This window comes from Esox lucius, chromosome 20 (assembly GCF_011004845.1).
Source record: "Esox lucius isolate fEsoLuc1 chromosome 20, fEsoLuc1.pri, whole genome shotgun sequence".
NCBI lineage: Eukaryota > Metazoa > Chordata > Actinopteri > Esociformes > Esocidae > Esox > Esox lucius.
This window is the reverse complement of record NC_047588.1, coordinates 44,997,897-45,062,725: the sequence shown is the minus strand read 5'-3', so window position 1 is coordinate 45,062,725 and position 64,829 is coordinate 44,997,897. Positions and strand designations below refer to the sequence as shown.

The 64,829-nt window shown below is 39.8% G+C and overlaps 2 protein-coding genes across 3 annotated transcripts in view; one reads left to right on the top strand and one right to left on the bottom strand.

Annotated features, from left to right (window-relative positions):
* Positions 1 to 4,344: 4,344 nt before the first annotated feature.
* nxph2a (neurexophilin 2a) lies at positions 4,345 to 34,243 on the bottom strand. Its single transcript, XM_010866889.3, has 3 exons — positions 33,651 to 34,243; positions 33,269 to 33,414; positions 4,345 to 7,660 (listed from the first exon to the last, which is right to left on the bottom strand). The coding sequence occupies exons 2-3, from the start codon at positions 33,311 to 33,313 to the stop codon at positions 6,875 to 6,877; spliced, it is 831 nt and encodes a 276-aa protein (XP_010865191.1). The 5' UTR covers positions 33,314 to 33,414; positions 33,651 to 34,243; the 3' UTR covers positions 4,345 to 6,874.
* Positions 34,244 to 40,611: 6,368 nt separating this feature from the next.
* Positions 40,612 to 64,829, top strand: part of LOC105007829 (UDP-glucuronosyltransferase) — a 32,306-nt gene continuing 8,088 nt past the window's right edge. Inside the window, exons 1-5 of one of the 2 annotated variants that reach the window (XM_010866890.5) lie at positions 40,615 to 41,884; positions 47,613 to 47,744; positions 48,739 to 48,826; positions 49,127 to 49,346; positions 49,672 to 50,197. In XM_010866890.5, the coding sequence (XP_010865192.4) occupies positions 40,988 to 41,884; positions 47,613 to 47,744; positions 48,739 to 48,826; positions 49,127 to 49,346; positions 49,672 to 49,957 (1,623 nt within the window). In that variant the 5' untranslated portion in view covers positions 40,615 to 40,987 and the 3' untranslated portion in view covers positions 49,958 to 50,197. Of the gene's footprint in view, positions 41,885 to 47,612; positions 47,745 to 48,738; positions 48,827 to 49,126; positions 49,347 to 49,671; positions 50,198 to 64,829 lie in introns of those variants that run through there. The other variant, XM_029115597.2, reaches the window with a different exon arrangement.

Sequence of the window (64,829 nt, the reverse complement as noted above, 5' to 3'; positions counted from 1 at the left end):
TACCCACAGTGAAGCACGGTGGTATCAGTATCGTGCTTTGGGGCTGTTTTTCTTCAGCTGGAACCAGGGCTTTAGTCAGGGAGGAGGGAATTATGAACAGTTCCAAATACCAGGCAATTTTGGCACAAAACCTTCAGGCGATGAAGAGGAAGTTCACCTTCAGCACGACAACGACCGAAAACACACCGCCAAATCCACGAAAGCATGGCTTCACCAGAAGAGGATTAACTTTTTGGAATGGGCCAGCCAGAGCCCAGACCTGAATCTAAGTGAACATCTGTGGGGTGATCTGAAGAGGGCTGTGCACAGGAGATGTCCTCGCAATCTGGTAGATTTGGAGCGCTTTTGCCCAGAAGAGTGGACAAATATTACCATGTCAAGATGTGTCATGCTAATAGACTCCTACCCAAAAAGACTAATAAAATAAAAAAAGTGCTTCAACAAAGTATTAGTTTAAGGGTGAGCAACCAGGTTATTGTGAGTTTTTTCTTTTTTCTTTTCCCCCCTCAAAGATTTTAATCAATCAATCAAATTTAATTATAAAGTCTTTTTTACAACAGCAGTTGTCACAAAGTGCTTTACAGAGACACCCGGCCTTAAACCACAAGGAGCAAAAAACAGTAGTGTAGTTTGTTTTTCAATTGAATTGTTCATGTTATAGGTCACATTAAAGGTCACATTTACATCACAAGAACATGGCATTTTAACAGGGGTGTGTAGACCTGTTATATCCACTGTACAAAATACAGTTAGTCTTTGAATGTGCTTAGTCAATATGGCATGTAGTCAATATGGCTCCTACATTCACGTATGTGTTGCCTTTTTCCAGGTGGGAGAGGGCGGTGTGTGTTGTCAGGGTGATGGCATCATCCGTAGATGTATTGGGGCGGTATGCAAATTGAAAGGGGTCAAAGGTGTCAGGAAGGGTGGAGCAGATGTGAGTTCTGACCAGCCGCTTGAAGCACTTCATGATGATGGAGGTCAGTGCTACAGGGCAGTAGCCGTCAAAGCAGGTGATGGAGGGTTTCTTTTATTTTTCTCACAAACTGTTTTTAGAAAGGTCAGCTCAAACTGGTAGTGATTTGTTGCTCATCACAAAAACTGTTTCTTTTCTGGGTAGGAATCACTGTAGACCTCTTTGTCCCAAATGAGAAGCGCTTTACTACCTATTCTGCATTTCATTTATCTAGCATCATAAGGTCACCTCAAAGACGTAGCAACCTGTTGTCCACAACCAGTAGAAAAAGGTCAGTGCAGACCTCTCTGGATGAAAAGACTATGGCCCTCATTCATGAAATCTTCTCAGAAAAGATCTCAGATTGAAGTGTGGGGAGAGACTTAAGATCATCTCCAAATGTGATTAACGAAACTGTTGCACCTCTTTAAAATGAGCATAGATGTCATCACCGATTGATGAATCAGATAAAGCTGTGGACGTGAGAACGCGCTGCACCTGTCCTTATTTACTTATGACACACCCATAATTTATACAGGTGTGGCGATCAGCAGCCTATTCATTGACAGCTTCCAGCATAAATTGAAGCAGCGGTCATGGAATCACTGCGGTCATGGAATCACTGCGGTCATGGAATACTCTTTCACATCTCAGCCCATTGCCGAAATCCTTTAAAAGAGCAAGCCATGACATCTTTAGGGAAACTGCTCAATGCAAAAACACTGGTTTATTCATACTCTCTTTAGTCAATTTAAGGCCTGTTTGCTAATCAAGATGCCAGCCACCGAAATTGTAATGAGCTCAGAGCACGGTCCTCTGCCTATGTCTCTGGGGACCTGGAGGCCTTGAGGAGATCCAGATATGATCTTCGGAAGGCTATCAGGGATGGAAAAAGAGAATACAGGGACAACTTGGAGTCTAACTACCACAGCTCTGACCCCAGACACATGTGGGGAGGACTGCGACACAAACTACAAAAGGAGGAATAGTAGTGATGTTCGTCCCGCCGCCTCTCTCCCTGACCAGCTCAACACCTTCTATACACGTTCTGAGGAGACCTACACAATTCCTTCAGTGAGGCTTGCTGAGGACCAGGACGACTACCCTCTGTCCCTAACCACTGCTGACAAGAGGTGAGTTTAAAAAATGTTAACCCTCGGAAGTCACCAGGGCCAGATGTTATCTATGTATCTATAATACTCAATACTTCTACAATACTGTTCATACTACCCATCCTACTCTTTCCAAATTGATGCTAGTTTATATTTTTTATGTATATTACTACCATACTTGCTTCATCTTCTTGCTATATTCTTGCTGTGTGTAAATGTTTCTTCTTAATTCTCACTACATAGTTATAGTGTGCCATGCCACCATTCATAAGTTATTGCATTCATATGGATCTATAATATTCAATAACTCTACGAATTGCTGCTAGTTCACACTCTTATGTATATTACTGCCATACTTGCCATATCTAAATGTTCAGTAATATTACCCAGATTGCTGCAAGTTTACAGTGTTATATATATTGTTCCTTTATTTTATTATTATTTTCTGTCTAGCTATATTTTGCTTATATATCTTCTTCTTAACTCTCTCTACGTAGTTGTCGGGTGCCATGTCATAAGAATTTCATTGTGCAGGATGATGCTGTGTGGTTTGGTGCATTTGACAAATTATCCTTGAGACTGAATCAAGCATTATGTTATCTTTTGATGCTGGTTTACATGGTCTCAGACCAGACATGAGTTTGATCGTAAGGATACAACAATGCATATATCAGTGCATATATAAACACCAGCTTTGTCAGTGAATTTATCACTTAGATCATTTTAAGATCAAATTTGATCGTATGCACGTTTCATGAATGAGGGTTGATGTCTTTTGTTGCACTTCTAATTTTTTTAAAGTTAGCTCAAACAGGTATCCTTTGACCTAATGTACGATAAGTGTGCAACTGATCATGTGAATAGTAAAACACAGCAACAACTTTCTGACCAACTCATTTGTTATCTCTATCAAACATCTCATTGACCTTAACTAATCAGGCTTCAACATGGGGCACTGAACCAAAACTGCTATTCTCTTTGTCACAAAGGCACAGAGACTTTTTGTCACAGAGACTTGCTCAGTTCTAATACTTCTAGATTTATATGCTGTCTTCAACATTGGACAACAAATCTTCTTCTTCCTTCCAGTGCTGCATATTTTACTGTATATTACAGATATTATTGCATATCGTTAGATACTACTGTATATCATAGATATTTCTGTATATAAAAGTTAGAAACTACTGTATTTCATAGTTATTACTGTGTATTATAGTTAGTTATTAGTGCATATCACATATATTACTGTTTATCATAGTAAAATACTACTGTACATTGCAGATATTAGAGAATATCATAGTTAGATACTACTGTATATCACAGATATTAGTGAACATCATAGTTAGATACTACTGTATATCGCAGATATTAGTGAACATCATAGTTAGATACTACTGTATATCGCAGATATTAGTGAACATCATAGTTAGATACTACTGTATATCACAGATATTAGTGAACATCATAGTTAGATACTACACTATATCACAGATATTAGTGAACATCATAGTTAGATACTACACTATATCACAGATATTAGTGAACATCATAGTTAGATACTACTGTATATCACAGATATTAGTGAACATCATAGTTATATGCGACCGTATATCACAGATATTTCTATATATCATAGTTAGATACTACTGTATATCACAGATATTAGTGAACATCATAGTTATATGCGACCGTATATCACAGATATTACTATATATCATAGTTTGATACTACTCTATATTGCAGATATTGGTGAACATCATAGTTAGATACTACTGTATATCACAGACATTACTGTATATCATAGTTCATTCTGTATATAAGAATTCTGATGACTACACATTGACAATGAACAATTCCATATTATTCTGAACCAACTTTGAATTATGTTTAATGTCATAAAAACCTAAGATTTTACAAACATTTTTCATTTCAATTTAATATAATAAACCCCTATAAGTAAATATTAAAATTAAAATGTTTGTCACACTATACACATAACAAATCTCTTATTTCTATCATACAGAACAATAACTAGAAACAAGATGAGGCAAGCAGAAAATAATTAAATTGTCTATTAATGTAATCTCTGCAATCAAGAGCAATGAACATGTCATTACATCTACCTGATATTACTAACAAACACCAAAACTAAGGAACAATTTATCTGATTGTGTATATTTATGGAAAATAAAAGGAAATAGACAATTTATTGTTAAGCCATTTTTACACACATTTTGTTTTTCATTACTGAGACGGACACACACACACACACACATATATATATATATATATATATATATATATATATATATAACACACTTTACATTTCACAAAAGGATTAGAACTAAATCAGTAACATAGATTAACTTAAATTCAGTTGTTCATTATTATACAGTTCTTGTCATTTCTATAGTATAGTTTAATTTACAGCTTTCAAAAAGGATTTGAGAGGCATGAAACAAATCTTTCCAACTCATAGCAGGCTAGCCACTTAATGTATTTTTATGTAATCATTTGGAACCTGAGAACCTAATGATCCATTCTAATCATATGTCAAAAAATTTAAACACTTTGGAGCGACTTGAATTGTCGGCCCTTTATTGAGGGAAGTTGGTGGTGTTTGTTTTTGTCAGAATGGAACAGAGAATTTCAGAACATTTATCTAATGGACCTAAAGGAGGCAGCCAATCAGAACATTTACCCTGTGGTCCTAGAGAAGGCAGCCAATCAAAGCCTTAATCCTGTGGACATAGAGAAGGCAGCCAATCACAGCTTTTATCCAGTGGCCCTAGAGGAGACAGCCAATCATATCAGTTTGCTGTGTGAGGAGGCTAAACAAGCATTAATGCAGCACAGTATCAGCTGTCTTCCAGTGAGTTGAGAGTTTGGGGAGTTAACTCTCAAGGGCTTGAGTGTCCTACAGAGGAGCAGTGTAACATAAGGACTCCCCCACGCAGCTCTTGTCATCGCTAATATTATCCCAAGGCTACCTCTGCGTAGTGATCACTGGCATGTTATCAGTCAAGAGTAGCATTTTAACTTAGGGCATTTTGTTTCCTCCGTCACGCTAACTAAATAGTCATTTGTCTTTAATGAATGTTAATAGAAGCCATAAAGAGTCAGGCAGTGTCAGGAGGAGTCATGAGCAGTCAGCGCCGTGTCAGGAGGATTCCTGAGCGTTCAGCGCCATGACAAAGTCATTTTAGCAGCCTGACCGATTCACTAAATAGTCCTGTCCACTAACTCATTTACATTTATATTGGCACCCTTAATGAGAGAAAATACTTAATAAATAATACCAATACTGAGCTATACAGAAATGTTGGAAGTTATATTATTTTAGTCAAAATTCCTTAAAGAAAATAATTTCTTAGAAATTCTTTCATTTTCGTAAATACAACTTTAATTATTGACAGCCTTTTTCATACTCTGGGATAATTTTTATGGAGGATAACTACACTGATGACCGAAGAACACATCTGAAGGGATCAATACTCCATATAGAATCTTTCCAGAACCTTGAGATCCTCTATACTTCCTTTTTTAAATAGGGGACACTGACCCATTGCAAAATGTGGAATTTGTGGTCAATAACCCATTTCTTTTACCACACTTTGTGTGCTCAGGGTTAATCTCCCACTGGATGATCCACTTACCGGCGGTAAGTCCTGGCACTTTAATGTTTATGAAAATGAGTTAACAAAGGCGTCAGGACAAGTGGAAGCAAAATTGTCCCATACCATCAAATATCCACCACAGGTATATACGGCCAAAAATGACAGAAACATAGGGCCCTAGCCAAACACACCAGTGGTGGGTTTGGTGTTAAAAATATAAATTTAAGGGGAATTCAGCCCAAATCGTTCTATCTTTTTGAGGTAAATGAACATCTTATGGAAAAAATAGACGAATAAAAAGGAAATGTTTGCTTGTTCTCTTTAGAACATCAAGATGCCCTCTTTTAAAAGGCCTGGAAGAAAACAGAACATCTGACGTTCTTTTTTCAAGCCTAGGAAGTGATTTGATGTTAATGCTATTGTACAGGTCTACAGTGTCCTGTGTGACTGTAAGAGCCTATGGTCTACCCTACTACCAGACATCTGGACAGGCATTTACTGAGAACATAGTGATAACGAGGAACACAAGGGCTGTCATGGGTTCATCTATGGGCTGGTCAGAACGGTAAACCACGGTTCATCTTTCTAACAGATCGCTTTAACTAGGCTTGGTTATATTGAGGTTAAGCAGAGCTGTAAACCAAGATTGGTCAATGTGTGGTCAAACAGAGCATAAGCGTGTCTGTTTAGAAATTGGGCTAAGTTAGATTATAGTCTTCACCCCCCATAAAATGAAAAACTCACATAAATAGATTCACATTAATAATCTCTGGAACACTACCTAATTGTCATCAGGTAATCAGTACCCTTAGCAATCAAATAATGTGTGTCCTTGTATCCATTTTCGTGATGTGTAGACACGGTGAGATTACAATGCATATAGTATTATATGAAGTGTGTTTTGTAATTGTAGCCCACTGGATAGTAAAAAAGAAGAGAGATGGAATCGGATTTATCTGATGGAAGACATGTTTAACCTGAATACCGATATGTTGCTGTCCTAGAGACTGAAGATCTAGATTTGTTGAGATTTTTTCTTTGGTGAAGGTGGACACTATAGCCTGGGTTATTTTTCATTGTAAAGCATTGGTAATTTTGGTTACGTGAGTCAACGTCAACTGCCCAATGTCCAAACAGACTTGATGTACATGCGGAGCAAAGATACCAACAGCCACATATAAAGAACTCGATTAGCCAGTGGAGGAGTAGGGAGTGTCACTATGGTAGTTGTAGTCTGGGCAGACCTTCTGCACCAATTTGTAGTCCACGCTGTAGAATGCGATGTAGATACAGATTACTTTAAAGGGCTTGGAGCAGAGCCAAGAGACGTGACTCTGGGTCTGTTCTTGGTAACACACCTTGGAGGAGTCAAAGCTGCACAGAGCGGTCTTCTTGTTGCGGTCTGTCTTCTCATATTCAATACGACAGTTGAAAGCTTTGGAGTCTTTTGTCTCAAGAGTGGACTGCTGAGCAATCTCAAACTCCACCACTTTAGATGGTGGCACCAGACTGACCGACACGTTCCCGAGGCCGGTGGAGTTGTGGCGGAAGTAGACACTGAACGTCCCATTACCGTGGTCCACAATCTTTCCGGTGATCAACAGATTGAGTTTGATGGTCTTGATGTTGGAATGGAAGTCCCCCCAGCCAAACATCTTTTTAAACTTGCCCGTCTTAACAATGGGTCGTCGTTTGGCTCTGGCCTGGCTGCCATGAACATCTGTCTGGTTGGATAACCAATCCCAGAAGTCCTCCATGCTCTCTTCGTATGCCATGTCCCTGATGGGGTTGTTTTTGTGGCTGGGGGCCCCTGGGACCCCTCTGGCAAACAGCCTCAGGGGATTGAGGACTCTGGGGCTGGCCTCTGCCCCGGCTCCACTGGGGGAGAAATTCTCCTCATGATCCACCTGCCCCCACTCTATCAGCTCTGTCTCTGCTACTGCCTGGAAATGCTGCTGTACCTTCCTGCACCACACCTACAGAGAAACAGAAAGAGATGGGAAGGGTAAAGAACATACCTTAATTTGATCTACCAAACATTAGCAGTGTCTTGACTTGGATTTTGGCTCAACACCTCAAGCTTAACCTTGACAAAATAGAGCTGCTCTTTCTTCCAGGGAAGGCCTGTCTGCTGCAAGTCCTACTCCTATAGAACAGTAGTTCTCAATATTATTGAGGCCTGGAAACTCTTTTGTGATACCATATTCATCAACATACAAGGTGTTTTACTATGACTTTGGTGGTGCCAGGCAGAACAACCCACGTCTTGGGGACAAAGAAGGAAATTGAACATGCCCTACTTTTGGCAAATGAACAGTAAATGTCAATTTCAATAAAATGTCCTGCAGTTTTATAGACTGGGTAAAGAGGGGGAAGAGATTGTTGTTGTTGCTATGAATTAACAGTTTAAACCTTTGAATTTTAGGTTGAAATTTTTATTGAGGTATATGCTGTGGCTACACCTGTATGTAATTCATATTCAATAGTATCCCACCCTGTCAAATAATCCACTGGAAAGAAATCTGGTTCTGGTCAAATAAAATAAATATCCATTCCACAGACTCCCTACAGTACTTCCTTGGTCTTTCCTGCAAGGCACTGATTCCAAATGGATCCAGCGTTGCTATCCCTGGATAATAATGGCTGACCCTTTGCAAGTATTTCCATTTCACTCCAACACACTTGTAAATGCGTTTAAAATACAATCTACATCAAAAGGCTACAATTATGTATTCTTATTTCTATTCTTATTATTATCTTACTATACTACAGACTACACTTACAGAAAAATCTCTTGTCTGTTCTCACTGTTTAGAATGTGAAGTGTGTGGGCACAGGATAAATATTGTAAATGAAGACAGTGTGTACACATTAGCATGATGGGTTGGAATGAGTCCCAGCTTTAATCTAAACAGAACACTCAGCAATGATCCAGAGGTGATCCTCTCTATCTCACAGGCCTATTGGCTTCAGGAGTGATGTCTGGTCGAGCCCCGATAAAGCTTTAATAATAATACATAGTAATAAGCTGTTCAGTTTTAGCACTAATTAGGTGGTAGGATCCTCAGGCCTAGTTCAGGGGATCACTGGCTGGCTGCACCAGATGGGAGGGTTTAAAATGCCTGTTTCAAATCTAACACAAGCACTCTACTGTATTTCCAACCTAATTATAATTTCCGCTGTAAGCTTAATTGAAGCATGTGTGTACACGGCAAACAAACTAGACACGTCATATACCACCATTACACTGGTTGAAGGTTGGCTGGTAAATGCATTTCACTATTCTCACTATTCAATAGTTACACATATGAATAATGGCAAATTAATTAATGTTTTATATATCTAAAAGAACTTGATGCTGTTGAGGCCTTGCAAACTGTGATGTACAAACAGAAATTGATAGCGTGACAATTTGCGACCTTAACATGAAATGCATTGTTAGCCTGGTCAATACCTCATGGCGCTTAATTAAGACGATACAAAACATCATGATGCAGCACACCAGGCAAGAAAGTCCTGAATATACATTATTATATACACACAAGTCACGTTACCAAGTAAATCCTTACACAGGAATGCAACAGTTTATGTGCTTTGCTGTACTGTGTTATATTTTGCTTTGATTTTGTAAAGTTTCTATTCATGATGTGGGGTGATGCAGGTATTTTTTGGAAAAGAGACCTGGGTATGTAATGTCTGCCTGACTAGCTGAATGTACTTGCAGTGAAACAATTTTTTTCACTTTCAGAATATCTTCCCCAATTAAATTATACAAGTTCTAATGAAGTTCTAAATATTGACTCACTAACGGTTCAATAGATACAATTAAAGTAAATAAACATGAACCTCCTAAAATATTGTGTATACGACTATATGTAGGTTGGACCCACAGTATTTTTCCTGTTTTCCTTTTTTTTTGCTGCACGTACGTACAGTGTAATCTGACTTGGGAGAGGAAGCTTAAAGTATTCCTCATGTTCAGTGAGACGCTCAGGTGAGGTTTGAACTAGATTATCATAATGGTAACGAGAGAAACATTTAAGCCTGATGAACAACTGGGGAAATTGCTGTGACAACAAAGAGGATATAACATACTTAAATGCCTTGAAAGACAGAGGGAAAGAGAGAGGGAGAGAGACAGGGAGAAAGAAGGGGAAAGGAGAGCACAAAAAAGAGTTGAGAGCAAAATGTGAACTTGAATGCCTGCAAGACTGCGCTGACACAACTTCTCTTGCTCTCCTCCAACCCCCCCACCCCCAGTTCAATATCAGACACACATTAAGGTGTGTTGTGCTGCTCTTTATTATGTGTGAATGTGTTTGTGAAACTGAAGCACAGAACAGTGAGACCAAAAGAATAGCTAGTCATTCAGACTTCAAAACAGAGAAATGAACAAACTGCTAGGCAAGGTCTGATGAAGGAGAAACACAAAGACTTCTTAATTAAGATTGGTTAATCTGAGCTGCTTTGCTGATTGGTTAATCGGAGGGAGTCGCTATGCTGCAGGCATTTCAGGGCACTGTGGCTTAAAACACACACTATTATCATAATAAAGCCCCAACTTATGAAGTTGAAAACACAAGACCTAATTCCAAGTGTTCAAAGCTAAGAGATTAATTGCCAGCATTGGGATTGTGTCTGTGTAACAGTGTTGAAATGTGGAACAGCTTTGGGATTTGGAACAGTTTTGGAATGTGGAACAGCATTGAGATATGGAACAGTGTTTGGATGTGGAACAGCATTGAGATATGGAACAGTGTTTGGACGTGGAACAGCTTTGAGATATGGAACAGTGTTTGGACGTGGAACAGCTTTGAGATATGGAACAGTGTTGGGATGTTGTACTGCATTAGGATGGGGAATAGTCTTGGGATATTGAACAGCGCTGAGATGTAAAACAGTGTGGGGATTTGTGTGCGTTGAAATGTGTAAAAGGGTCTTCACAAGGTTTTCACACACTGTTGCTGGTATTTTGGCCCATTCATCCATGCAGTGATGTTTTAGGGCTGTTGCTGGGCAACACGGACTTTCAACTCCCTCCAAAGATTTTCTATGGGGTTGAGATCTGGTGACTGGCAAGGCCACTCCAGGACCTTGTAATGCTTCTTATGAAGCAACTCCTTCGTTGCCCGGGCGGGTGTGTTTGGGATCATTGTCATGCTGAAAGACCCAGCCACGTTTCATCTTCAATGCCCTTGCTGATGGATGGAGGTTTTCACTCAAAATCTCACGATACATGGCCCCATTCATTCTGTCCTTTACACGGATCAGTCGTCCTGGTCCCTTTGCAGAAAAACAGCCCCAAAGCATGATGTTTCCACCACCATGCTTCACAGTAGGTATGGTGTTCTTTGTATGCAACTCAGCATTTTTCCTCCTCCAAACACGACGAGTTGAGTTTTTACCAAAAAGTTCTATTTTGGTTTCATCTGACCATATGACATTCTCCCAATCCTCTTCTGGACCATCCAAATGCTCTCTAGCAAACCTCAGACGGGCCTGGACATGGCTTAAGCAGGGGGACACGTCTGGCACTGCAGGATTTGAGCCTCTGGCGGAGTAGTGTGTTACTGATGGTAGCCTTTGTTACTTTGGTCCCAGCTCTCTGCAGGTCATTCACTAGGTCCCCCCGTGTGGTTCTGGGATTTTTGCTCACCATTCTTGTGAACATTTGACCCCACGGGGTGAGATCTTGCGTGGAGCCCCGGATTATCAGTGGTCTTGTATGTCTTCCATTTTCTTATAATTGCTCCCACAGTTGATTTCTTCACACCAAGCTGCTTACCTATTTCAGATTCAGTCTTCCCAGCCTGGTGCAGGTCTACAATTTTGTTTCTGGTGTCCTTTGACAGCTCTTTGGTTTTGGCCATAATGGAGTTTGGAGTGTGACTGTTTGAGGTTGTGGACATGTGTCTTTTATACTGATAACAAGTTCAAACAGGTGCCATTAATACAGGTAACGAGTGGAGGACAGAGGAGCCTCTTAAAGAAGAAGTTACAGGTCTGTGAGAGCCAGAAATCTTGCTTGTTTGTAGGTGAACAAATAATTATTTTATAGACGAATTTGCCAAGAAATTCATAAAAAATCCTACAATGTGATTTTCTGGATTTTTTTTCTCATTTTGTCTCTCATAGTTGAAGTGTACCTACGATGAAAATTACAGGCCTCTCTCATCTTTTTAAGTTGGAGAACTTGCACAATTGGTGGCTGACTAAATACTTTCTGCCCCACTGTAATTCATGTTTATGTACTAAAACCTTGTTCCCTGCAGGAACTTTACCCAGGAACTAGGAACCTTTCAAGGAACTCATTGTGTTTCCACCGCAGGAACCAGGTCTAAATTAGGTGATGGGGCCTATATTTTACCCCGAAAACAGTCCCTGCTTGGGGTTTGTACTTTCCCAAAGTACTAGAACTTTGTGGGGTGGGGCTTGCAGTGTTGAACGTTTGTGAATTGGAATGGAGTCAAACGTTGAGGAGACGCAGCCCACAGGTATGAACATACATCAGAGTGAGAACATACATCAGAGTGAGAACATACATCAGAGTGAGAACATACGTCAGCAGACTAATTTGCATTTTCTTTGTATGTTTTTAGACTGCAGTGAAATGCACGCAACAATGGCCTGAAGGAGCATTTTAGTTCCTTGAAAAGTAGTTCCTGGGCCTAAAAGTTCCAGTAACTTTTTCTCCGAAGTGTTTTTATTGAACTTTTCAATTCAATTCACAGTGAATATGTTTGAAAGTTTAACCTTAGACATGTGAAGCCGGTGTACAATCTTAAATTGAATTTCGCCATGCCTTACACAAATAGATGAAGAATCAATTCTTTGAAGTATTTTAGAACATAGATCTTAGATATGGTTGTATACAAATCCTTTTTCCAATGTCCCTATATCATTGAAAGTGACGGTTCTTCTATATAAAAAAACTGCTGTATAGAACCTTTAGCTGTATAGAGACCTTTAACCTCTGGATTGGTTTCTAGAATCAGATCAAGAGGTGGTTTTAGAGGCAGGCAAGGAAATAGAATAAACTGATTTCGCACAGAATGTCTGACTTGTAAATAATGGAAAAAAGGATGTACCGGTTGAGCGATTTAATTTGTTCAAAACACGTAAAAACGTCTTCTTTATACAGTAACCTAGTTCAAAATTCCCTTTCCCAACCAATAATCAAAGGTATTGACGGAGAGGGAGGCTGGGAACAGGTGATTGGCTGCAATAGGGGCATAAGTAGACATGGAAACCAATCCATAATGTTTCCTAAACTGGGACAACATTTTCAAGGAATGTAGAAAGACGGGGTTCTGACATGTCTGGGGAATGTGCAGTGGTAATGATGAACACAGAAGTGCATAAAGTGAGGTACAACTACAAGAACTTGATTCAATTTGCAACCAAGAGGGAATGTCCGAAGAAGATCAATCACACAACCAATATAATAAACTTTTGATATTTGCTGACCAATAAAACATTTGAAAATTTGGTAAAGCCATTCCACCATGCCACTTATGCTGTTGTAAAAATTATTAAAGTAGTTTTCAAAAATAAGTCTATATGAGTATCAATGAAGGTGATAAAAGACTCATCAGACAGAAGGAGTGAGTTAAATCTCCATAATGATCTACTGGGTCTACAATGGGGAAAAGTTAATTCCAAAGTTAATTGGGCATGGTCAGAAATCACTGTCCTATTGTAGGTACATGACTATACCAAAGGCTGCAAGATTTTGTCCAGTAAAAATTGTCAATTCATGAATATGTATGGTAAACCTTTAAAAATAAAGAATATTCTGTCCTGACTGGGTACAGAAATCGCTATGGGTCAGATACTGCACACAAATCTAAAACACTCTTTAAGACCTCAGATGTCCTTGATAAATTTGTCATTCTACTAGAAGATCTATCCAATAAAGGGTCAATAACACAGTTAAAATCCCCAGATAAGATCAACTGGTTCATGTCCAAGTGTGGTATAGATTACAGATATATGTTCATAAATTGAGAATCATCCCAGTTCAGGGCATAAACACAGGCAAGAGCTTTCCAGTAACAATAATAAAACATCCATTAGGGTCCGAAACAATTTTGGATGCTACGAACCGCAATGTGAATCAGAATCACTGCCCCCCTGGCCCTACTTTGAAAGCATGAATTAAACACCTGACCAACCCAATCCCGCTTTAAACGAATACAATTTGGAGTGTATTTGAGTTAGCCAAAGTCATCTATATAAAATCCTTAGAGTGTGCATAACTTTGTGTCTATCAAGCATAATAGCAAGTGGACTCTGTGGCTCAGACTAAAATGACATAAGAGGTATAGAAAAACGGACAAAAAAACACTCAAAAAGGTAATAGTTACCCCACTCCCAGCCCTTCCCCAAACAAAGTGCATAAATCCCCTGGGCAGGTTGCCCATCTTCAATAACTTGGGTCTCTAGCTAAACCTTAACTAACACAAAGCTCACCAGACAACAACAATACAAGGTGGATAAATGGTGCAAAATACCAAGTGTAATGAAAACAGCATGACAGTATGGTAAACTTGGGTGTACCCATATACACACACTTTTATATACAACAAATTAACTGGCAAAGCAACACTAAAGCAATGCAAGCAATATTGGGAAATATTTGCCAAATATAAAAGAGAAAGGAGACTGGAAGGAGGAAAGGAGAAAAGGTAATAAATAAAATATACACTTGTGGTACTAATTAATAGAATATCTAACAATGTTTTATCAAATGATGATCAAATGATAAAAAAAAACATCCTTGTGGACCTAATATAGTAAAGACATTAAAGTGAGTTCAGGCCTGCAGCACAGCCTACCACAGCAGTAATCGGCTCCATCTACTGGATTGTTATTTGTAGAGGTTACCTGAACATGGTCACTGAGCTGATGGAATGTTCTCTTTCATGCAAGATATGGCCAGCTCGGGGTCCTCGAATGATTTTTCCTTCTGGAAAGCGGAGACTGAATTTGACATCAGGAATATCTTTAAGCAGTCAGTAAAAGCTGCTTGCCTCCTGGCAACCTCTGGTGCAAAATCAGGAAAGGAAATGTATATGTGTGTGCCATTGTATAGCAGCTTCTTCTGATTCAAAAGTTGGAGAATACAGTCCTTGACGTCTCCATGGTGCACTCAAAGTACAAACGCACTCGAATTACAAACGGCCTGGGCCTCTAGCGGCCTCTAGAATTGTAACAAGTTACTCCCCTCTTTGCCATCCTCAATGCCAACAAGTTGGATATTCTGACAACCACTTCAACCTTCTAAAGCCTGTGTACCTCTGCTTGTAGACACTTTGCCGTAGCTTTCAGGGCCATTACTGACAAGCTCCATTCTATAGTAGCATGTTCTAGATCATCAATACGCAGTGTTTTTTGCGAATTAACGGTCTGTAGCAAGATGACAGTCATATGTAGTGCTTCACAGATGGAGGATATTTCTCGACGGACAGCAGCTGTTTGAGTGTCCATTTTCATACTCAATGTTTCAATCGCCGTGATCATTTTCTCTGCAGAGGCTTGGTGTATCAGCTTCGCTAGCAGCAGCGGCACTTGGTTTGGTCTTGATTAGCCATGATAAAGAGACAAGCATACTGCGTATAAACTGTATCTTTCTGTAACTATTCAACAAATGTAACACAATGCTATACAAATTAGATAAATACAAAATTAAGTATATTAACCTCTGAAATTACAGTATGTCTACAAGTTGTCAGTAGATCTCAGAACTTCGCAGCCTCACATAACAAGCAAAAACCGGAAGCCCCAAGTTCCAGGTACTTTTTGTGGAAACGGAGCATAAGTTGCTAAAGGTTGCTGGATCGAATCCCAGAATCAGCAAGTTGAAATATCTGCTCTGTCTAAGCTGCTAACTCTAATTGCTCTCAGGTTGATTGTGGAAATGAGAATGTTTCAAGTCAAAATTACCAGGTACATTAAAGGATAACATTCAAAATAAATAAAAAACAAGATGTAAACCGATCACCAACCTACATGGTTGTTGGCATGGTTGTTGGTGCCAGACGGGCCGGTCTGAGTATTTCACAATCTGCTCAGTTACTGGGATTTTCACGCACAACCATTTCTAGGGTTTACAAAAAATGGTGTGAAAAGGGAAATACATCCAGTATGCGGCAGTCCTGTGGGTGAAAATGCCTTGTTGATGCTTAGAGGTCAGAGGAGAATGGGCCGACTGATTCAAGCTGATAGAAGAGCAACTTTGACTGAAATAACCACTCGTTACAACCAAAGTATGCAGCAAAGCATTTGTGAAGCCACAACACGCACAACCTTGAGGCGGATGGGCTACAACAGCAGAAGACCCCACCAGGGACCACTCATCTCCACTACAAATAGGAAAAAGAGGCTACAATTTGCACGAGCTCACCAAAATTGGACAGTTGAAGACTGGAAGAATGTTGCCTGGTTTGATGAGTCTCGATTTCTGTTGAGACATTCAGATGGTAGAGTCAGAATTTGGCGTAAACAGAATGAGAACATGGATCCATCATGCCTTGTTACCACTGTGCAGGCTGGTGGTGGTGGTGTAATGGTGTGGGGGATGTTTTCTTGGCACACTTTAGGCCCCTTAGTGCCAATTGGGCATCATTTAAATGCCACGGCCTACCTGAGCATTGTTTCTGACCATGTCCATCCCTTTATGACCACCATGTACCCATCCTCTGATGGCTACTTCCAGCAGGATAATGCACCATGTCACAAAGCTCGAATCATTTCAAATTGGTTTCTTGAACATGACAATGAGTTCACTGTACTGAAATGGCCCCCACAGTCACCAGATCTCAACCCAATAGAGCATCTTTGGGATATGGTGGAACGGGAGCTTCGTGCCCTGGATGTGCATCCCACAAATCTCCATCAACTGCTAGATGCTATCCTATCAATATGGGCCAACATTTCTAAAGAATGCTTTCAGCACCTTGTTGAATCAATGCCACGTAGAATTAAGGCAGTTCTGAAGGCGAAAGGGGGTCAAACACAGTATTAGTATGGTGTTCCTAATAATCCTTTAGGTCAGTGTATATAACCTAACTTATATCACTCAACCTATATCAATCACCCAACCTATGTCCTATATCACCAGAACTAAAAGACAACTTATATCGTCTAACCTATATTACCTAACATACTGTATAAAAACCAACCAAACCTATAGTTAGATGAGAACATATGAAACCTGAAGAAGACATGTAGAAAAGCAGAATGGAAAATTACTAAACTACATCTGTTACATCTATATGAAGGAGCTGCTATTATCTTATAAAAAGGTAATTAAAGGTCTGAAGGCTGGCTATTTTTCTGGTCTAATTGCAGCAAATTGTCGCAATCCAAAGTTCTTATTTAGAACTACTGACCGTGTTGTTAATCCAGCACCAGCTAGGGCCACAGACTGCTGCAGACTGGGAACATTTCTTAACCTTTTCTTAATCAGAAGATTGCTAATATTAGATCTATGATAAACCATACTCTGCCCCGTATTGAAGTGCCTTACCCATGTCTAAACTTATTTAACTATTTTACTCCAATTGTATTAGAAGACATTTTAGATATCACATCTCATTTAAAACACTCCTTTTGCCCTCTAGACATTATACCACCCAGACTGCATAAAGAAATCAACAGTATTGTCTTAATTATTGGAACTGCTCTCCATTATAAACAGTTCTCTCCATACAGGTTGTGTCCCTGACAATTTAAGTCAGCATGTGTTCAGCCTCTTCTTACAAAAACTAATCTTGACACCTCTGTTTTTGCCGGACCGCGTATGTGGAGACGGCCAAGAAGAGCAAATGTCTCTTACATTACAGTGAGTGAGTGACTAACCTATTACCCCTTGTTCAATAGCGTGGTGGTTAGTGACGTGGACCTGCAGCCAATAGGTTCCATGTTCAAATCTCATCGCAGTCAAAGCATCCGTGTATGTCCTTCTGGGTAATATAGGCTAGATCACAACCCCTTGGGCAGTAAAAGAGTAGGGGTTTCCACGATTCTCTCATCTTTTCACTTGATGAAAAAGTCAGTTATCGTCATGTATATTGATAGTTATTGTTTTAATATCATTCACGAACGAAAGAAAAATGAATGTTGTTGTGCCATACAGTGAAATAGCTGTGGCAGTGTACAGTTCATCAACAGGTTTGCTAGCAATTGCTCAATTCTTATGAATATTTCAAGTAGTAAGTTAGTAGATACTAGTAAGCTTTTAAAACGGTCAGTGGCAAAAGCCATACATTTCATAGATGCTATTTGTGGTGGACGTAAACATAACAAGAAGTGCTAGTTTAACACAATGATTAATGTTGTCTAGCGAAATATTCAAACTAGGCATAATGTTAATGCTTGACAAAATGATCTAATGTTGAGAGGCTATTCCAACACTCACAAAAGTGTGGTGTAGTGGTTAAAGATAGAGTCTCTCATGTGGGAGGCCTGGGTTTGAATCCAGTAAGGGCAACAACATTTATAATTGCGGGCCAGCTAAACTAGGCTTGCCTGGTTTCTTTTCTGATTAATAAATACAAGCCAATTTCCAAGATGCCCTTCTTATCCAAAATAGTTGTAGCAAAGCAACTTTTACAGGTGGTGGAACACAATTTTATTTTGGAAGAATTCCAGTCAGGCTTTTATCAGAAATACAATACTGAAACTGCTCTTGTTAAGGTTACAAAGGACTTTATGTTGAATGCTGACTCAGGGATTGGGTTGGGATCGCTGGGAATGGGAATATCTTTAAGCATATCGGGTTGTGATCTCTGAGAATGGGAATATCTTTAAGCATATCAGGTTGGGATCTCTGGGAATGGGAATATCTTTAAGCATATCACTAAGGTAAACAGGTGCCAGAACATGTCCTAAAAACTTTTATACGATGGCTTTCACTAATATTTTATCTTTTTACTTTCTTTGTTGTTTTTAAAAAATATATATGTTTTTATTATTATTTTAATGTATTTCTATTTTTATTGTGTGTAAAGCACTTTGTGTAATTGTCCTAAAAAAGCGTTATACAAATGCAGTTATTATTATTTATTATTATTATTATCAACTTATGGTCTGGTCCTTCTTAGGGAGTTTTTCCTAGCCACTGAAATTCAACACTACTGTTGTTTGCTCCTTGGGGTTTAAGGCCGGGTGTCTCTGTAAAGCACTTTGTGACAACTGCTGTTGTAAAAAGCGCTTTATAAATACATTTTGATTGATTGATTGATTGATTGGTTGTGGGTTTGAAGCTCTGTAATTTTTATCATAGGTACACTTCAACTGTGAGAGACGGAATCTAAAATAAAAATTCATAGAAAATAACATTGTATGATTTTTAAATAATTAATTTGCATTTTATTGCATGACATAAGTATTTGATCACCTACCAACCAGTAAGAATTCCAGCTCTCACAGACGTGTTAGTTTTTCTTGAAGAAGCCTTCCTGTTCCCCACTCATTACCTGTATTAGCTGCACTTGTTTGAACTCGTTACCTGTATAAAATACACCTGTCCACACACTCAAACAGACTCCAACCTCTCCACAATGGCCAAGACCAGAGAGCTGTGTAAGGACATCAAGGATAAAATTGTAGTCATGCACAAGGCTGGGATGGGCTACAGGACAATAGGCAAGCAGTTTGGTGAGAAGGCAACAACTGGTCAATCTCCCTCGGTCTGGGGCTCCATGCAAAATCTCACCTCGTGGGGCATCAATGATCATGAGGAAGGTGAGGGATCAGCCCAGAACTACATGGCAGGACCTGGTCAATGACCTGAAGAGAGCTGGGACCACAGTCTCAAAGAAAACCATTAGTAACACACTACGCCGTCATGGATTAAAATCCTGCAGCGCACGCAAGTTCCCCCTGCTCAAGCCAGTGCATGTCCAGGCCCGTCTTAAGTTTGCCAATGACCATCTGGATGATCCAGAGGAGGAATGGGAGAAGGTCATGTGGTCTGATGAGACAAAAATAGAGCTTTTTGGTCTAAACTCCACTCGCCGTGTTTGGAGGAAGAAGAAGGATGAGTACAACCCCAAGAACACCATCCCAACCGTGAAGCATGGAGGTGGAAACCTCTTGTAGAATGCTTTTCTGCAAAGAGGACAGGACGACTGCACTGTATTGAGGGGAGGATGGATGGGGCCATGTATCGCGAGATCTTGGCCTACAACCTCCTTCCCTCAGTAAGAGCATTGAAGATGGGTCGTGGCTGGGTCTTCCAGCATGACAACGACCTGAAACACACAGCCAGGGCAACTAAGGAGTGGCTCCGTAAGAAGCATCTCAAGGTCCTGGAGTGGCCTAGCCAGTCTCCAGACCTGAACCCTGAAGGATCTGGAGAAGGTCTGTATGGAGGAGTGGGCCAAAATCCCTGGTGCAGTGTGTGCAAACCTGGTCAAGAACTACAGGAAACGTATGATCTCTGTAATTGCAAACAAACGTATCTATACCAAATATTAAGTTCTGCTTTTCTGATGTATCAAATACTTATGTCATGCAATAAAATGCAAATTAATTACTTAAAAATCATATTTTTTGTTTTAGATTCCGTCACTCACAGTTGAAGAGTAACTTTGATAAAAATTACAGACTTCTACATGCTTTGTAAGTGGGAAAACCTGCAAAATCGGCAGTGTATCAAATACTTGTTCACTCCACTGTATATATCACAAGCTAGATGACCCAACCTAAACAACCCAGTTGACAGTAGACAATCTATATCATCTAACCTATATGACCAAATCTATATTACACAAAAATATGAGTAATACAATATCATAGAATCATCATTAAGATATTTGTCAATGCAAATTTACATGAAATGGTGAGACGGTAGTGGTCCATGTGTAATACAACATGATGTGTCAGTTGTTGTTAATGATGATAAAACCCAAGCGTATAAATGTCCTAACCCTAACCCAGGAACGGGCTGAACCCTGCCATCCAGGGAAGGCCTTGTGTGATGGCAATTTCACTGATCAGAAGCAGGAAGTACAGAGACAAAATTTAATTGGCACAATTAACAGTTTATTTGCAAATAGAAAGACGCGTCAAATGCTTACAAATTAATCGTCCAAGGAGTGTCTAACTTAATACATGAACAGTCATCAGTACTTGTTGAAAAAGGGGTGTGGTAAGATGCTGCCCATCTGTCTTGTGTCACATAGGTTTTACCCATGCAAATGCAAATTAATTATTTAAAAATATGACAATGTGATTTTCAGGATTTTTGTTTTAGATTCTGTCTCTCACAGTTGAAGTGTACCTATGATAAAAAATTACAGAACTCTACATGCTTTGTAAGTAGGAAAAACTTACTAAGTAGGAAATCCAACACTACTGTTGTTTGCTCCTTGGGGTTTAAGGCCAGGTGTCTCTGTAAAGCACTTGGTGACAACTGCTGTTGTAAAAAGGGCTTTATAAATGAATTTGATTAATTGATTGAGTGTATCAAATACTTGTTCTCAGCACTGTATAAACTGGCAGTATAGTCTACTTTGTATAAAATAAGTCCAGATTGAGCTGGAGTTTTCCTCCTCCCATCCAGATGTCCCAAAAAAGAGCATGCCACTCTTCCATGACATTGGAGGAGCTCAAACCAAAACAGAATCTATGGAGGAGGCAGAGCAGACAAGCCCAGTAAAGTCCTGAAGAAAGATACTTTTTTTATTCTGCTCCTTGAGTTACACACAGTTTTTGTTCTGCTCCTCGAGGCAGTTCTGGTTGTCTTGACCGGTCTAACCCAGTTGTACTGTAATGTGTGACATTAGCGGTTCTGAATCAGAGAAGTGAAAGACGAGCAAGTTCATTTATAGCAGCTAGAACAGCAGGGTACTGGAAGCTTGATGTTTCAATTTGGCCAAGCCGTTTTCCTTTTGATTTTTCAATGTTGCACCTTGTTCCTTCCACCATGGAACCACGGTTATAGACATAATATTCAATAGCTCCAGATGTTTCCCTCTAGATCATAATAACTAATAGGCCTCACAGAGGAGCATGATGAGGTGGTTCTGGCTCCACAAAAGCATTGAAGTTCTGCTTTTTTTTTTATCTCATGGATTTATCTACTCTGTGGAAATCAACCTCACTTCTGTGATGGAATCCTTTTCCCTGCTAAATTTCTTTGTCTGAAGGTTCATTAACTTAATTCAGAGGGAATCACTGAAAGGGGTAAACACTGCTGTCTGAATGACTGACTGTGTTACTGGACTGGAAGGACTGTACTCACCAGAACAGAGTTCATATGTCTGAATGACTATGTCACTGCACTGGAAAGACTGTATTCACCAGAACAGTGTTCATATGTCTGAATGACTATGTCACTGCACTGGAAAGACTGTATTCACCAGAACAGTGTTCATATGTCTGAATGACTATGTCACTGCACTGGAAAGACTGTATTCACCAGAACAGTGTTCATATGTCTGAATGACTATGTCACTGCACTGGAAAGACTGTATTCACCAGAACGGTGTTCATATGTCTGAATGACTATGTCACTGCACTGGAAAGACTGTTTAACCAGAACGGTTTTCATACAGTGCGTATTCCTCCAAATTGATTTTATTGTTGAACAAATAAAATGCTCTCAGTCAATCCAAAATATAATTGAACCTCAAACCTGAATGTTTAACAAAGGGAAAATTCATTTTGATCTTTCTTAGGGGAATACATAAATGTGCAGAATTACAAAAGTAATTTCTCCAAGTCACTTGTTTATAACTCACGTGAGTAAGTGCAACAAATAAGTAATACAAAATGAAAATAAAATAACATTTCTGGCCTTTCAAAAATATTCAGTGACCGATTAGTGATGGCCACAGGCTCATCCATCAAGAGTCACTCTCATTTAATCTGTCCATGTAACATTTGAAAAAATGGTATTCAGGTATTTCTTTCCCCAATCTATACGCTTCAACGTGTGAACCTTATTCAGCGGTGGTCTTCTTTCAGCATTCTTGACCTTGGCCATGTCACTTGACACCTTTTACTTCTGGACACTCCAGGTAGGTTGCAGTTCTAGAATATGGTGGCACTGGAGGATAATGGGTTCCTGGTAGCTTCACGTTTAAGTCTACTCAAGTCTTTTGCAGTTAATTTGCATATTTTCTTCTCCAATGCAATTTTTGTGCCCAGTTGACTATTCACAACAGAACAATTGAGTGTCCGGTGGTTACGCCTCAATACTTTAGCTATTTCAGAGTGTTGCATCCGTCTGGAAGGCATTTTACAATTTATGACTTTTCAGTGTCAGTTAAATCTCTTTTTTTGCCCATTTTACCTGAGGTCATGAAGCTGCCTAATAATTCTGCACACCTTGATATCAGGTGTTATTCACTGTTGTCACACCCTCCCTCATTACACAAATACACATCACCTGAAAATGATTTCATCCAATGAGTATTCAAGTTTATATGGTTTGGAGTTGGAAAATGTGCATAGAAATTATACGATCAGAATACTCACTTGTCTAATAATTCTGCACGCAGTGTATGTCTGAATGTAACAATGTCACTGCACTGGAAAGAACTCATAGATTCTGATGGCTCTTGTCTATTTAAACATGACAAGCTTTTGCATTTAAATTAAGCACTCCCTCCCAGCATCAAACTGCATTTTATTTATAATGATTCACACAAAGAGGTAGTTAGTGAGAGGAGGAAAACAGGAGAGACCCTGGGACGTTGCCAGTCTGAATCTGGGAATGATTGGACTTTTGATGCGATAGCTGAACCAGCCCAGCTCACATCACTCTTCATTAACACACAACACAGCACAGACAGGTGTTCATGCATTCAGCAGCACTCTCACAAACACACACACACACACACACACTCAAAAATCCACACCTTTAAACTGGAAACCACAAAACTAATTACAGTGGAAAGAATTCTAACCGTTTACAGTCATGGATCTGGACAATAATGGGATTACTTTCTCTATTTCACAAGGCTGCCCATGACAGCTGACACAGAGAGGTTCCTCGCTAGATCCTTGGCTTTGGTTTTAGACAATCCTGCAATCTAAAGGCCACTGCCAGCCTGTGATGTGAGCTCAAATCTGGTTCTAAAATAGGCCAACGGTTTAGCAATAAATTATAGTCCAAAAAATATATATTCTGTGTTACACAATGAAAGATTGCACACTTCACTGCTGATCAATGATATCCAGATTAGTCCATAACATTGAATCAATCAATCAATCACATTTATTTATAAAGCCCTTTTTACAACAGCAGTTGTCACAAAGTGCTTTTACAGAGACACCCGGCCTTAAACCCCAAGGAGCAAACAACAGTAGTGTTGAATTTCAGTGGCTAGGAAAAACTCCCTAAGAAGGACTCAAACCACTTTCTTTAATTTTTTCTGTTTATAATTAATTATGATGTACAATAGATCACGTCTTTACCTGCCGTTCCATTTTGTAGCAGTCATTGTCCTGCTGAAAGGGTCTTTACCATAACCTTTGGTAAAGACCCAGCTATCTGACACTGGATTCAATACTGTACTCCAGAATGCATACTTCATGATACCATACACAAGTTTAAGGTACCCAGTCCAAGAGGCTGCAAACCCCAAAACATCACTGAACCTCATCCACGTTTGACTGTGGGGGAGGTGTTATTTTCTTTAAAGGCTTTATTTTGTTTTCTATAAACATACAGATGGTATGATTTACCAAAAAACCCTAACTTGGTCTCATCTGTCCCAAAGGGACTGTGGCATGTTGAGGCATGTTTTTGCTTTCTTATGCCTCTCTCAGCGGTGGGGTTCTCCCAGATCTCCTACCATACAACCAACAATAACTGACTTAGCAACAGATGGTGCAAGTTACATCGTACCTTCAGTCTAATGGTCAGTTTGAATCTGAATGGAAGCTGATCAAGGAGCTTTCTACAACATCTGAACAATCCTTTGCTACAATCATAATACAGTTTTATTTCGTTTTTTTGTTTTGTTGTGTTATAGATTTCATATATAATTAATTACATTTCTTTTTGGCCATGAATCTACACACAATACCCTATAATAACAACAAAAAAAAGTTTTTAGAATATTTGTGTGAAGTTATTGAAAATAAAAAACCTCATGTACGTATCCAGTGTCATTGTCCTGCTGGAAGTTGACCCAGCTGTCTGACACCGGATTTGACATTGTATTCGAGAATGCCTTGCTATTCCACTACTCAACGTACCCAGTCCAAGACGCAGAAACCCCAAAACATCACTGAACCTCCTCCAGGTCTGTTATTTTCTTTAAAGGCTCAAGTTCGTTTTCTGTAAACATACAGATGGTGTGATTTGCCAAAAACACCAACTTGGTCTCATCTGTCCAAGATTCTCCCAGAAGGATGGTGGCATGTTGAGATTTGTTTTTGCAAATTGTAGTCAGGCTTTCTTATGCCTCTCTTTCTCAGCAGCGGGGTCCTCATCGCCTACCATACAACCACATTTCAGCACATTCCCAAGGTGTTGACTTTCATTGCATCATCACAATGATAATCCCTCTACATGGACTAGCAGCTTTTGATACAACCTCCTCTTAGTCCTGAGAACATCCATCCATCTCTAACCCTAACCCCTACACTCCATCTACCTCTAACCCTAATCCCAGCACTTCATCTGTGTCTAACCCTAACCCCTACACTCATCTGTCTCTAACCCTAACCCCTTCACTCCATCTGTCTCTAACCCTAACCGCTACACTCCATCTGAATCAACCCCAAACCCTACACTCTATCTATCTCTAACCCCAAACCCTACACTCCATCTGTCTCTAACCCTAAACGCTACACTCTCATCTGAATCTAACCCCAAACCCTACACTCCTTGGCCCTCATTTATCAAAAGTGCGTACACCAAATTTCCAGCGTACACCTGGCGTACAACCAAAACCACGGTGACTTTGAGATTTATCAATATGGACGTTGGCGTACGGCACTCTCAAATCCTACGCCAGCTCAGGAGGTGGTGTACGCACGTTTTGAGTTAGTGCGGAAATGCGCAGGAAAAAAAATCCTAACGTACTGACAAACTAAAAGATATGATATATTATGACCCACTTTAAAAAAAACAACAACATAATTACAAACTTCAGTGTTTATTTTTGTGTGACTTTCCAAAGCATTTGATTTATATGTATTCCTTCAGATGCGAGCCTGTGCTCTTTACATGACGTTTCAGGGTTAGGCCCGGCAGTTGCGCATGGACTGGGTTCCGTAATAAAAGGCTTTTAATGACCAAAATTAAATAAAAATGACATTCTTCTTCTTTTAAATAATAATAGAAATAATAATAATAACGACATTCTTCTTCTAAATAACAATAAACGTCATTAATAATAAATATCATGAAATAATAAGACGAATATTACAAATTGTCATGCAATTATTAATGTGAATGAATGGTACTCCACATCACATCATCATCTTTTATTCCGCTTTTTAAACTGCAAAATGAAACAATTTTATTTATTTCTACCTCCCTGGTGATCGTCTCAATCTCCACGTCAGAGAAGTTTCTCTTTTTTGCCGTCTTCCGTGTGTCCATGGCGTAAAATGAGGGCGTGGGGGAAGCGGAGACTTGAATATATAGGGGCGTGTTATTCTAATGACGATCGTTTTCAGCCGCGGCATTTATCAAGGGCAGGTATTGCGTACACCTGGATTTTAAAGGTACGCACAGATTCATAAATCAGGCGGTGAGAGTAGTGTAAGCAAAATCTTACGCCAACATATACGCCCGTTTCTACGCAAGAATGATAAATGAGGGCCCTTCTGTCTCTAATCCTAACCCTTACACTACATACAGTATATCTCTAATCCTAACACCTACACTCCATCTCTAACCCCAAACCCTAAACTCTATCTGTCTCTAACCATAACCACTACACTAGATTTATCTCTAATCGTTACACCTACACTGTATCCAACCCTATCCTGTATCTCTTGAATTGGCATCTCTTCATTCAAACCAAGCACTTTATGTTATCAGTATGCATTTCTTCAATCAAAACAATCAGTGTAGGGCTTCTGTCCAATCTGCATCTCTAGATTCAAAGCTTCAAACAATTGTTAGGTTATCTAACAGTTTTTTGGGTCATGGTGCTCAATATGACTATTCAATGAAAATGTATTTTTTTACCCCCTGTCTCAGTTCCAAGGTGTTACGCTGCTATATTATTGTGCTGGGGGATGTGAGGGATGTACTGCTAACTTTTCTCAGTCTCCTCCAGTTTAAAATTTTAGGAGGAGATGAGGTCCTGGTCCACACCTGCGGATTACCTGGTTTGGGGGGCCCGTTGCTGTCCCTGTCCTTGTCCACCTGGTCATACTTCTGACCTAGTCTAAAATCAAATAGACTCTGGATTTAGCCCAGAGAAATGTATTTATTATTCCAATTGGACTCTTAATATCTCACCCGGCACAGCCAGAAGAGTACTGGTCACCCCTCCAAGCCTGGGTCCTCTCTAGGTTTCTTCCTAAAATTCGACCTTCTTAGGGAGTTTTTCCTAGCCACTGAAATTCAACACTACTGTTGTTTGCTCCTTGGAGTTTAAGGCCGGGTGTCTCTGTAAAGCACTTTGTGACAACTGCTGTGGTAAAAAGGGCTTTATAAATAAATTTGATTGATTGATTGATACTTCTGGAAACAGAGGCTTGGTTTTTAAATTCTCTACCATATATCCCCTCTTTTAATCACAATTCTGTGCTATCCAATTTATGAATATTGCCATGTCTCATCCCGTCATCTCCAAGCGGGACAACACAGTTCTTAACATTTTCATAGTACTGTGTTTGTTATTTTGACTCTAACTGCAATTTAAAGATATTTTCTTAATTCCAGCATAAAAATTTTGCCATATTAAAATTATTTAGAGGATTTCTTTATTCCTTAAAACTCAGTCTTAATGGACTAGCCCAGCCTGACAGAACGTTTGCTCCTTCTCCAAGAGCTTTATTCAGACAAGAGCGACATTCCCTTTGAAGACAGAAGAGAGGCACAGATCCTAGTTCTCTCTGCTGTGTGAAGACAAGCAGGTACCTCAGAAGAAATATGCAGAGACAGAGAGAAGCTGACAGCACTTTGTTAGGCTGGATAATGACAAGCTGAAAGAAAACCCTCAATGACTCAACTTAGAGGAGAAAAATGAAAACAGAACAGATAATCAACTGAGATTTATTATGCCTGTTCTAAAGCTGCCGTCCTGTTAGCACATCTTGTCTTCTAGAAGAAAGCAATACTGATTTAATTAGAAAAGGTCAATCATTTTACAAAGCCATGACATCCTTTATGATTGGCTGGCCATCCCTAACACCTGCTGGTCATTATTTCTGATGTCATATCCATATAAAAACACTTAAGAGCCTGATGGCACAAAACTCATCCTCCTTTAAAATACCAGTAGCACACAGATAGCACTTTGATTAACTTGCTAACACACATCCAGTACACAGCTAGCACAGTTAGCACACATCCAGAACACAGCTAGCACACATCCAGCACACAGCTAGCACACATCCAGCACACAGCTAGCACACATCCAGCACACAGCTAGCACACATCCAGAACACAGCTAGCACACATCCAGAACACAGCTAGCACACATCCAGCACACAGCTAGCACAAAGCACAAAGATTTCTTGCAAACGACTGTCCCATATGAATTGTTCATGTGACAGTTTGACTGTCTTCATTTGTTTATATGCTCTGCTGCTAATAACTGTTACAAACCGAGACTTTCATGGAATATATTGTCAATTGATGATTATGTTTATTTCCCATGTATATGTGTATATAATTTCTATATTTGTATGACATGTTTTACATAGTTCTGCTGTGCTCTTGCAGTTATATGACTTGGGCTTGGTTGTCATTTAAAATGTAGAATTAGAATGTCTCCACTGGACTTACATGGTTAAATAGCAAAAACATAGAAATGGTCTACATTAACTAAAGATTATTAAACTGAAATTGAAGAGGTTTTACTCTGAAAATCACAACGTTTGGAACAAACAAAACATCAGGTATCAGGACTGAAAATGTCACAGACAATATTGTTCCTGATGGATTTAGTCAGGTCCTCTGGCTGTGAAGCTGTGACCTCAATATGAGCTCAGATACACATCAGCAGCTTATCAGCTCCAAATGATTCCTCAAATCCACCGTTTCTCGTCTTTACAGACAACCACACTCAAATCCTTGTTTAATCACTTCCACAACAATTCCTGGGTTACCAGCCATTTCTTCCGATATATTCCTTTTTTCCCATTTGACTTGCGGGGTGTTTTGCAGAGTAAAAGTTGTGGTGCCTCTGGAGGCAGGTCCTGTGAGAGAGTGATGCGAAGCCGGGCCTGCCGACCAGGCTACAGCTGCTTCACAAGAATATAAACCACATTTTTATTGTCCGTTGGGAAGGGCTGTGAAAAAGACCAGCCTTATCACAGCCTAGCAGCTCTGTAATTCACTGCAATGATAAAGTGGCAGAGCGGAAAACCTTACAAGGCTGGCACAATCCAAAGACGGATTAGTTTTTCTGACATAAGCTTCCTGAAAAACTAATCAATCAGTCCATGCAGCATTATCAGAAGCAGCAGCTCCTAATCCCCCACTGTACAGTTCTTACATAGACACTGTTGCCTTTAAATATACAATAAATATATAATGAAATCAGAGCTAATTGTGCCCAGTGAAGAGGGCTGAACAGACCCTGGAGAGGGAGTTCATACACAATGTACAGTTTAGAAAAACAGGACTCTAACTGCTGTCCTTGACAAACCCTTACAACTTTCTCTGGTCACTACAGGTTTCTATCAACAAAACATGGTTCATTTACAAAAAATTAAAGGAACACTTAAATCACATATCAGGTCTCGATGAACAAATCAACAAATTAAAGAACAAAATCTTTACTGTACATTGCATAATTAATTGAGAACAAAATGACATAACAATGGAAACCAAAATCACCAACCAATTGAAGGCTGGATTTAAACTCACACCAAACTTTAAAGAAAACAATATAAATCACAGGCTGTTCCAACTTGCATGAATTTCATCACGGGAACATATAATGTGACTCAGTAGTGTGTATGGCCCCCACGTGCCTGTATGCACTCCGGATAACGTCTGGGCGTGCTCCTGATGAGACGGTGGATGGTGTCCTGGGGGATCTCCTCCCTGACCTGGATCAGGGCATCAGTGAGCTCCTGGACATTTTGTAGGGCTCTGGCATTGCTCCTCCTGTTCCTCCTCGCTAAAAGGAGCAGATACCGGGCTTGCTGCTGGGTTGATGCCCTTCTACGGCTCTGTCCAGCTCTCCTTATGTAAAGGACCGTCTCCTGGTCTCTCCTCCATGCTCTTGAGACTGTACTGGGTGACACAGCAAACCTTCTTGCGACGGCACGTATGGATGTGCCATGCTGGGTGGATCTGAACTACCTATGCAACCTAAATGGGCTGCAGGTACTGCCTCATGCTACCAGTAGTACAAGGACACTAGCAAAATGCAAAACTAGAGAAGAATCAGTCAGGAAGGATAAGGAGAGAGCAATTGACTGTGGGGGGTTGTCTGGCTGTTGCCTTTCCAGTACACCTGTTGTCACTTTCATTTGCACCAAAACACGTGACAGTGATTCACAATTGCTTATGCTTCCTAAGCGGACAGGTTGATATCCCTAAAGTTTAATTGACTTGGTGTTATATTGTGATGATTACGTGTTCCCTTAATTCTTTTGAGTAGTGTGGATACAAACTCACACCGAAATTCAAAGAAAACAATATAAATCACAGGCTGTTCCAACTTGCATGAATTTCATCAAGGGAACTCATAATGTGACTCAGTAGTGTGTTTGGCCCCCACGTGCCTGTATGCACTCCGGATAACGTCTGGGCATGTTCCTGATGAGACAGCGGATGGTGTCCTGGGGGATCTCCTCCCAAACCTGGACCAGGGCATCAGTGCATTCCTGGACAGTTTGTGGTGCTACTTGGCGACGTCGTAAGAACCAATACATATTGTCCCAGAGTTTGTTATTTATTTTAATGATTTATTGCATAGGTCTACATACAAAAGTCACACTTGTCTACTTCAAAGCACACTAACTAAAGTTCTGAAACTTTTTAAGAGGATCTGAAATACATCCATAGTAACAGGTGTACATGAGCTCCTACCTCATTATTACAGATAAACTATCTCACTAAAAACATGTACACAGTCTACTACCTCACTACAACAGCTCTACAAGATCTACTACCTCAGTATAGCATGTCTATGTCTCTACTACCTCTCTATAAGAGGTATACAAGATCTTCCACCTCAGTAGAGCATGTCTATGTCATCTACTACCTCACTATAAGAGGTATACAAGATCTACTACCTCAGTATAGCATGTCTATGTCTCTACTACCTCTCTATAAGAGGTATACAAGATCTACTACCTCAATATAGCATGTCTATGTCATCTACTACCTCACTATAAGAGGTATACAAGATCTACTACCTCAGTATAACAGGTTGATAGGGTGAGGGGGGAAACATTAGAGGGAAAATTCATAGAGCACAGCTCAAGTGTTTCTGCCCTAATATACATTGTTGTGCTGTCAGATGGTCTGCAGCAGCTGTTGTAGAGAGAATGGTTCCTGTGAAGACTCTGACCCTCTTATCTCTCCCTAGGGACCAACACAGATGCCACAGCTACAGACTCCCTATTTGACTTATTATTGGGATGTGTGTGTGTGTGTGTGTGTGTGTGTAGCACAGACAACATGTCCAAAGATAGAGAGGGTCCGCAGGGACGGAGCATGGGGACAGGAGGCCGCAGGGACACTGGGAGGGAGGCCCACAAGGAGGCTGGGACACTGGGAGGGAGGCCCACAAGGAGGCTGGGACACTGGGAGGGAGGCCCACAAGGAGGCTGGGACACTGGGAGGGAGGCCCACAAGGAGGCTGGGACACTGGGAGGGAGCCCCACAAGGAGGCTGGGACACTGGGAGGGAGGCCCACAAGGAGGCTGGGACACTGGGAGCGAGGTCAACATGGAGGCTGGACTCTAGGGGGAAGAGTGGCACTAGAGCCATAGAAGAGGACCATAACCACAAAGCCACACATTACCCTGGCACACATTACCCAGCCACACATTACCCTGGCACACATTACCCAGCCACACATTACCCTGCCACACATTACCCAGCCACACATTACCCTGCCACACATTACCCAGCCACACATGTTAAAATGTTAATACCTTTATATGCCTTCACTGTGAAATGTCTAATAATTTACTAGCATTGTACATCTACGTTTATTTCCTTTACTTTATTAAATGTATTTTATACAGACACTGTCCAGCAGTATGTAGTTTTATACAGTGCACATTAATTATCAATATTGTAAAACAGACAATTTTTGCATGTGTTTCAGCCTTCTGCTTAAAGTATGTGTGGGATTATGACTTTACAGCATTTGCACAACTTCTGCAATTTACATACTGATACTGAATAATTAAGTTTTATTTCCCTATTTTCTGATCCATCTTTGGAAAGCTTAAAGCAACCTTCAGGGAAAACATAATGATGTCACTGAGAGCTTTACACACTCTAGATTAAGATTTACAATTTCAGGAGAATAGAACATAATTTACCCCGGATTGACATGACCCTTGTCATCAAATCATATACTACTGAAAAGATGAGGAACTTGGAGGTTTAAGCCCTGTGGTCAGCTGTTATTGTAATGTGGCCGGACATTAGGCTGCTCTTCAGTGGGTTTCAGTATAAATCAGGATTACATGCCAGGGTTAAATATTTTTAAAATCCATAGAAATCCAAGGGAAATAATTGAATGAATTACTACATATAATATCCATGATTGTCATGTGATGTGTGGAAACTAAAAATATTGAAAAATAAATAATTAAACCAATTTTGAAACCAATTAAATAAAAACTGACAACATTTACATTGAAAACGTTCACCCTAAAAACATTGAGATGTAATGCTTCATGAACAGCCGTAACTGGAGGAACTCCAGAATAGAGGTTGAAATATCGAACCCGCTAAATGGGGAGCCCTGCTTGTCACATTGAAATGTATCAGAATGAATGCAGATCCGTTTCAGCGATTCATAAACATTTACATGGTAATTATAATGACCGATATTAAATATATTTATATTGTATTAAAATGCTCCTGATGTCCGGAGTCAGATCCTGTTTTCAGGGACTACTTATCACACAAACTTGCCAGGGATGTTTTAATAATACGATACTAATTTTAAACTTAACACCAATTTTATTTCAATTGCATTACAATCATTTATTGCAGCCCTATGAGCCATTATTTACAAAATTATTTATCAAATTATTAATATAATAATATATATAATAATATAATAAACAGACGTAAAAATTCATTCAAAGTCACACATTTTACTATATCTTGGGTATTAATACACAGAATACATTAAATTCTAAATTAATTAGTTTTTAGACACGATGCAATGTTCATCATATCTGCAAAGATCTACTATTACTTTTCTTCTCCTAAATATTCAAGAACTCACCTGATGTAGGAGGAAAATTAACACGAATGATCCTGGTGTTTTCATATTTGCTGTCTCTCAGGGTGTATTTAGGAAGAATGATTAAATCCACGTTGGAACATTTTGGGAAAACTGGATGAACGTACAGATGTCATCGCTGCAATCCGCTGAAGAACAAAAAGAGCAGCAACCACTTCAGATTATCAAACAATAAACTGCAATTAATAACGTTGCACATATTCAATCCCATCTTACTGTCCATTATGACTTTCAAAAACAACAAAAGGCTACAGCACAAAGGTCTGAAGTTGAAGAAATTCTTAAAAATAAATGTTCACTAATATGTCCTTGCAATAATTTATGTATAAACTACATAAATTAAAATACTAACATAAGCACTCACCTTGTACTTTCTCCCAATGCCTGTTCTCTGTAACCTGTTCTCCCTCCGTTAGATCCGGACAGGCGGTGAATCCATACACTCCTTCCACTTCAGACAAGTAGTCTCCCGGGACCCGACCGATCTGGCTTATTAACTGATTTATTGATCCAAAGCAGAAACGTGTTTTCTTTTTTGAAATAATACCTGCAATTGCTACAAGACTTTTCTGTCCAAATACATTCCCAGTGACTGCTGCATTCGGTGTTGTCAATTTAAGACAATACTTAATCTTCTGTGACTCGCTTCAAGTCCAGCCTTAAAGCCTCTTAGCGATTTGCATCTGTCGTCTGCTCTTTTTTTGAAAACTTTTTTTCGTGAGCTGCATGTCATAATGTGTTTACACTCAGTGTCTTGCGAGAATGATGTTTTGCAACAGAGCATGCATAGTTTAAGTCAGAGACCATTCCGGTGTGCCATGGTAACACGATGGTGGTACTACTGCAATATTCTGTGTGGGGTGCGGAGTATCCTCTTCCACGGTATGTCCTGTCGTAGTTTCCTCGATGTGGCTATTGCAAGCTTCCGCTCCGCTCTCTGCGCGCTGATAGACGCAGATCTCTCTTTGAAATATACCTTGGAATTAGGAGCTGGTGACAGCCTCGATGCTACGCGTTTCAAATTTTATTAAGAAGCTCGTCAACTTCTTTAACCAATTAAGCGCATAGCAATTTCACTGAATTCCTTTAGTTGCCCCATGCCCGTTCCTTTACTCTTTTGATTTCATCTTAAGTGTTTTAATATATCTATAACTTAACTAAAGATCTGACAGGCCTAGTTTTAACAAGACCAATCAATACTTTACGTGAGCTAACATATGTATTGATCCCCCAGGCACCAATGTATATAGGTCCCAAAACACCCATACTTTAAATGGAATTTTTACACAACATACTGATGCAGTTGGTAGTAGCCTACTCTAGCTCTGGTGAAATCCAGCCCAGATCAAGCACTAATAAGATAATGCTAAGCTTTTTTGAATGTAAGGAGTTGTAACACTTCAAATATGTATGTAATAACTAAAGGGAGACTTATCCCCTGTATTGTATCAACATTATGACAGTTAGCCCACTGTCATGACTCAAAATGTTAGGAAGGACAAGTATATCACACAAGTCTGTTACACCAGTCTACCACACCAATCAACTAAATCAGTCTGCTACATCAGTCTGCCATACCAGTGTGCGTCACAGTCTACTACCTCAGTCTACTACACCAGTCTACTACACCAGTCTGCTACACCAGTCTGCCACACCAGTCTACTACCTCAGTCTGCTACACCAGTCTGCCTCACAGTCTACTCCCTCAGTCTGCTACACCAGTCTGCCATACCAGTCTGCCACACCAGTCTACTCCCTCAGTCTGCTACACTAGTCTGCCATACCAGTCTGCGTCACAGTCTACTACCTCAGTCTGCTACACCAGTCTGCCTCACCAGTCTGCCTCACAGTCTACTACCTCAGTCTGCTACACCAGTCTGCCTCACAGTCTACTCCCTCAGTCTGCTACACCAGTCTGCCATACCAGTCTGCCACACCAGTCTACTCCCTCAGTCTGCTACACCAGTCTGCCATACCAGTCTGCGTCACAGTCTACTACCTCAGTCTGCTACACCAGTCTGCCTCACCAGTCTGCCTCACAGTCTACTACCTCAGTCTACTACACCAGTCTGCCATACCAGTCTGCGTCACAGTCTACTACCTCAGTCTGCTACACCAGTCTGCCTCACCAGTCTGCCTCACAGTCTACTACCTCAGTCTGCTACACCAGTCTGCCTCACAGTCTACTCCCTCAGTCTGCTACACCAGTCTGCCATACCAGTCTGCCACACCAGTCTACTCCCTCAGTCTGCTACACCAGTCTGCCATACCAGTCTGCGTCACAGTCTACTACCTCAGTCTGCTACACCAGTCTGCCTCACCAGTCTGCCTCACAGTCTACTACCTCAGTCTACTACACCAGTCTGCCTCACCAGTCTGCCTCACAGTCTACTACCTCAGGCTGCTACAACAGTCTGCCACACCAGTCTGCCTCACAGTCTACTACCACAGTCTGCTACACCAGTCTGCCTCACCAGTTTACTAACGTAATTAGAGGCAATTTTTTTAAACCCAGTTTAAATAAATGTTTATGTAAATAGTACATTTTCTATACATAAATTATATATTACTGTGTATATTACTGTGTGTGTATGTATATACTAATTTGAGTTTCTACATTCTTTATCAATGTATATAGTTCTGTGTGTATATACATAGTACTGTTTATCAATGTATATAGTTCTGTGTGTGTATACATAGTACTGTTTATCAATGTATATAGTTCTGTGTGTATACACATAGTACTGTTTATCAGTGTATATAGTTCTGTGTGTATATACATAGTACTGTTTATCAATGTATATAGTTCTGTGTGTATACACATAGTACTGTTTATCAGTGTATATAGTTCTGTGTGTATATACATAGTACTGTTTATCAGTGTATATAGTTCTGTGTGTATATACATAGTACTGTTTATCAATGTATATAGTTCTGTGTGTATACACATAGTACTGTTAATCAGTGTATATAGTTCTGTGTGTATATACATAATACTGTTTATCAATGTATATAGTTCTGTGTGTATATACATAGTACTGTTCATCAATGTATATAGTTCTGTGTGTATATACATAGTACTGTTTATCAATGTATATAGTTCTGTGTGTATATACATAGTACTGTTTATCAATGTATATAGTTCTGTGTGTATATACATGGTACTGTTTATCAGTGTAGCCTGCACAACTTAATAGGCACACTTGTTATATACAAACCCAGTTGATGTTAATAATGACTATTTCATGGCCTAATGATTAGTTCCCTCATTATGAGCTATTGAGATAGTAGCAATGAATAGCACTGAATAAACTGCATGACCAAACTAAATACTGGTGTGTCTGCAGCACCACCAAGTGGTTAAGGAAAACCGTTTGTCAAATAATATGTGGGTTAATAGGATGCAATGCACCATCCCACCACTGGTGGGCAGTAAACACCCAGAGTTTCTGGGGTTGGAATTTTGATAATTAAAATGAGGGAGAAGAGGGAAGTGCCTATCGATAATGTATTTACAATCCTCATGGTGGCTGGATGATAAAATAAGAGGGAAGTGTCCCATATTGAAAATATGCTATCATTGTGGTGACCAGATAATGAAATAAGGAAGACGAACTACAGCAAAATGTCCTGTGCAATGGTATAGATTGAGTCCTCTGGGGGGTTTGCAGTTTCATACTTTGGCTCCTATCTAGGTTCTATTGTTTTGACCCTATTAGGTTGTTGTTCCAGCCACTGTGGGTCAATTCATGTTGTTGCTCTCTGGGTTTCAGGCTAGGCATCTGTAAAAGTGACATCTGCTAATGAAAAATAAAAGTATTATACTACAAATACACTCACCTAAAGGATTATTAGGAACACCTGTTCAATTTCTCATTAATGCAATTATCTAATCAACCAATCACATGGCAGTTGCTTCAATGCACTTAGGGGTGTGGTCCTGGTCAAGACAATGTCCTGAACTCCAAACTGAATGTCAGAATGGGAAAGAAAGGTGATTTAAGCAATTTTGAGCGTGGCATGGTTGTTGGTGCCAGACGGGCCGGTCTGAGTATTTCACAATCTGCTCAGTTACTGGGATTTTCACGCATTAACCATTTCTAGGGTTTACAAAGAATGGTGTGAAAAGGGAAAAACATCCAGTATGTGGCAGTCCTGTGGGCGAAAATGCCTTGTTGATGCTAGAGGTCAGAGGAGAATGGGCCGACTGATTCAAGCTGATAGAAGAGCAACTTTGACTGAAATAACCACTCGTTACAACCGAGGTATGCAGCAAAGCATTTGTGAAGCCACAACACGCACAACCTTGAGGCGGATAGGCTACAACAGCAGAAGACCCCACCGGGTACCACTCATCTCCACTACAAAATAGGAAAAAGAGGCTACAATTTGCACGAGCTCACCAAAATTGGACAGTTGAAGACTGGAAGAATGTTGCCTGGTCTGATGAGTCTCGATTTCTGTTGAGACATTCAGATGGTAGAGTCAAAATTTGGCGTAAACAGAATGAGAACATGGATCCATCATGCCTTGTTACCACTGTGCTGGCTGGTGGTGGTGGTGTAATGATGTGGGGGTTGGCACACTTTAGGCCCCTTAGTGCCAATTGGGCATCGTTTAAATGCCACGGCCTACCTGAGCATTGTTTCTGACCATGTCCATCCCTTTATGACCACCATGTACCCATCCTCTGATGGCTACTTCCAGCAGGATAATGCACAATGTCACAAAGCTCGAATCATTTCAAATTGCTTTCTTGAACATGACAATGAGTTCACTATACTGAAATGGCCCTCATAGTCACCAGATCTCAACCCAATAGAGCATCTTTGGGATGTGGTGGAACGGGAGCTTCGTGCCCTGGATGTGCATCCCACAAATCTCCATCAACTGCAAGATGCTATCCTATAAATATGGGCCAACATTTCTAAAGAATGCTTTCAGCACCTTGTTGAATCAATGCCATGTAGAATTAAGGCAGTTCTGAAGGCGAAAGGGGGTCAAACACAGTATTAGTATGGTGTTCCTAATAATCCTTTAGGTGAGTGTAGTTTGTAATTCAATATGAAGGAGTTGGGGGAATAGGAGTAGAGGGACTGGAAGTAGAGGGACTGGAAGTAGAGGGACTGGGAGTAGAGGGACTGGAAGTAGAGGGACTGGGAGTAGAGGGACTGGAAGTAGAGGGACTGGGAGTAGAGGGAACAGGAGTAGGGAATGAGGAGTAGAAGGAATAGGAGTAGAGGGACTGGGAGTAGAGTAATTGGGAGTAGAGGAATAGGAGTAGGGGGATTGGGAGTAGAGGAATAGGAGTAGGGGGATTGGGAGTAGAGGAATAGGAGTAGGGGGACTGGAAGCAGAGTTGGGGAGTAATGGATGACAAGTAATCCATCCGGATTACAAAAAACAGTAACTCTAATCCGTTATGTTAACAACTAAATTATTGTAATCGGATTACAGATACTTTTGATACTTTTTTATATAAAATTTTAAAAACCAAAACAACAATTGCGCGTCTCAGTTGTTGTGTGTGATCATCATGCGCGCAAATGTAGCCGCGCATGACCAGATTAGTGACTGATGAAGCGCTAGTTTAATTGGTGAAAAAAATAGTGTATCTATGATGATAGAAGTCTACCCATATAAAATGTGTTTTAGTTATCCACTTGACGCATCTTTCTCAGAACAATGATAGGCGATATGCCTACCTGGTGTTATTTTTTTTTTCAAGTTTCAAGGTTTATTTTTCAAATGCACCCGAACAACACAGCCAGGAAGAATTGCACTGAACAACTCAGGAATTGTTTAGAAGATTAGGCAACTATTTGTTAGATTGTTGTAACGTGGAGCTGCCTTCAAGAAAAAACATTATAAGGAATTTATCACAATATTTGAGGAGAAAAGTTGTTGGGAAGCACTCTGCTAAAGGATGATGATTTGCATTTGACGCAGCCACCTCAACTCCGTCCATACAGGTTGGCCATGTGATCCTGCTTTTGCTTTGCATCTCCGAAAATTGTGTTTATTGGTTATAATTGCAGGTGTATAATCACAGTTTATTTATTTCATTTGCGTTTTGAAAATCCATCGCTGGTGGCCCTAATAATCGCAGTTTACGATCACGCGGGTAAAATGTATTTGTTTGCGGGTGTTCACGATTTCAAACGTGCATTCGCCTTTGAAAACGTGCATTTGCAACGTTTTGACAACGTTGGTGGTTGTGAAGAAAAACATCAGACTACTGCAGATTTAGTGTACACGCGAAAAGCGAAAAGTCAATACCCTGTTTGATAAACTGACAGTTAATGTTTTGATGCAATTAAAAACATGAATAAAACACAAAAACAGAATAGGCTAACATCCTTTGATTTTGGGTTATGTTCAGATACACAGCCAGATTCTGGAAGATCGAGGGATTATTGGATTAATTGTAATGACTGAATATCTGACAAACCTTTAGCCTATGTAGAGATGTAGCCCAGTCATATTGAAATAGTAAGCAGGCAAGTTTATTCATACATTGAAGCAATTCCATGTGCTTTACAAAGAAAAATATATGAAAGTACAATAACATAAAAACAAATACTCAAATGAAAACATCAAATCAAATGAATACATCATAATAATAAAAGAATACAACAAGAAAACATATACAATTAAAAGTGGGAAACTATAAGACTGTGTGGTTATGTTTAAGTGCTCAGTCATAGGCACGTGAGAAGAGAAGTGTTTTTAACCTGGATTTAAAAATGTATACGTTTGGGGCACGTCTGGTTTAGAAACCCTTTCCAGATGAACTGCATATAACCCATAAGGTAAAATGCTAATTCCGTTTTTGTCCAGCTATGTAAACTCTAACATTGATTGATGCCGCAAAATGTGTTCACTTGGTTATAGGCTATTCCTATTTGTTTTCTAATGCCTCTTAATATTAAAGTAATCTAAAAGTAATCCAAAGTAATTGGGTTTGAGTTTGAGAAATAGGAGTAGGGGGGTGGGGAGTAGAGGGAATAGGATTAGGAGTACTGGAAGTAGAGGTAGAGGAGCAGGGGGATGAGGAGTAGGGGGATGAGGAGTAGAAGAATGGGAGGAGGGGGAAGTGGAGTAGAGGGAATAGTAGTAGGGGGTCTGTGAGTAGAGGGAATAGTAGTAGGAGGTCTGTGAGTAGAGGATGTATGTTTAAAGCCATTCCTGTATAACTGTTATCTTGACTTTATCCTGCACATATAAGGAATACAAGACTGTGATAGAACTTTGGACTCAAGACCAATATTTTCTAGAACAAACGGCACAATCAATTACAACAACACAACCACTTACAGTTACATCCTACTAACAAAACAACTGAGAGAATGACAGAGACAAGTACATTATAACGTATTGTAGGTCTATCAGCAGGCTAAGATTCTTTTTATAGACAAAAGTAGTTGAGTTGACACCCAGGATCTAGTTAATATTGACACCCAGAATACACTAAGCTACTTTTTCCTATCAGGAATCATTAACCACTAGCCTGTAGATAGACTTTAGTACATAGGAAGGACTGGCTGGGGTTATGAAATAGCGTGCCCTGCACAGACAGATTCACACTAGGCAAGGAAACACACATCCACACACAGAAAAGAAGACCCAGATAGTAAGGAAACAACAACGAAACAAGAAGGCCAAGAAGAAAAAAGTAAAGAGGAAGAGATTCAGAGAGGCATGGGCTGGAGGGATAGTGCTGTTGGGCCGAGGTTGAGACTGTTGATGTGGCCAGGATTGTGTCTGCTGGGCCTGCTTTGCTGCCTGACCCTGGATCCAAGGCCTGTCCAGGGGGACAAGGTCCTGGTGATGCCTGTCGACGGGAGCCACTGGCTCAGCATGAAGCTGCTGGTGAAGGAACTGGCAGCCAGGGGACATGAAATGGTGGTCCTGGTGCCTGATGCATCCATTCTCATCCAGGATTCTGACTACTACAGGGCTGAGACCTTCAAGGTCCCCTACACCAAAGCCCAGCTGGTTGAGGATGTCAACAAACTTAAGGACAAAATATTCCTCAAAGCCCCGGCGATAACAGATCTATTTGTGAACATACAGGGCCTAGTTAACTGGACTTCCTTGCAGGTGAAAGGCTGCGAGGGTCTGCTGTATGACAAGCCGCTGATGCAGCGCCTCAAAGGAGAAGGGTTCCAGTTGATGCTAACAGACCCCTTCCTGCCTTGTGGATCCATCGTCGCTGAGTCCTTCAACATCCCAGCAGTCTATTTTCTGAGGGGCATTCCTTGTGGGCTAGATGACATGGCTACCCAGTGTCCCACACCCCCGTCCTATGTCCCACGCTTGTTCTCTGGCAACAGTGACCACATGGACTTCCTAGGGAGGGTTAAGAACATGATCATGTACATTGTGGAGAGCTACCTCTGCAGGGTAATGTTTGCCAGCTTTGATGAGCTGACCAGTAGATACCTGGAACAAGACATGACATACAAGGAGCTGTTGGGTCACGGGGCAATCTGGCTGCTGAGATATGACTACACCTTTGAATATCCCAAACCCAGGATGCCCAACATGGTCAACATAGGAGGCATCAACTGTGGCAAAAGAGGACCAATTGCAAAGGTGAGTCTCTTAGAAATTTGTTTTTTATAACATAAAACTTAAACTGTATTTTTATGTGGGTCAAAGTTCATAGATAATACATGATAATACAGCATATTCACTGCAGTGGCAGTTGTGCACAGATTTGAACTTATTCCCAAGTTTCAACTTGTTTACGTATCTCAAGCTAACAAATGCCTCTCATAATATAGTATTTGTATCAATCCTCCTAAATGTTCAGACCCAGAAATACAACACGTAAACCAAGCCGGCCAAGAAGAGCAAATGTCTGTTACTGTGTGAGTGAGTGACTGACTGACCCTTGTTAAATAGCGTGGTGGTTAGAGACACGGGCGTCCGTGCATGCTTTTTGGGGTAATATAGGTTTTATCCAAACTCCTTGGGCATTAAACATGTAGGGGTTTTCACGATTCTCTCGTCTTTTCACTTGATGAAAAAGTCAGTTATCGTCACCTAAATTGATATTTATTGTATCAGTGTCATTCACGAATTAAAGAAAACAAATGTTGTTGTGCCATGAAATGAAATAGCTTTGACAGTGTAAAGTTAATCTTCAGTCTTGCTAGAAATTGCTCAATTCTTATGATTATTCCAAGTAGCATGTTAGATACTAGTAAGCGTATTCCTTGCTAAAATAAAATGTTAAAACGGCCAGTGGCAAAAGTCTTACATTTCATAGATGCTATTTGTGGTAGAGGTAAACTTAATAAGAAACGTTAGTCAGTTTAACACAACGCTTAATGGTGTCTAGACAAATATTTAAACTTGGCGTGATGTTAATGCGTGACAAAATGATGTAATGTCTAGATGCTATAAGGACACTCAGCAAAAGCATTGTTTAGTGGCATAGTGGTTAAAGACACAGCCTCTTGTGTGGGAGAACTGGGTTCAAATCCATTGAGGGAACAACATTTATCATTTTTAATTTTGGGCCAGCTGAACTAGGCTTGCGTGGTTACTTTTCTGGTTATACTAACATTACATTAGGCTCCACAGAGCACTCATTTGACCCATCTATGCAGCTAAATATTTGGCTGTGTGACCAGGCATTTAGTCACACAAGTACACGTACAAAAATTAAGGATTTACCTTTAATAACTTATCACCAAAATGCATGTCCACCACCTTAATTTATAAACTCCTTGTAGGAAATGGCAGAGTAGAGACTTGCAAATTGAGGAGTTTTCAGTTGCAAAGTAACACAATGATCAATCAGTCGATAAAAGCATTGTATTTATTAAGAAACCAGGTTATGAAAATAATGACAATGAACCATATCAGACAAACGCGTCTTTTCACATGTCAACCGACAGAAAGTCCTCTGTCTCCAGAGTGACTCATCAGAACAGCCAGTGTGCTTGATTCTCCTGTTGTCATTCCCCAGTGATAATACAGTACAAAACATCACAACACTTTCCTTTTGTTCAGCTGTCTTAAGACAGAAATATTAATCAGCAGGTAGGCCCAGGGTTTCAATGGTCTTCAGACAGAAACATTAATTAGTGGTTAGTCTCATTAATCAGCAGGTAGGCCCAGGATTTCAACGGTCTTCAGACAGAAACATTAACTAGTGGTTAGTCTCAGGCTTTCAGTGGATTTCAGACAGAAGCATATTAATCAGTGGTTAGTCTCAGGGTTTCATCCTCAGAATCTTACACTTACCTAATCTTACCTTCACTATGACCCCCATGACCCCATGGATGAAGCCTTTGGCTGGGGTCCGATACCAATAACTAGCACGGAGTTTTTACATAACAGGTAAGGTGGATGGGAAGTGACTTAGTCTCATACAGGTGAATGGGAGGGGACCTATTTTCTTATTGGTGGATGGGAGGTGACTTAGTCTCGTATAGGTAGATGGGAGGTGACTTAGTCTCGTATAGGTAGATGGGAGGTGACTTAGTCTCATACAGGTGGATGGGAGGTGACTCAGTTTCATACAGGTGGATGGGAGGTGAATTAGTTTCATACAGGTGGATGGGAGGTGACTTAGTCTCGTACAGATGGATGGGAGGTGACTTAGTCTCGTACAGATGAATAGGAGGTGACTTAGTTTCATACAGGTGGATGGGAAGTGATTGAGTCTCATACAGGTGGATGGGAGGTGACTTAGTCTCATACAGATGGATGGGAGGTGACTTAGTCTCGTACAGATGGATGGGAGGTGACTTAGTCCTGTTCAGGTGGATGGGAGGTGACTTAGTCTTGTTCAGGTGGATGGGAGGTGACTTAGTCTCATACAGATGGATGGGAGGTGACTTAGTCTCGTACAGGTGGATGGGAGGTAACTTAGTCTCGTATAGGTAGATGGGAGGTGACTTAGTCTCAGACAGATGAATAGGAGGTGACTTAGTTTCATACAGGTGGATGGGAGGTGAATTAGTTTCATTCAGGTGGATGGGAGGTGACTTAGTCTCATAGATGGATGGGAGGTGACTTAGTCTCATACAGATGGATGGGAGGTGACTTAGTCTCGTATAGGTGAATGGGAGGTGACTATATCTCATACAGATGGATGGGAGGTGACTTAGTCTCATATAGGTGGATGGGAGGTGACTTAATCTCATATAGATGGATGGGAGGTGACTTAGTCTCATACAGATGGATGGGAGGTGACTAAGTCTCATACAGATGGATGGGAGGTGACTTAGTCTCATACAGATGGATGGGAGGTGACTTAGTCTCGTACAGATGGATGGGAGGTGACTTAGCCTCGTACAGGTGGATGGGAGGTAACTTAGTCTCGTATAGGTAGATGGGAGGTGACTTAGTCTCAGACAGATGAATAGGAGGTGACTTAGTTTCATACAGGTGGATGGGAGGTGACTTAGTCTCATAGATGGATGGGAGGTGACTTAGTCTCATACAGATAGATGGGAGGTGACTTAGTCTCATACAGGTGGATGGGAAGTGATTGAGTCTCATACAGGTGGATGGGAGGTGACTTAATTTCATATTGGTGGATGGGAAGTGACTTAGTTTCATATTGGTGGATGGGAAGTGACTTAGTTTCATACAGGTGGATAGGAGGTGACTTAGTCTGATACAGATGGAAGGGAAGTGATTTAGTCTTGTATAGGTGGATGGGAGGTGAATTAGTTTCATATTGGTGGACAGGAGGTGACTTAGTCTCGTACAGGTTGATGCGAGGTGACATAGAGAAGTATTTTGCGGGAATAATCATTAGACCTTGTCAGATCTCAGTCATAAACCATAATTTACTCCTAGCTCACAACATAACCATCCCATAATTTACAGCTAGCCCATGATATAACCATCCCATAATTTACAGATGCACCAGGATATAACCATCCCATAATTTACCGTTGGCCCACAACAGTCCCATGCTTTTAGACGAATGGGTAGCCTGGAATCAGGAGATATTATTGGGACATCCATCCAACCTGCCATCTATCTCAGCAGACCAGCTGAGCATCCTCAACACACTCAGTTAAACCATTTAGGAACAGGCATCTGGAAATAGTTATGGCTTTATTTAAAACATTTGCGAATCCTATATTACAATGATGCTCTTTGTCGCCATGTGACTTTATCTGATAACATTGGAGGTCTTGTAGTCACTTAAATAACTAGTTCTTTCATACTGCATTTTCATAACTTGGAAATTTGTAAATGTATTACATACATACATTAAGCAAATAAACAAGTGAAAATGATAATGGACGAAATTCAGTAACCTGATGATAGTGGACTAACTGCAGTAGCCTGATGATAGTGAACTGACTTCAGTAGCCTGATGATAGTGGACTGACTTCAGTAGCCTGATGATAGTGGACTGACTTCAGTAGCCTGCTGATAGTGGAATAACATCGGCCTGTTAAAGCCATGGGATTGACATGACATTAACAAGGGCACATTTTTTTATGGCTGTACAATTTAGCTGGTCTGGTACAACTGTTGACAGAAACAGCCTGACTTCACAGTACCACCATCCTCATGTTTCAGTCTGACTGCATAGTTCCACCATCCTCATTTTTCAGCCTGACTCAATTTCTTTCCATCTTCTTTGCTGTATTGCCCATAGTTGAGGATCTCTCTGAGTTTTTCCTCTGTCCAGTATCTGTGTGCTTCTGCCAATTTTCATATTTTCTTTTTAGTGGCCAATGCGAGATATGGCTGGATCTTTGCAACTCTGCCTAGAAGGCCAGCATCCCAGAATCGCCGCTTTAATCAATCAATCAAATGTATTTATAAGCAGTTGTCACAAAGTGCTTTACAGAGACACCCGGCCTCATACCCCAAGGAGCAAACAACAGTAGTGTTGAAATTCAGTGGCTAGGAAAAACTCCCTAAGAAGGCTGAATTTTAGGAAGAAACCTAGAGAGGACCAAGGCTCAGAGGGGTGACCAGTCCTCTTCTGGCTGTGCCGGGTGAGATATTAAAAGTCCAATTGGAATAATTAATAAATGTATCTGGGCTAAATCCAGAGTCTATTTGATTTTAGACTAGGTCAAAAGTATGACCAGGTGGACAAGGACAGGGACAGCAAGGTGTGGACCAGGACCTCATGTCCTCCTAAAGTTTAAAACTGGAGGAGACTGAGAAAAGTTAGAAAGTACATTCCTCATATCCCCCAGCACAATAGTATAGCAGCGTAACACCTTGGAACTGAGACGGGGGGTCCGGCGACACTGTGGCCCTACCCGGGGGAGGCCCCGGACAGGGCCCAACAGGCAGGAAATCAATCCACCCACATTGCCAGGCATCAACCAAAGGGACACCCAACAACCGCAACCCCCCTGAATGAGGGCCGAGTATTGCCAGCAGCGTACAGCCCAATTGCACAAGTGCTCAACAGAGAGACAACAACAAGCCAGTGACTCTTCCCCCGAAAGGCATTGGAGGGAGGGCACCCCAGTGGCGATACTGTTAATGTTGATTGTTGTCTTGCAGGTACTGTTTAATGAGGCTGCCAGTTGAGGACCTGTGAGGCATCTGTTTCTCAAACTAAACACTCATGTATTTGTCCTCTTGCTCAGTTGTGCACCGGCGCCTCCCACTCCTCCAGTTTGCGCTGTTCTGTGAAGGGAGTAGTACACATCATCGTACAAGATCTTTAGTTTCTGCCTGGAATTGCCTGGAATACCCTTCATTTCTCAGAACAAGAAAATATTGACGTGTTTCAGAGGATAAAAAAACATTCTGGACATTCTGAGCCTGTAATCGAACCCGCAATTGCTCATACTTCAGATACTCAACTAGTCAAAAGAAGGCCAGCTTTATTGCTTCTTTAATCAGCACAACAATTTTCAGCTGTGCTAACATAATTGCAAAAGGGTTTTCTAATGAATAACATAACCTTTTAATTGTTAATTTTGATTGCTTTTTTTAAACCATGTGGATTTAAAATAATATTCCAGATTTTATCATGTTTGTTATATATATATATATTTTTAATATTGTTGCTGTAATACAGAGCACAACAACAAAAGAGACCTCTGACTAAGGTTGATTTCCCTATATGAATAAAACCATAAATACACTATATTTGTACACTATATTAAGAGACCACTGCACCTTTTACTTTACTTTCCAAAAAAGTTGAAAAGGAAAGTTTTGCAGTGGTCTCTTAATTTTATCCTCACTCAAAACCTTCCTTTTTGTACTTTTTGAAAAGGAAAGAAATAGGTGCTGTGGTCTCTTAATTTTTTCCGGAGCTGTATATATATATTAAAAAGAACCCTGTCTCCTGCCTTTCTATCTTCAGGACCTGCAGGAGTTTGTAGATGAGTCAGGAGAGGATGGTTTCGTGGTCTTTACTCTGGGCTCCGTGGTCTCCCAGATGCCAGAGGACAAAGCAAAGCAGTTCTTTGATGCCTTCAGCCGGATCCCTCAGAGAGTAAGGACACCTTGAATACACACCAATGGGTCGCTGTTTCCAACATAGAGAATATATACAGTTGTGCTCATAAGTTTGCATACCCTGGCAGAAATTGTGAAATTTTTGCATTGATTTTGAAAATATGACTGATCATGCAAAAAAACCTTTATTGAAGGATAGTGATCATATGAAGCCATTTATTATCACATAGTTGTTTGACTCCTTTTAAAATCAAAATGATAAACAGAAATCATCCAAATGACCCTGAACAAAAGTTAACATATCCTTGAATGTTTGGCCTTGTTACAGACACACAAGGTGACACACACAGGTGAAAATGGCAATTAAAGGAGAATTTCCCACATCTTAAATTGCAATTGGTGTCTGTGTATAAATAGTCAATGAGTTTGTTAGCTTTCACGTGGATGCACTGAGCAGGCTAGATACTGAGCCATGGGGAGTAGAAAAGAACTGTCAAAAGACCTGGGTAACAAGGTAATGGAACTTTATAAAGATGGAAAAGGATATAAAAAGATATCAAAGGCCTTGCAAATGCTAGTCAGTACTGTTCAATCACTACAGTTGAATGGGAATCCCATAAGAAATAAAAGACATGTGTTTTGCCTGCTCACTCATGTTTTCTTTACAAATGGGACATATATTACCAATTCTCCAAGGGTATGCAAACTTTTGAGCACAACTGTATCAACTGTATCAACTTGTTTCAGGTTGTGTGGAGGTAGATGTCCTCCAGTACTGGAAGATTATTTTATATAAACGGTGTGTCTCTGTGTTTCAGGTTGTGTGGAGGTAGATGTCCTCCAGTACTGGTAGATTATTCTATATAAACGGTGTGTCTCTGTGTTTCAGGTTGTGTGGAGGTAGATGTCCTCCAGTACTGGTAGATTATTCTATATAAACGGTGTGTCTCTGTGTTTCAGGTTGTGTGGAGGTAGATGTCCTCCAGTACTGGTAGATTATTCTATATAAACGGTGTGTCTCTGTGTTTCAGGTTGTGTGGAGGTACACAGGTGTCGTCCCTGACAACGCTCCAGCCAACGTCAGAGTGATGAAGTGGATTCCTCAGAATGAGCTGCTGGGTACGTCTCTCATTATTAGAGATTAACTCACAATCATGAAGGTATTATAACCAGTATTCTAATCATAAACTATTGTACTGAAATAGTATGATAACTAGTACATGAATCATAGTTATGAATTACGATGTAGTGGAAATATTATTATTGTTACATTGTGCATAATAACGAACATCTTGTATTCCATGTTCTAGGCCATCCTTATGTTCAGGTCTTCATCATGGAACATGTTCTACCTTTCATGTTCTAGGCCATCCACAGTGTAGATCTTCATCATAGAATGTTCTACCTTCCATGTTCTAGGCCATCCTAAAGTCAAGGTCTTCATGACCCATGGAGGAACCCACGGTATCTATGAGGGTATATGTAATGCTGTTCCCATGGTGATGCTGCCGTTGATTGGTGACCAGGGGGACAACGCACACCGCATGGCAGTGAGGGGTGTAGGAGAGGTGCTCAGTGTTTTCGATATCACCTCAGATAAACTGGTGGAGACCCTGAACAAGGTCATCAACAACTCAAGGTCAGACTTCATTCTATTCCATAATAATAAATCCAAATGACTTGACACCTGTATTATTCTACATACAAAATTTATATAAATTGTGGATACAGTGTTGGGTAATGTACATTACCATTCAATTTCTGTCATGCAGTGAGGCTGAACTTACAGAACAAATTGAGACCTACTGTAGGAGTGAGAGATGTTGATATAAATAAGTTATTATTGCTACAGGAAGTAATGAGATCCACATTTTAGCTTGAATACAATGTAGCAATGAGATTCCCAGACACTCATGAAACATCTGCAGCATTCCTGACGGTTTCTCTCTGTCCGTCCTCCCCAGTTACAAGGAGAAAATGTTGAAGTTGTCAGCGGTGCATAAAGACCGACCCATGGAGCCACTGGATCTGGCCGTGTTCTGGACGGAGTTTGTGATGCGCCACCGCGGAGCAGAACACCTGAGACCCGCTGCTCACTACCTCAACTGGATCCAGTACCACAGTTTGGACGTCATCCTTCTGCTACTCACCATAGCGATCACTGTTATCATGGGGACTGTTACATGCTGCAAAGTCTGTTTCCACAAGTGCTGCAGAGAGAGGAAGACTATGAAGAAGAAGAGGGAATGAATGCATGTGAATGAATGCAATGTGAACGAATGAATGTAATGTGAATGAATGAATGTAATGTGAATTAATGAATATAATGTGGATGAATGAATGTAATGTGAATGAATTAAAGCATTTGGCCTCAATCAAAAAATTACCACTGAATTACCACTAATAAATATTAAATGTACATAATTGCTATTCAACTATTGTCCATTGTTTTTATCCCACAAAATGATTAAATAATGACTGTGTACTTTCTGAGAATGTATTATTTCATACTGACTGTGTACTGTCTGAGCAAACTTAATTTGTATATTTATGTAATTCAAATTTAGGATTGTGAACATAATTTGTTAAAAATCTGTCTTTAAAATTTTTAATGTTAGTCATTTTGCAGACACTGTTATCAAGAGTCAATTATAGTTAGTACATACATTTGATGAAGTTTAATGTAAGAACCCTGCAATCCATTAGTACCCACACAGAAAACTCATGCAAAACATATAAGCACATGTATGTAGAGGATGTCTCAAAATATATTTACATATGTGCCCTGAATATGTTCACGTAATATATAACTTGCGCTTCTCACAATATCATAATACAATGCATGTCATATATTTAACGTTGAATATTATGTGTTAAAATAATTAAATAAATGAATATGCAGAACTTTAAGCATTTCTCATCAATACATGATGGAATAAACCTTCAACACATTATTTTCCAGAGAACCTCCTTGTTATACGGTGCAGGGCTTGACATTTAGCTGTGGCGTGTAACGCTGTCACTCTTACTAGCCACTTTGGCAGGTGGCATTCTATATATCGATACACAGGGTGTTGGCATGGTGAAACATGATTTTGCGCTCATATAGAAAACAAAACACTGGACCTGAATAGACGGTAGAAGGAAACTTTTTCCACAAGTTATTAGCCGCTCAGCATTTTCACTATCCACCATTTTGTTGTTGGGGAATTACATTTTATTTGATCAAATCTGACTATGGTGTGCTACATCTTAGCCTTGTTCACTGGTTCAGTCACTATTCGGCAAAGCTGGTACAGCACTCTACCTGTGAAATACTTTATATAATGTGGCTACACACTTGAAAAAGACAACTATTATAGTGTTAAATCTCCCCTGTTGTCCATGTCCACTTGAGCAACTAATGCACGCTACAAAATACAATCACACAAGCAAAGATGGACACTTTACTCTTCCTTGTTGTCAGAAATGAGTCCAAGTGGTCTTCAGTTCTATCTTCACCTTCCACTGCCGATGGACCCGTTGCTGGACATGGACAATGAAAACCCGTTTAAAAACAGTATAGAAAAGTGTCAACCATTTGTTTCAATTCGTTCATAATTTATTTATATCACTTTTACAATTTTGACAAATATATTGTTTTAATCGTTACTTGTGGAACTCGTAGTAAAAATCTTTACATTTGAGTACTTGTGAGGTGACTCGATGTTCATCTATGTTTGAAAAAAGTTACCAACCAAGCTAGTTAGTAGTTGACTTACTGTAATGTAGCTTGCTAACGTTTGAGCTAGCGTTAGTTGGCTTGCTAGACAGTACTGTAATTCGATTTGAACTACCAACGTAGTTGGTAACTATATGTGTAGAGAATTTACGTGTATCAGAATCTCTGAAGAAGAAGAGGCTTTGGTCCAAAAGAAGATTTAACACAAAGATTTATTAATAAAAATGATAAGTCAAAATACATTAATTAAGCTGCAGCGGGCCTGTAAATAGTTGTTTTAACCCTTAAGTGTCCACATCTATTCGCCCAGACCTCCGTCTCTCTATCGACTTTATTTTTTATATTTTATTATGATTTTTTTTTAATTAATGCCAAGGTATCAAACATGTAAATAACATACATAGCAAAAAGGTACAAATACAGGATATTTACAACGAAATTAAGAAGGCAAAGCAGCACATAGCCTACATACACACATATAGCTTATAGGCCTATGCAATAAAAAAAATTTAAAATAAAAATTAACATCATAGCAGAAATCTTTACTGAAATAAATTAAAAAGTTGAAACAAGTTTATTGTCTTAAGGGCTTTAAGATTCGTAGATGATGAAATGCTTTGGATGTACTGTTGGACCTCTCCACTAAAGACAATGAATAAGGGATTTTGACGAGTGAATTTACTTCGGTGAATGTGACATTTTGCAAGGAACAATAATAAAATTAATAATAAAATAGTCATTAAGTTTAGCTTTTTGTATATTAAAGAAGCCAAACAGCACATCATTAAAAAGCAAAGAGAAATCTGGAAGCACATTGCATTTGATAAAATTAGAAAATTCTGACCAAAACAACTGTGAGTGAGGACAATCCCAGAAGATATGAGGAGCAGATTCATCAGGGGCACCACCAATATTTGTGTCTAAATCTGGTTTAAACCTTTTCAAATAAGCTTTAGCATGGTACATTTTGTGTAATAATTTAAACGAAATTTCTCTAACCTTGTTAGTTATTATGTATTTCAAAGACAGAGTCCATACTTTTTTCCAATCAATATGGTCAAACAAATTCTTCATATATGAAGCCACATATGGAATTGTTGAAAGAGAGATCTAATTCTATTGTTACGTGATGAAGGATGTGACAAAAAACACAATTTTCCTATTGGGAGCTCAAAAGGGTCTAAAGTCATAGGAAAAGTGTCAGATGATCTAACAGATTCCTTTAGAAGGATAATAGCTCCTTTCGTGATAGCGTTCATTACAAATGAAATTTTTTTGGGTGTTACTGGGAAATTAAATGTAAATAAAAATTCAGCATAATTTAAAATAAAACCTTCTGAATTAAGTAACTGGGAAACAGTCAGAACATTTTTCTCAAACCAATTACTAAAAAACAAAGATTTCTTCTTATATACAATATTTTGATTGTTCCAAATGAAGTATCGGTGAGGGGAAAAGTTGTGTTTATAGATTAATGACCATGCAAGTAATGCTTGCTTATGGAATTTAGATAAATTGGAATAGGAAAGGGAGACCACCTAATTTGGAAAAGAAGTAATTAGGGATAAAGTTCAAGATTGATTTTGGATTTCATAAAAACTGATTATCTTGATTCTTAGTGATCACGATGCCTAAATAAGTAACTTCTAGTTTAACTGGAATATTATAAAAGGAGGGTACTGCGCAATCTTTAATAGACATTAACTCGCATTTACTTAAGTTAAGATTAAGCCCTGAAGCTTTAGAGAACAAACTTATACAATCAATTGCTATAGGAATTTGGGAAGTATCTCTTAAAAATAAGGTGGTGTCATCCGCCAATTGGCTAATAATAGCTTCCCGATCTGCTATACGGATTCCCTGAATACCGCTTTCAATGATAAAAGTTGAGAGTAGCTGCACACAAAGTAAAAATAAATAAGGAGAAATGGGACACCCTTGTCTGACTCCTCTAGATAAACTAAACCTTGGGGAAGTGCCATTCTTTAATTTAATCGAACAGCTTCCATTAGTGTAAAGGGTTTTAATTAGTTTGCAGAACATATCACCAAAACCAAATCTATGTAATGACTTAATAATAAATTGTTGCTCCAAAGAATCAAACACCTTATAGAAATCTAAAAAAAGAATGAAGCTGTCCTCCTGTATCAAATCTGAATAATCTAATTGATCAAGAACCAATCTTATATTACCAACAATATGTATTTTGTTCATGAAACCAGATTACGTCTCATCTATTACAGAATCCAGTACAGATTTTAATCTTTTAGAAAATATAAGAGCTAAAATTTTATAATCATTGTTGAGCAGAGATACAGGATGCCAATTGTCAATAAAAAGTAAGTATTTTTTGGGTTTTGGGATTAAAGTAATTAATCCTTGAGTAAGAGTTGGGGGGAGAGTCTCATTCTGTATACTTTCTTCAAAAACTTTAAGTAAAAAAGGAGATAACTCTTCAGAAAACTGTATGTAGAATTCTGCGGTTATTCCATCAGTTCCGGGTGATTTATTGTTTTTAAGCTCTATAATTGAATTAATAACTTCTAATAAAGTAATTTTACTATCACATATGTATCTGTCATTTCTTGAAATATTCTTGCAGTTTTTAACAGACTCAAGAAAAGTACAGGCTGCCTCTTCAGAAAAAATGTGACGGTAAAGATTACTGTAAAAATTGGGTTATTGGTCACGGTCCCATCAATATTTAGAGTTTCAATTAATTAGGTTTTTAAGCAACTCTTTTCTAATCTGAAGAAATATGCTGTGTTGCATTCTCCCTCCTCAATCCATTTTTGTCTAGATCTTATATAAGCGCCCTGTGCTCTATAAGTGTACAGCTCATCTAATTTACATTGCAGTGCAGCATACTCAAGCCCATCAGATTCAGAAAGCTGCTCTTGGGGTTTGGAAGAAAGCATCATAATTTTAGACACCACCTTATTTTCTTCTGCTCTTTTAGATTTAGCTAAATTACTACAACATTTTCTGAAATATTTACCGATTTCATGCTTCAACAGTTCCCACTGTCAACCATATGAATTTAACACTAAAGCTCTCTTCCAGTGCTGTTCAATTAATAATGTAATATATTTTTTAACATCTTTAAACAGGAGAAGAGAATTATTCAATTTCCAGTAAGAAGGAACTGCGCTGAAATCAAGGGATGCTGAAAGACTGACCGTAAGAGAGATAGCACTGTGATCTGTAAGAGGTGTAGCATGAATGCTGGTTGAGTTACAACTGCTTGCTAAACTTTGAGAAATAAGCCAGTAATCTATACGAAACTGTTTAGAGTGGTCCTTACTGCTCCAGGTATATAATCTCTGCTGTGGATTTGTTTCTCTCCATATATCAACAACACTAAATCGCATCATAAATGCATTCATAATTGGACATACAGGAGCCGCTCTTGGAGGAAACCTATCCCAATCACTATTTAATACCATATTAAAATCCCCACCCAAAATAAAACCAGGATTTGGGTATTTATTTATATAGTACTGTATATGATCACTAATCACATCTATTAAGGCGGTATTTTCCTTAGAAGAATTATATCCATACATATTAACCAGAATTGTGGTGGTCTGACTCAGGAAAATCACTAACAAAAGAAAATGACCCTTAGGGTCATTGATGAGGTGAAGTATTTCACCAGCAAACTTATTTTTCAAAATAGCGACACCTTCTGAACGCTCTGTACTGTGAGACAACCATACATCATTGCCCCACTGGGACCTCCAAAATTTTACATCATCCTGTGTTGAATGGGTTTCCTGAAAAAAACAGAAATCTGATCCATGGATTTTAACAAACAAAAAAAGGGCTTTGCGTTTCACATTGTTTCTTAACCCCCTGGCATTAAGAGAAATGAACGATATTCACATTAATGAATGAACAACTGAGAACAGTTATAAACAAGAATCAGACCAAAGGCAAAGAGGCGAGATTGACTGAGAAGAAAATTGAAAAAGGGACAGAGCTTACGTGACCAATAGAAAAGACCAAAATGAAAGGACCAGCTGTAATATAAAAAAAAGTTCAGATGCCAAAGTGACAGTTAACAGTCACCTTTTTCGAAAAAAACTGTCATCGTAATTCTCTTAAAGGAAATCACTTCACAAGGTAATCTCCACACCTTCAATAAACGCTCGCGCTCCGACGTAATAGGCCGTTTTTCCAGCATCCCTCGCCTGTTTTATTCTCGGCCACAAGGTCTTCCGTCTTTCCCGGTCTGCTGAAGTCAGATCCTCTGCGAAGTGCAAGCTGTTATCTTTAAGGAACTGGGACTTCTTGGCAGCTCTCCATAAGGCATAGCGTACAACCCGTGAGGTAAACTGCATGATGATGGCGCTAGGTTTCTGGTTGTCACCTCTCCTCCCCAGCCAATGCACAGTGTCAACGACATCAGGGTACTTGCTCTTGGCCTCGGGGTAAGTCTCGCCGCATATGCGAATTACCTCAGATCTGATATTTTCATTGACATTTTAAGACACCCCAAACAATCTCAAGATCTCTCTAGATCAGAAATGGGCGTTTCACAGGTATCCGAGAGACGTTCTTGAGCTTTAAGTCGGGTATCTACATTTTTCACATTCTTCTTTAGATCCTGCATTTCGGCACAAACAAAATCTACCGTTTTCTTCAGCCCTTCTATCTTGAGGGCATTGGCGCTAATCATTCCTTCAAGCGCGTCAGACCGAGAATTGATCAACGAGGAGAGTTTGGAAATGACGGCAGAATCAGCCTGCTCATCTGGATTTGAGGGTTCATCTTTTTTATTAACAGGCGACTTGCTTGGAGTGACAGGAAGCGGAGTCGCGTAAATATTGGTTTCTTTTCCAGCAGGAGAAGCATAATCGTGGACATCCATACTAATGTCGACAACATCAGCATTTACTCGTTCTTTGCATTTTTCAAACTTTGGCATGTTTGCAGATCTCGTAGTTCGACGTATTGACAGCTTATGTAGCAAAAATAAAAAGATACAGCTAGCCTTTCTAAAACAGTAAAAGTTTGGTCAGGAGCTCAGGAAACTTCATCTTACTAAGGCGTCATCTTGAATCCCCCTCTCTCTATCGACTTTATTCCTCTAGCCCCAGGTGCGGTTACTTTTCACTCTCGTGAGTAAAAACCATCCTTATTGGCTCTTCATTGGCATGGTGACATGTTGGACGAATCTCATTGGTTTCTTCGCTGTCCAATGAGGAAGGACATGCTCTAAACTCTGCGCCCTTGGGGTCATTTTCGGTTACAGATCAACAGATTCTTGGTTACAGGAATTAACATTCTATTGTCCTAACTTAGTCTAGGACACCATGGGGTTGGAGACAGAAGGTTTCTTTCTGCTGTATAGGAGGTGGTTTCTTTTGCATGTTAATTGTTGGGTTTTAATCCTATCTCTCTCTAAATAAGACAGGTGAAAAGTCAGAGTGAGTGTGAGACAAAAGGCTGTCTTGACCTATTCTTCACAGAGACAAGGTGTGATGGAGTTTGATGATGGAGTTTTAAACCTTGAAAGTTATTGTATTCAATCATATTTTCCTAAACTGGCTGCAGCATACAATTTTATAAAACAAAAACATAGAAATACATGGTTATTAAATTTAGCATTATTTAAACTTTATTTATTTTAACATATGACAGATAGTTATCTATCTGCTTTGTAAAGAAGTTAAATACGCTTACCTGTGATTCCTTGTCCTGAAATGATGAAGATGCTCCTGAAATGATGTCGGCTTAATGAACTAAACTGATGTTTGTTTAATGTAGTCGTACAGTACCGTTTGCTAGCTGCAGTAGCTAATTAGCCAGGTATACTTTGAAAGAAAACTTGCGCTACCTGCAGTATTTATGTATATTACAGTACTATAATATAGGCTATACGACTAAATTAGAAAATAACTAAATTGGAAAATTGCTAGATTAGAAAACGAAAGTATGATTAACATCAATGATTATAACAACAACTGATGTGATTTTCATTGAAAAAAAAGATCCTTATGTGGAAAAGAAACTGATACCATAAAATATAGAGGTGGACTTTGATGTTATTCGAACTGTTCTGTTTCCGCTGGTACTAGGGCCCTTTCAAAAGTCAGCAGCCTTTGCCTCTGCCAGAAGGCTGAAACTTGACCACAAGGATCTTTCAGCAAGACAGTGACCCCAAGCACACATCAATATCGACAGAAAAACTGTTAATTTACCAGAAAGTCAACATTATGCAATGGCTATTGCAGTCTCCATGCTTGAATACCAATGAAAACCTGTGGTCTTAAAGGTATAAAGAGGCCAGTCCATTAGGATCTCCAGAATCTTGAAATATTATTAATGGAGAAATGATCTAAGAACCCCTTCACTTCTATTTAAATGTCGAATTATGTTTTGAAAAAAACAGTCTCCATGTCTACAACCCTTTAGCTCTCTAGCTTATAAGCAGAATTGAGAATTATATTTATTACTACAAAACAGGCTGCTTTTATTGCATTAACTAATCCACTGAGTTACTAATATTTGCCTTTCCCTCAAAAAAGTAAGCTGCACTTCTGGTTGTGTTAGTGGCTTTTTATCAAAGCATGGCCTCCTTAATGATCTCATACTGCCTCCTTCAATCAATATTTTACCAAAGACATGAAAGACTGTGATATCACCAACACTCCAAATATCACCAACATCCCCAATACTCAGACCACATGCATTTATTTATTAATTATTATTTATTAATTATTCCAATTGGACTTTTAATATCTCACCCGGCACAGCCAGAAGAGGACTGGTCACCCCTCTGAGCCTTGGTCCTCTCTAGGTTTCTCCCTAAATTTCGGCCTTCTTAGGGAGTTTTTCCTAGCCACTGAAATTCAACACTACTGTTGTTTGCTCCTCGGGGTTAAAGGCCGGGTGTTTTGTAAAAGCACTTTGTGACAACTGCTGATGTAAAAATTGCTTTATAAATACATTTGATTGATTGATTGAATACCAGTAACACCTCCAATTTCACCAACACCCCCAATATCAACCAACCCCAACTATACCGCCTACACCCCCAATATCACCAACACCCCAATACCACCAACACCACCAACACCCCAATACCACCAACACCCCCAATATCACCAGCACCCCCAATATCACCAACACCCCCAATACCACCAACACCCCCAATATCACAGACACCCCTAATATCACAGACACCCCCAATATCACAGACACCCCCAATATCACCAACACCCCCAATATCACCAACACCCCCAATATCACCTGCACCCCCAATATCACAGACACCCCCAATATCACAGACACCCCCAATATCACCAACACCCCCAATATCACCTGCACCCCCAATATCACCAACATCCCCAAAATCTCCTGCACCCCCAATATCACCAACACCCCCAAAATCACCTGTACCCCCAATCCCACCAACATCCCTAATACAAGCAACACCCACAAAACCACCAACACCCCCAATACCTCCAACTAATTTCAACTCTTTTTACAGACTCAGATCATTTTGAGTCATTCAGTAAAGAGTTAGAATCTTTCGAGTCATTTCGTTAAAACTAATGCTTATTGTCCAATTGAACAATAGAAATTACATTATGAGTCTTTTCTACTTAAGCATACGCTCGGTATACTGTATGATTTAAATTAAATACAAATACTAGGCTGCATTAATTTTTGTCTACCATGTGTCCAATTATTTGTTACAAACGTCTTTATAATGCTACTTTCTTGATTCTTTGAGAGTGTAAAACTAACAGCTGTTTGACAGAGCACTGAGCTGGATGACAGTGTGTTCAGTGGTTGGGGTTAAACTCCACTGCCAGCCTTTCAAAAGAAAAAAACAACTGAATGATTCAATCGTTCATGAATCTTTATTACTTACACAAACGCTCTGTGTATAATTTGATGTGGTTATCATGACAATAAAAATGAACACATACATATTCATTATTGTAACATGCATGCAATTATCAGCTACAAATATTCTTGCAAACGTTAAACTAAACTCGGTCGGAAGGGGAGTAGGCTACTGAGCTTGTTTCGTTCAAATGAATGAATAAATAGTTAAATTAAACGATAAAAGTCAGTCATTCGCAAGTCTTTTTTACACAGGCAAATGCTTTGTGTACAATTTAATCTGTGTTTATCATTACAATCAAAAATCAACTACTACATTAATTATTTCAGGCCTACCATGTGTCCAATTATCTGTTACAAACATGTCTTTATAATGCTACTGTCTTGATCTATTTTTTTTTGCAAACTTGAAATTAACAGCGTATTCCCTGGTCTTGCAGGACTCCGCTGACAAACAGATTCACAAACAGACTAACAGTTTTTTCCCTCAGGCCATAAGGCTCCTCAACCAGAAACACTGATCTGGGATCATACTGACACATAAACATTCCAGATGCTCTGATGTCTTTCTATGTGCATTCAATTGACATTAGAATATTTTAATGTTCATAGGCATATTACACTTATATTTATAATATTCAATGCTTCTACCCCTATTGTTCATATTCCCATTCTACACTTGTTAATATTGTTGCTAGTTTACATTGTAATGTACATTCTTTGCTATATTTTTATTTACATAATTCTTAATTCTCACTGTGTAGATGCCATGTGCCATGTCACAAGAATTTAATTGTTCCGAATTATGCTATTCGGTGTATTTGATAAATAAAAGACTCTGAATGTCTACTGTGGCACAAGTCACAGAAAATGTTCATGGGGAGGACTGTGTCACAACACACAGTGCATCACACCCTGCTGCGTAAGGGGCTGCATAGCAGCTGACCGGTCAGAGTCCCCATGATGACCCTGTCCACCATCGAATGCGACTACAATGAGTGTCGGAACTGGACCTTGGAGCAGTGGAAGAAGGTCGCCTGGTCCAATGAGTCCCATTTTCTTGACACAGCTATGTAAATCTGTCCTTTTACACAATGTGGGACAGAGGAGCCAGGAAGAGGCCCAACCGTTAGAACCTTCTAGAATAACACTATCACCCTTTCAGGACAATCGTGCATTCTGATTTAGACTGTTGGTTAATGGGCGTTCTGTGTTCTGTAGTAGAACCGTAGTCAGAGTGGAAACAGACTGTTAGTTATTGGTTGTTCTGTGTTCTGTAGTAGAACCGTAGTCAGAGTGGAAACAGACTGTTAGTTATTGGTTGTTCTGTGTTCTGTAGTAGAACCGTAGTCAGAGTGGAAACAATCAATCAATCATATGTATTTATAAAGCCCTTTTTACAACAGCAGTTGTCACAAAGTGCTTTACAGAGACACCCGGCCTTAAACTCCAAGGAGCAAACAACAGTAGTGTTCAGTGGCTAGGAAAAACTCCCTAAGAAGGTCGAATTTTAGGAAGAAACCTAGAGAGGACCCAGGCTCAGAGGGGTGACCAGTCCTCTTCTGGCTGTGCCGGGTGAGATATTAAGAGTCCGATTGGAATAATAAATTTCTCTGGGCTAAATCCAGAGGCTATTTGATTTTAGACTAGGTCAGAAGTATGACCAGGTGGACAAGGACAGGGACAGCAACGGGCCCCCCAAACCAGATAATCCGCAGGTGTGGACCAGGACCTCATCTCCTCCTAAAATTTTAAACTGGAGGAGATTGAGAAAAATTAGTAATACATCCCTCATATCCCCCAGCACAATAATATAGCAGCGTAACACCTTGGAACTGAAACCAAACAGACTGTTAGTTATTGGTTGTTCTGTGTTCTGTAGTAGAACCACAGTCTCAGTGGAAACAGATGGACCATTGACTCTAATGATGGTGTTTGAATTGTCCTGGAGGCTCGTCAACATTCTTCAGTTAGTTGTTTACACTGTAGAGCAATGAGATTGCAAAGACACATGAAAATTACCATCAAACAACTGTCCTATCACTGGAACTAACTGCATATTTAACTTTGATAATCAGAAAGCTTCACAGTAATTTGAGTACCAAAACATTTCTTGTTGAGGTAATGAATAGAAGGGGTAGAGAAAGGCTCATTCTCTGGGAGGAACAGTGTTCAGGATAACATTGTCGTACAATCCTGTTTCCAAAAAAGTTGGGAAGCTGCGTAAAACGCAAATAAAAACTGAATGCAATGATGTGCAAATCATTTATCCCTATATTTATTTGAAAATAGTGCAAAGACAAAATATATGTTGAAACCGAGAAATGTTATTGTTTTTGAAAACATATATGCTGATTTAGAATTTGATACCAGCAACACGTTACAAAAAAGGCGGGATAGGGGCATGTCTACCACTGTCTTGCATCGCCTCTTCTTTAAACAACAATAAGCATTTGGGAACTGAGGAGACAAATTGTTGTAGTTTTGAAAGTTAAATGTTTTCCCGTTCTTGCTTGTTATAGGATTTCAGCTGCTAAACAGTTCGGGGTCTCCTTTGTCATATTTTTTGTTTCACAATGCCCCAAATGTTTTCAGTGGGTGACAGGTCTGAACTGCTGGCAGGCCAATTTAGTACCCAGACATTTTTCTACAGAGTCATGCTGTTGTAATACGTGCAGAATGTGGTTTGGCTATGTCTTGCTGAAATAATCAAGGCCTTCCCTGAAAGAGATGTCATCCGGATGACAGCATATATATTGTTCAGCATTAATGGTGTCTTCACAGATGTGGAAGTCACCCATGCAATGTGCACTAATGCACCCCCATACCATCTCAGATGCTGGCTTTTGAACTGTGCGGATAAGAAGCCAGACGGTTACTTTAGTCCGGAGGATGCGGCATCCATGACTCCAAAATCACAGGCCCAGAGAATGCAGGCTGTGGCACTGCTGGGGTGTTATGGAAGCCCAGGTTGCTTTATTATTGGCCTTCAGCTTGTCTGTGTTGTAGGGTCTGGTATATTTCATTTTCCTCATGAAAATACAAGGTCATGCGAGTTGGTATTGCAAGTTACCAGTTGTTTTGGCACTGTGGGCAGGTGCCAAGTCCTGCTGGAAAAGGAAATCAGCATCTCTATAAAGCTTGTCAGCAGATGGAAGCATGAAGTGCTCTAAAGTCTCCTGCTAGACGGCTGCATTGACTCTGGACTTGATAAAACACAGTGGACCAACACAAGCAGCTGACATGGTACCCCACATCATCACTGACTGTGGAAAAGTCACACTGGACATCAACCAACTTGGATTCTGTGCCTGTCCACTCTTCCTCCAGACTCTGGGACCTTGATTTCCAAATGAAATGCAAAATGTACTTTAATCTGAAGAGAGGACTTTGGACCACTGAGCAACGGTCCAGTACTTTTTTTATCACCCAGGTAAGATGCTTCTCACGTTGTCTCTGGTTTAGGAGTGGCTTGACACTAGGAATGCGATACTTGTAGCCCATTTCCTGGACATGGTGGCTCTTGATGCACTGACTCCAGCCTCAGTCCACTCCTTGTGATGTTCCCCCAAGTTCTTGAATCAGCTTTGCTTGACAATCCTCTCAAGGCTGCAGTCATCCCTGTTGCTTGTACACCTTTTCCTACCACTCTTTCACTTCCAGTCAACTTTCTATGAATATGCTTTTATACAGCACTATTTGTTGCAGTAGTTGCCTGCTCTGTCTCTCAGAGTGGTGAACCCCTCCCCTCCCCATCTTTACTTCTGAAAGCAAACAAGCCAGTATGTTTATTCATATAGCACAATTCATACATAGAAGCAATTGAATGTACTTTACAGTGAAAATAAAAATACAAAATGCAATGGACAAATGTGAGGTATTTATGTGACTTTGAGAAAGTGTGTTTTACCAACAGACATGTTGACTAGAACCGCTGGATATACTGTATATGATCTGGCAGATGGTATCTCTGGACTGGAGGTGTGGCTGTTTCTTTCCAGGGGAAGCTTTCTTTGCATGCCACTAGTGTTTTTGAAGTGTGTGTGGGTGTGTGTGTGTGTGAGAAAGAAAAAATAGTGTGTGAAAGAAAGTTAGAATGTGTCTGTGTGCGTGCAAACACCTGTGTGCGTGTCAATGAAAGCTTACGTTTGCCTGTCAGTGCTTCTGGGTGAAAGGGGAAAGGGGAGGGGCTAAAGTTAATGGGCTGGTTCCTCACGAAACATGATGTCATCCTCTGTGTTGGAATCCCACTGACTTGCCCAGAGCAGGGGTTGATCACGACTTACATGTTGCTCTGTAAATAACGTTCACGTAAAACAATTTGTCATGCTGCTCAACTGAAAAGCAAATCCATAACAGCCAACTGTTTATTTTGTAGAACTAAAAAACTTAAACTATGAGAATAGGAGCACTACTGTAAATTATACTTGTAATTTTTTTTTCATTTCCATTTTAGTCATTTAGCAGATGCTCTTATCCAGAAGGACTTACAGTTAGTTCATATATTTTAAGAAGTTGCATGTGACAACACCACAGAGCAAAATCAACATTCAACTTTTCAACATACTTTATTAAGACAGAAGACAATACAAAGAATGAACATTTCAAGCATTAGTTCACAAAGGAATGTTGTTGTGGCTGTTAATAAAAAAGCATAATGCAATAGCAATTATAAAAAAATATAATGATATAGTGCCAATTTATAATTTTCTTAAAATAGCTTAAAATTAAATGAAGCCTATGTATATGACACATGTTTACTTTTCTTGATGTTATCTGATTATAAATCTATAGTTTAGTCACTAACCATTTAATCAAAGCCTCAGACCCACTTTGTATGTTAAAGTTGTGAAAACATAAGCAAGATTACTGGTGAACAAATCACATTCATCTCAAAGTTAACTTTTAGGAATAATTAGCCATTCAACCTACAGATAAAATTTACTCCACAGAGAGGAGTGGCTGGGGATATTTAAAAGCCTCCCCCACGCAGACAGACCCACCCGGCAGAGAGACACAGAGACAGATTTAGCTCACAGAGAAGACACATAAGTTAGTTTGAGGTCCAACCCCCTCTCAGTAGCAGTTCTCAAGGACGTAGCTTCCTTCTCACAACACATTACTGAGTAGAGGCACAGAGGAAGAGATTCAGAGAGGCATGGGCTGGAGGGAGAGTGCTGTTGGGCCGAGGTTGAGACTGTTGATGTGGCCAGGATTGTGTCTGCTGGGCCTGCTTTGCTGCCTGACCCTGGGTCCAAGGCCTGTCCAGGGGGACAAGGTCCTGGTGATGCCTGTCGACGGGAGCCACTGGCTCAGCATGAAGCTGCTGGTGAAGGAACTGGCAGCCAGGGGACATGAAATGGTGGTCCTGGTGCCTGAGACGTCCATTCTCATCCAGGATTCTGACTACTACAGGGCTGAGACCTTCAAAGTCCCCTACACCAAGGCACAGCTGGAAGACAACATCAACCAACTACAAGGCGGAGTATTCCTCAAACCGCCAAAGCTAACAGACCTATTTGCAAATGTGCAGCGTCTGCT

What these genes read in the sequence shown, in the direction of transcription:
- nxph2a (XM_010866889.3), bottom strand. Translation starts at nt 33,313, where the DNA reads ATGAAAACACCAGGATCATTCGTGTTAATTTTCCTCCTACATCAG. An exon ending in TAATTTTCCTCCTACATCAG is followed by an intron (nt 7,661 to 33,268) that starts GTGAGTTCTTGA and finishes GTTTCTCTGTAG; the next exon opens with GTGTGGTGCAGGAAGGTACA.